The following is a 72089-nucleotide window of genomic DNA, read 5'->3' as shown; positions in this document are numbered from 1 at the left end:
TGAATTACTGCAATGCTTTAAGAAAGAATCGAAGCTTAAAATCTTATTGATAAGGTAAGCATGAGACTAGAGGGCGAAAGAAGGAAGGCCCTGTTTAGAATAAAAGGAAAAAATTAAATGCTGATAAATTGCTTAAGCAAGGAAGGGGTTCTTCTCTTCTTCTGGCTTCTTCACCACGTTAGTGGTTGCTGCAGCGTTGTTGGTTTCACCAGGGGTTTGGACAGTGGTTGCCAGCGTCTTGATGTCCCCTATTCCTTCTGCGCCATCAACTGCCGAACCTTTTGTTGCCGAGGCTTCTGCTGCCGAAGCTTCTGCTGCCGAAGCCTCGGCTGTCAGAGCTTTAAGGACAGGAGCAGCTGGCTTCTTCTTGGTTTCACTGACATCTTTTTCCTCCTTGATTTCTCGTAATGACAGCTTGGGTAAAGGGTCGACGATTTCTTGGTGTGGCCCAAACTTCACAGCAATCCTCTGAAAGTCGCAGTCACAATTGTCCGAGCGTGAAAAACTTCCATAGACTGTGATGTTTGTCCCGTTGTTCCCAGGCATTTTCAGCTTGAGGTATGCGTAGTGCGGCACAGCCATGAACTTGGCATAAGTTGGTCTCCCGAGTATAGCGTGATACTGTGACTCCAGTTCACTACTTCAAACTCGATCTTTTCCTTCTTGAAATTGTCGGCTTTGCCGAAGTCGACGTTCAGGTAAACTTTGCCAAGAGAGTAGCCCGGTACGGTTGGAAGGATCCCATGGAAGCAAGTGTCTGTTTCTTCTAGAATCCTCATGGTGATCCCCATACTTCTGATTGTGTCGACGAATATCAGGTTTAACCCGCTTCCACCATCCATGAAGACTTTGCTCATCTTGAACCCCCCAATTTGTGCTTCGACTACTAAGGCAGCGTGTCCTGGTTTTGGTATGGTCATCGGGTGGTCTGCTCGACTGAACGTAATGTTCTGAGAGGACCACTCGACATACTCGGGGATGTTTGCCATGATGCTTTCTGCCAAGTTGATCTCTTGGGTGAGCTTCTTCATCTCTCTTCTCGAGACGCCTCGTTGGGTTGATGAGGTTGAGCCTGCTGGACTTGATGCTGCGGTGGAGGTGGGGGTGGCGGTGGTAGCTGTTGCTGACCTGACTGCTGGATGAGTTTGTGCATGTCAAGGAACTGCCGACAATCCCTGAGCAGGTGACTCGACTTCGTTTTGCCGTCCTTGGAATCGACATACGAGTGCAGGTAACAGGGGGCGTTGATCTGCTCAGCGTAGGGTAATTCGGGGGTCCTCTACTGCCGTGGTTTATAGTTGCCACGGTTCCGAGAGTTGTTCCGATTACCGTCCTGTCGATCGTCTCTTCTCTCGTCGTATCGATCGTCCTGTCGATCGGAATACCCTGCGGCTACCAGGTTGTTATCATCATAGTTGCGGTTCTTCCTTCTCTTGTGACGATCCCTTCGGCCACCCGAGTCATGCTTCGGCTGGTCATCGTCTTCGTCGTCACTGCGCTGTCGTGGCCTTCGTACATTGTCCTCACCATCAGCCCAACTGTTGGCGATTTCCATTAACTTGGTTATGGTTTTTGGCTTTTTGCGCCCGAGTTCTTCTATGTAGCTCTCACGTCGGACGCCATCGCTGAAAGCGTCGATTGCTCTGTCGACAGATACGTCTTCAGCAGCGTTCAGGAGTTTGGTGAATCTCCCGATGTATGAACACATCGACTCCTTCTGCTTTTGCTGGCAATTCTGTAACTCTTCAATCCCGACGGGTCTCTTGTATGTTGCTTGGAAATTGGCAACGAAGGCATCTACTAGGTCGTCCCATGATTTAATGGAACCTTTCGGCAGCCCCCTTAGCCAGGCTCGCGCTGAATCCTTCAAGTAGAGCTGCAAGCATTGCATTGCCGCTATCTGGTTTCCTTTGTGCAGGATCACAGTCTGTAGGTAGTCGTCTATCCAAGATCTTGGTTCTTGTTGCCCATCGTATTTGGCAGCGTCGGTAGGAGTGGGTTTGAACTTTTTGGGCGGCATCGTCTCGCGGATTTTGTAACTTAAACAATCGGCTCCCCTGAGTTCGACGTCATACTCCTAGTCCTCATCCGAAGAATCACTGTCGTTGTCCTTCCTAGCGGCGCGTCGCCGCCTTGCTTTGTCCATCCTGCTCTGAGTGATTTCATCCCGAGCATCTCTCGCATGATGTTTTGAACCACTAGCTTGCACCGTGGTCTTTTCCTTTTGCGGGACTAGGTTGTTCCCCAATATCGCGAGACTCTCTAGGGCACCTCGATGAGCTTGAGCCATGGATCCTTCGGGGCGCTGATTGATGAGGTACGCGGCGAGGTTGGCCGTTGCTCCAGCGACGGTTTTCGGCCGTGGCATGCCTGCGGTATCCGTGGTCATAAAGGATTTAGTCAGGTTCGACGTTATCTCTCTAGCGTCATCTTCCGAAAGCCTGGATAGTCTCGACCGGTGCTTGCCTGCTCCCTGAGTGTTTCGGGAGGCGCTCCCTTGCGAGCCCCTTCGTCGTTCACTGGATCGATCTGCCGCAGATAGGCATCTCTCTAGGGTAGCTTGCTCTTTCGACAGGTGCTCCCGGTTTTTCTCTAGTATAGAGCGATAAGCATTGAGGGTTCCAACCGAGGTTCCTGCGGGGAGCGGTGTGTTGTTGAGTACTGCTGCCCTGGCCGCTGCCCACTCCTCATCCACGATGGTGTAGTCGCTATCGCGGTTGCTAGCGCTGTTTTCAAAACTTGCCCTTCTGCTGGAACGAGGGGTATGGTCTCCGTCTTCTCTGCGCCTCGGGTTTCCTGTGTTATTGGCGACATAAACCTGATGGCGTGCCGCTCTTCGGGTGGTTCCTTGGACGATGCTGTCGATACTGTCTTCTCCCGATGAATATTGGGCGTTGCAGATGAATGGCGTGTCGCTCGATCCCAGCCCGTGCCTGGTGTCGCAGTTCAAGCAGTAGTACGAAGTTAATTCCAAAGACGTGGGATCGTCAAATCCTACTGACATGGAAGACACCGAGCGGGGAGTCGAGGGCGCGGGTGAACATGTCGATCCCGTCAGACCAGCCGATAGGTCGAGTGATGATGACGCGCTTGGACTCGTTGATCCGGAAGTGGGCGACTCCAGCAATCGAAGGATTCCTTCCGCGTTGACATTGTAGTGGACGCTGCCGAAGGTCATCTCCATGTTTCCTTGTAGGTCTGAAAAGTTTGAAAGGGAGGAATCGCTGTGCGGAATAAATTCGTAGGAGCCGAATCGAATCGGGCTTCCCAGGGTTGGCGATGATGGTGTCGATGAAGTTGCTGATGAAGTTGCTGGTGAAGCCGCCGGTGTCATGATTGGATCTACCGATGACCGATCTTGTGCCGACAGGGTTCCCACAGACGGCACCAATTGTCGAGGGTGCTCCTCGGCAATGCCCTCCGTTAGGGGCTTAGGGTTGATGGAATCCTGCAAGCTGACATGAGACATCGGTTCACAGACAAGCGGGGAGAGCGATTTACCCAGGTTCGGGGCCCTCGATGAGGTAAAACCCTTACGTCCTGCATGTCTGTTCTTGATTATGATGATAATGGGTTACAATGGGGTGCCGAATAGTTCGGCTGAGATCTCGTCGAGATAGCTAAGTGCTATGGTAACCTAGGTCTAGGCTTCTGTTGGCTAAGATCGCTAAGATTGATTGTGTCCCTCGATAGCCCCTCTCCTGGCCTTTATATAGGAGGCCAGGTCTCGAGAGGTCTAATCGAGTACGACTAGGTTTACAGTAGATCTATCTCTAAACTTTCCTTGTTCGGCTCCTTCCGTGTCTTGTACTTCAAGGAACCTTCCGCCGCACCGTCCTAGTGGCCCATCTTGCCATCGAGTGCCTTCATGGGCCTCCAGCTGGGCCGTATAGGGTAGAGCAACATTGGTTACCCGAAGAGTAATGCCCACGTCACCCACAGTCCAATGGTCAGGTCGAAAGAGCCAACGGACTCCTCCTATCCGGAATAAAACCACGCCTTGAAGAACCAATGCGCCGCGCAGCCGGAGCTTGGGCTGAGGAGTTAGACTCCATCCTGTGGAGTTTACGAACTACCCCCAACAGGTCAACAGGATTCACTCCGTTCTTCCTGGTATACGGATCCGAAGCTGTGCTCCCCTCCGACATCATCCATGATTCACCGCGAGTCTCCGCCTATAATGAATAAACTGCTGACCAGGCCAGGCAGCTATCTGTGGACCTAATCGAAGAAGCTCGGAACTTAGCAGATCAACGTTCCACCATTTACCAGCAGAAGCTCCGACGCTACCATAGTCTTCGAGTTCGGAATCGCTCGTTCATGGCCGGAATCTTGGTCCTCCGCCTTCGCCAGGTGAAAGATCATAAGTTGCAGTCTCCATGGGAAGGACCCTTCGTCGTTAGCAAACTGCTTCACAACGGATCGTACTACCTTGTCGATTTCCAAGAGCTAAAGGATAGACCTGCTAATTGGTACCGGAAACGCAAGCGGGAGGATCCGGATGACATTTACGATGAAACAGAACGTCCTTGGAACATTGCACAGCTACGTCCTTTCCACACTTAGCAAAAAATTACAGAATTACATACCTTGTAATAGCTATGCATGATCAATGAAATAAAGCTTTTGGTTCACTCTTTGAGTCTTTTACCTCCTTTACTTGTTCATTTTTAGATCATGTATGTTTTCCGACTAAAACCGCAGAGCTGGATATTTCCGCCTAGGCGTGTATGAAAGTTGTGATTTTCAAAATCGTCCTTTAGGACGTAAGCTTAAGTTTTCTGTTGCAAACTCATGGATTCCTGGTAGCGACTTCCGGCACTTGGGCTGGGGGCTTGTTTCCGCGGTTATTGACGGATTGCCATTGGGCTTCGTCGCCGCTGGCGAGAGTTTCCGGCTACAGGTTTCCGGCTCGTGGAAGGTCAAATGGGCAAGCCGGAAAATATAAAATCAGCACTTGCTTTCAATAAACGAAACATGCAAATAATATTAACGGATAGCAGGATAAGTATTTTCCGCCCACGCATAAGTGTTTCGTCCCTAGCTACTTAAGAATTTAAGTTATGATTACAAACCCACTCCGGGGCCAAAATGATGCATCAGTTTGATTGTTTCACGGGTTCTACTCGGAGGATTGATCCTCATCAGAAGCAACGTAGGCGGAGCCATCGCCAGAGTCGTCGCCGGAGTTTTCTTCGTCATGATCCGCGCTTGACCCGGAGCCCTCCTCAACAAAATCTTCGGGGCATTCATCTTCATCGTCATCCTCCGCGCCAGAGAATCCCTCAGGAAGATCGTGCTTGTTGTACCAGAACGAGTGGTTCACTCGTCCGACAAATAGCCGGTCATACCCTTGGGTCTCCGCGAGAAGGATCCTCATGTTGGTGCCCTTGGAGGCTGACAAGGTATTAACTTATCAATGCCTACGTATTGTAGACTAGGGTTTCGTTGGAAGTAGAGGGCAAGTAGATCTCGAAGGTTTCAGCCGAAAAGTACTCGACGATTAAGAAACTAGGGTTATGTTGACAACTGATTCGATCCTCTCTTTGTCCCTCGACTCCCCCTTATATAGGAGGCGGAGCCGAGGGATTCGTAATACACAAGTTACAGAGTCCGGGAGGGTTTCCAACCCGTCCCGCAAGATTACAAGTAGTACTTCCTAATACAACTCTAGCTTTCCTTAATAATAACTTGGGCTTCCTCTTCTTCTTATTCTTCGAGTCGTGGGCCTTCAGTAAACCCCGGGTACCATCTTCGGCAGGCCCATTGGGGATGCCTATGTCAGGGGCTCCGCGTGCAACATCAACAAAGCTCATGGTTGGGAAGTGTGCTTTGCACGTCGCCAACACGAGGGAAGCGACTCCGCGGGCGGAAGACTCCTGCCAATCCTTGATGAGTTCCGGCACCTGCTTGATCAGCTTGGTCATGGTGTCAATCACCGTGGTTCCGGCTCTCTTCAGGGACAGCGATTTGGCGACCCCACGACATGCCTCGAAAAGGTTATCAATGGAGCTCTGCGCCTCTTCATACGCTTCAATCCTTTTGAGGGTTGCATCTTTTGTCCACTCAAAACCAAGGCTCGCTGCGAAAAACATGATTAGTTTTTTCCGCGAACAGAAGCAAAAATGTGAGGAAGTCGGAGTCAAAAAGAAACACAAAGAGGTCCTTACGGAAGATCATCTTGTCAATAGCCTCCGCCTCCGCCTCGTAATTCTTGTTCTTTGCTGCCAAGGTCTGGATCCTTTGCTGGCTCTTCTTGAGTTTCTCAGCGAGATCCGACAGTTCCTGGGTATGCTTCTCCAAGAGCTCCTTCTTCTTCTTGGTTTCCTCTTCGGAGGATTCCTTCAGGAACTTCTTGAGGGATTCATTTTCCGCTTCAAGAACTTCGACCTTGGCGGCAAGGGTGTCGATGGTGGGGCGCTTGGCAATTTCTTCTGTAATTCGAAATACAACAACATAATTCAGATAATATAGTTACATTGACGATACTGGGGGCTCAGTCGGAGTTATTACCTTCATAACCCTTGAGGCAGGTTTCCAGCTGCGCGATGGCCTTCTGACTATCCGCGTCCCTGGTTTGAAGCAGTTCAATCTCTTTCTTCTGCTCCAGCACATGGGTGCGCAAGTCATCGTGCAGCTTCCGCGTGTTCTGTGAAAGCAGTTTAAGGATTAGACGGAAATTCAAACTTTTGGGGGCTGGACGGAAGTTAAAGTCTTTAGCATGTGAAAATTTTGATTTTCCGCTACAATCTACAGTTCAAGACATTGGTTCATACATGTTACTCGGAAAAAATGCATTAACCAATGCCTGGGGGCTAGTGTTACCTGACGCACATTCTTGTGCTTGGCGAAAAAAGCTTTGATGCTGCTCTCAATCTCGGTTAGTTCTTGCTCTTCCGTGTTCGTAGGCCCCCACACCTGATCCATCATGGCGGAGATCTCCGCGTGGCGCTGGGAAAGGGGGACCTTTTGCAGAATCGGAAAGAAGTAAGGATGAGTTTGGGGCGTGCCAGTGGCGCCGCTCAAGGGGTTAGCTTTCTCTCAACTTTGTCAGCCGGAGCGTCAGTTGAGGTAACAGTGGGCTACTCAGGCGGAGGTGCAGGTGAGGATGCGCCCTTGCCAGAATCGCCTTTGTCGGACTCGGCAGTTGGATCCTCCGGAAGATCATCAAGATTGATGACGTCCTTGGGATCCGGCTTGGCGGTTGAGGAGGCCTTGGGCGGAACCTCCACTTCCAGTGTGACGGGCACAGAAGCCGGAGAGGGCTTCACCCTCTTCTTGGTGATCTTGGGGGCCTGGCTTCTGGAGCTTTTGTTGCAATATAAGAAAACAAGGCATAACAAGTTAGTGTATGTTGATTCACAGCAGCAACACGATCTTTTGACGGAAACCAGACGCTTACCCAGTTGGTATAAAAAGTTGCTGGATGTTGGGCTGAGCTCGGTTGCTGATGTCAATAAGTTTGAGGCGCTTCTTTTCAGCCTCTGCCTTCCGGGTTGCCGCAGTGCTGGGCACTTCGCGGGCGCGTTTAGCAGCAGGGCCGGAGGAAGAAGTCCTTTTCCTTTTCGAGGAACCCGGAGCTTCGGGAGCCTCCGCCTCGGACGCGGCCTCCGGGTCGGTGTTGCCCGTTTGAGGTACTCGGAGGAGAGTTCCGAGGTCTTTTTCTTCAAGGGCCTCGAGCTAAAGTTACCCAAATTCAGCAAAAAACTTAATCAGCAGTTGAGTCATATAAACTTACCGCGGTCCCGGAGCCATTAGTGTACATATCCATATTGCATACATGGATCTTCAGCTCACGCGGAATCTTGATCAGCACCCGGAGACGCTTGTCCAAGGCGTCGGCGGAGAGGTTGTCCTTGGAGGCGCGCATGTTGTCTTCGCGCCCCGTGTACTGGAATAGCATGCGGTCCCGATGTTGTAGGGGCTGGATCCGCTTAGTAAACCAGGACATGGTCAGGTCCTTCCCCGACAAGCCCTCGTCCGTGAGCTTGTGGATCCGCCTAACCGCCCGAGTCAGTTGAGGAGACTCGGAGAGGTGAGGACATTGAGTCCAGGCCGGAGTCTCGCTAGGGGGGCTGTCCTTGAAGTCTGGCAGCACCTTCGGAGATGCTGGATCCGACACGTCCTTTAGGTAGAAGAAGTTGCCGGACCAGTACCGCACAGACTCATGTCGATCTGTGTGCGGGTACGTGCGCCCGGGGCGGAGTTTGAAGGTGACGCCGCCGCAGGTGGCCAGCATAGAAGTCTGAGAAACTTTCTCCTTTTTCACGGAGAAGTAATACTAGAAGAGGGGAAGATCCGGGGCTATCCGGAGGTGGCCTTCACACAATGCTACATGGTTGCTGATGGCCAAAATGCTGTTCGGAGCAATATGATGCGGCTGGAGCTCGTACGCCTTCAGGATCTCGGAGAAGAAATCACTGGGCGGGAAAGAGAATCCGCGCTCGATAAGCGCCTTGGTCAAAACCCACTCTCCGGCTTCGGGTGTGGGATTCAGTTCGCCGGAGACCCTCCGCCAGGATCCGGGTTTTATAAAACCCTCCGCCTCGAGGTTGCGGAGTTCGATCTCAGAAGTGAAGCAAGGCCACCACTTTCCTTTGGCTTTGTCATCTCGTTTCCGAGCTTTTGATTTCTTGGCAGCAGCCTCCTCCACTTTCTGTTCCATCTGTTCTGCCCCCGCGGTGTCTTCCGGGTTGGCAGATGTCCCTTCAATGCTTTTGCCGGAATCCTTTGAGGGCTCCAGCAGCACTGGGATGAATGGCGGAGGGGCGGAGGAGATTGGGGTTGCCGCGATCAGCTCGGTAGAGGGAGGCGGAGTCGACGAAGACATCTACAAAATCAATGAGCAAGGGAGACAGACACTTAGCCGGATCCAACGTGACAAATACCTAGTTCATCCCTACCAACTACGGTGAGAAGGAAAAGCTTGAGTGCTTACCGGAATGGTTTCCGCGGTGGTTGAGGTCGCCGGCGGCGAGGTTTTGCTGCGGTGGCTCGCCGGACTTAAGAACACGAAGAACAGCTCGCGGCGGTGGGACGGCTCCGGCAAAACTCCGGCGAAACTCCGGTGAACTCCGGCGCGGCGGAGGAAGAGCTCGGAGGCGGCGCTATGCGAGAGGTGAAAAGGGGGGCGAATGGGGTGAATGGGGTGAACGGCGGATATTTATAGGCTGGGGGGAGGAGATTCATGCTCCGCATCCTGTGGTCGGAACGCAAGCGTCACGCCGTTGGATGATCGACACGTGTCACAAACCCTAACGGTAAAAATGGCTAAGGATAAGTTACCGCTCAAATCGCGTGAAAATAACGCCAGAATTGGCGGAACCGTTTGAACCTTTTAAGGTTCCGGGTTGCAGCATGAAGATGAACAAACTCTTGTCCACAGCAGGGGAGTAACCCGGAGATATGTTGTATGCTGTCGATGGATGAAATCCCGCAGGATGGGGGAGATTTCCGACTAAGAATTGGAAAAGAGAAAAATATAAAGTTGGAGTTTTTCAAGTTTCCCCACGTTACCAAGATTGACAGAAGCTTTAAAGCGTTAGCAAGGCGGAGACAAGAGGTGAATCTCGGAGAACTCTGGGGGCTACTGTTGTGGGTATACTTCATGGGTGTACCATCGACAGTGCCTAGATCTAGCAAGCCCGGGTGGCCCATAGACGGTGATGTGGCATGTGGCCCATCGGGCGGCCCAGCTGCTGTTGATCATGAAGGATGAAGTTCAGCCCATGATCAGTAAGCCGGATCCTAACCGACCTTTGGAGGAAGCCGGATTCGTGGAGACCCATAAGGAACCCGGATCCAGTACGACATAGATGGAAGGCGGATCCTTGACGTACACGGCAAGACATTGTACCGTAGTTAGGCAATCTGTAATCCGGCTAGGACTCTCCATGTAAACCCTAGATCCGTGCGCCTATATAAGCCGGATCCCGGGGGCCCTAGAGGCACAACCACAACTCATTGTAACAATGCGAAAGCGCCCAGATAATTCCAGACAAGCAGCAGTAGGCCCTGTCTCCGAACAGGTGTTCCGAAGCTGGGTAAATCGCGTACCACCGTCCCGAGGACTCTCCGCCCTATGGCCCCTACTTCTTCTCCCCTCCATGAGGATCCCTCCTCTGGAGTACCGTCGAATAGGCAACGACAGTTCCATTAGACATGCTCTAACGACAGGCTTGCCGCCATCTCGATGGCTGGAACAGTGAGCGGAGAGATCGGGGAGGCAGAGGAGAATGCGCCGCCGCCGCCAGGGAAGGAAGGAGAGACCTGGTCCAATAAATTAGAGAGCTTTTTTTTTTAAGGCAATAAATTAGAGAGCTGAATTGACAAAAAAAAAAAAACTACGTAGTGCCGAACTGGTCCAAAAAAGAAAATTAGAGCCCAACTCACCACCTTGCCATGACTACACGGGCCACTAGTTTTTCAGCCTAGCTTTGACCTGAACTGGATCGAAACAGAAACTTGCCAACTAGGCAGCAGTCATAAACTATCTCAACAATTATCGGCACCGAGATTGCATTGTGCCAGGCACTTGAGTGCATTAAAAGTTTAGAGTGAATTTTACTTTTTACCCTCTAATTTTGTATTTGTGACACTAATTACCCGCCGAGTAAAAATTCATGTAGATTGCTTGTTTTAAAAGCTTTGGACTCTTGTTCTTGTATATGTACATTGGGCAAGGTGTTAGGTGATTCTCGGGGTACAAAAATATCAAGACGATAATGATGAATGGTACATATGGATTAAAAAAGTTTGGACATAATCAGCCATTAGATCCTCTAATATTATAATATTTTGCCCCTCCACATCAACGTATCATGCATATCATATCTGACATTAATAAGCAAGATGCTAAATTGGGGCTAAAGCATGTTTAAAGTCTTCTAAATATGATATTTTGGTAGAAGTTTCACTAAATGGGGTAATATGTGTCACAAATACATAACTCCAGGGTAAAAAATGGAATTCATTGAAAAGTTTAAAACAGATGTGCATGTACCTGGCGTACCACAAACCAGGAATCACACTGCATTTCTTTTGGCACACAAACCGGTGATGTAGGCTTGATGTTACGTACGGTCGTTTTTTCTGATCTTCATACATTGGACAACAGCTTCTGTTCTCAATCATGGTTGACGGGAATCTCATATTCTAATCTAAATCTAAAAGGGCGCTGGCCTACCCGTCTCCTGAGGCAGCTCTCACGCGTACAAGTTTTTGGTTTATCCGATCCAGTGTCAACAACGTTTTTTAGCCACAGCTTTTAACTGTAGCCGTTGGAAGTGGTTACTTGTTTTCTCACTTCTTCATTCTCTGAAGAGTCAATGATGTGTAGGACCATTTACTTGAGGGGTCGGCGGTGGATGGCAGCGACACGCTATTGCTTTTTTTTTTTTGGCTCACTTTTCGTAAGCCGGTGGGTGGACAGAGCTGGGTTTCATTGTTGTACTTTCGCTTGTGGTGTTCTTTCACTGTGTTTGGCTCCACGTAGTGTGGATCCCCTTTGACGGTGGAACGTGTGTTTCTTTGCAAAGTCGCTTCCTTTTCTACTGCTGAAAGACCATTGTAGGGAGCTGAGTTTTTCTTTTCCTATGTTTTTATTTTGGCTTCTATAAGAGTTTCTGCTAGAAGCTATCCTCCCTCGGCTTATCTCAGAAGACCGTCTTCCAAATTTGTTCTTTTCTATATTTATATTGTAAATGTTCTTTCCTGAAAAATTTATTAATTAATTGTTGTGGGAGTTTTGCCCTAGGGGTCTTGCTAAAATACAAATCAACATGCACAGAAGCAAAATACAATTCTTTATATACATTTACTTTTGTTGTGTAGAAAACTCTATGAGTCTTCGGTCCCTTCCTACTCAATAAAATATCTATTGAACTAAACGAGTACATGGCTACCATTACAAGTTAATTAGGGTACACAATAAGGTATCAGCAAAAATTCAAGCATGCAATTTCATCTCAGTATTGCGATCTTTATTTAATGTTCAATAAACACTGATTGAGGCTTTTTTCCTATATGCTCATTTGCCAAGTAATAGTCCCTCTTTTTTTTTTTTTTTGAGAAACACAGTACAAACGCAGACGCTCACATACACGCGCATACACTCACCCCTATGAACGCACACACGCACACCCTACCCCTATGAGCACCTCCGGAAGACTGAGCCGGCGGATTGGATCTTGAAATTGACGAAGTCACCACAGGCGCCTCGCTGTCGACGGGAACGTCGCCTCCCACTGAATGAATATTCCGCCTGTTACAATGAATAAGGTTTTTTTTAAGTCAGCCAAGTAAAGTTTAACTAACTTTTTAGAAAATTATATTAAGAAATATGATATTCTATCGATATCATATGAAAATATATGTCATGACGTATATAATAATATTGTTTTCGTATTTTGCATGTTAATGATTTTTTGCAAAAGCTTGGTCAACCTTTACATGGTTTGACTTCTCAAAAATAATAAAGGCCTAATTCATTGGAACGAAAGTGGCACCGTTTATACAAGGGAGTTAAGGACTTAAGAACAAGATTTTAAAGACACAAAATGCAATTAACTATGTTTTCCCAAAACCTCTTTATATTTAGGAATAAGCCGATACATTTGATCTCTCTGAGTGGAACACCACAAGCTCCAAACAGACAAAATTAAATGTAACAATGGTTTTTTTGAACAACAAATTTTATATAGCAATTATTGGTACCATCCGAAAGAGGATTCCAGTCTTTCTTGCGAGAAAAAACATGCTTCAATAAAATAAGGCACGAGTATTTCAAGACGAAAGATTTGAGTAACAATATATCGATTATATAGCGACACGGATTACTATTCAGCTGGTTGACCCTGTGTTTTTCTAGGGAAGTTGACTCAGTTCTATTTTATTTTAGGGTAAGTTGACCAGTTCTTGGTACGCATTCCTTCGTGGTTGGTCGACCCCGGCTGCTATGTGGGTATTTCATCAAAAAGAGGCCGTCCCTGCGACAAGATTGGCCAACGCCAACTGCACAATCTCTTTGACAAGAATGGGTGTAGCTGGAGAGTGGATTGGATAGGGAGAAAATGTGTCTGACTCAACGCTTCTGCTCTGGCGACTCCGGGGGCGACTGGGAGCTCGCCTCCCCGGACCGCCGCCGCCGCCGCGTTGCCCGCCGTCCTGGGGGTCGGCGGGTGCTGCGTGCTTCCCCGGTGCGCAAGGGGAACCGTTTCTCCCCCCTCGTCACCGTCGTCGCCGAGGCCGAGGGCTCGGAGGAAGAGATCTCGGAGTTCTCGGAGGTCGAGTCCGGGGATCTTGAGGATTTGGCGTCGTGGCCGCTGCCCCTCTCGCCGGCGAACCGCGGGAGGTTCCGGCAAGATCTGGTGGTTGGCGCGACGCTGGGGCTCGCCCGTGGCTCCTCGCGGGAGAGGAGCCTCTCGCCGGCGCCGCCCCCGCCGTTGGAGTCTCCGTCTCACTTCCCGCCGCTCCCTGGTCAGGCTCCCCGGGGAAGGGACCTCGCCGTTGCTGATCTGAGGCCCTCCGGGGATGGCCAGATCCGCATCGGCGCGCTGGTGCTGGAGCTGCCGCAGGCCCCAGGGCGGCCGAAGGCGAGAGGGACGCCGCCGCCACTAGGGTTTGCTTCAGCTTCCGCGGCGCTGGCGCTGGGTGCTGCGGGGCCTGCTGGGCCGGCCCATTCCGTGGCTGGGGCCAACGCGGCCCAGTTGCGGCCTGTTCGGGGTGCGGCCGTTGGGTCCGGCCCGGTCCTGGGTGCGTCGGGTCCTTTTCCACTGGGTGCCCCTGGGTCGGACCCGTTGGATGCGCGCCACGTCGCTCCTTCGGAGGATGACCGGTTGGGAGGCTCTAGGGTTCCCAGGTGGGACGGTTTTACCCCTCAGCCGCCGGTACTTAAGTGGATTTGGCTTCCTCCTCTTACCCTAGATCCGTCACTTGGTTTCCCAGCTTCCTCTTCTGACGTCCGTCGCAACCGCGCCGCCGCCAAGATCTTGTCCTCCCACCTCGACCCCGTCTCCGGCGCTCGTGTTCCTCTTCTCGTGGCCATGGAGAGGGATAGGAACTCGCATGGCAAGCGCCCCTTCGAGGAGTTCAACAAGGGCTACTCCCGCTCCCGCGATCAAGATCTACGTCAACGCCTGGACAGGGAGCAGGAAGAACATCGCCGTCAACAGCGTTTGCGCGACCGCGAGGCGGAGCGTGCGAGCTCCTCGTCCTGGCGTTCCGAGGGGGAACGGCCACGACAGGAATCGCGTGCACCTCCTCCTCCGCCGCCGCCACCTCGTGGGCGCGACTCTGGGCGTAACGCGGGCAGAAGGCAGCCGCGGCAGCCGCAAGGGACGCCTGGGGAGGCTCCTCTCGCGGGGCAGACCTCCGGCCCGGGGGGGTCTGGGGCGCCCAACCAAGACGCGGCTCACATCACCTGTTACAATTGTGGCAAGCAAGGACACGTTCAGGCCGCCTGCGTCGATGAAGCTTTCTGTGTCAACTGCAAGAAGGTGGGCCACCTCTCCGCCATGTGCGCTGCGGTCTCCAAGGCGCTGGCCCCCTTCTGGGCCGGCTACAGTAGCGGTCGCCCAGGCTTTTGCTGCCTGGAAGTGCCTGATGAAGAGCTCCAGAAGCCTATCTCCAACTCAGCGACAGTGATCCTTGGGGGCGGGCAGCTTTCCGCGGAGCAGGTGGAGGATGAGTTTAAGGACCTGGTGGATGAGAATTGGGACTGGCAGGTTCGCCAGCTTGGCCCTACGGACTTTGCTGTGGTGTTCCCGTCGAAGGAGAGCTTGCGTATCGCTATCCGTGGGGGCGGCCTTACCTTGCCCTGTACAAAGCTTAAGGCCATTGTCACGGTGCCGCTCGGCGATCCTCTCGCTGCTGAGTCCCTGGAGGAAGTCTGGGTCAAGCTTCTGGGCGTGCCTCCTCCTTTCCGACATGCCGACCGCCTCCTCCTCGCTACGCGTGAGGTGGGACGCCCTATCGGGGTGGACGTGGCCTCGCTCGCGCACCCAGATGCGCCGGTCCGCATGTCCTTCGGCTGCCGCAAAGGGGAGCTGCTGCCCGACCACATTACCCTCTTCGTCAACATGCAAGGTTATCGCATACAAGTCATTCGTGAAGACCAAGCAGTGCAAGACTCTCCGCCACATGACTTGCCGAAATTTCCCCCTGGAGATGGAACTGAAGACAAGGATGAGGACTTGGAGGAGACCGACGAGGAACGCTGGGACGGGCGCAGGGGTAAACACGTGCACAAGGATACCCGCGGCTCGGCGTCCGCCCTGTGGGGCGGGGGCCCCCGTAAGTCTGTGCCTTTGGGTTCCTCCCCTGCCTCGCCGTCGGCCTGCATACCGCTCAACGCCTCGGACCCCAACCTCCAGATCCCAGCCTCGGCCCGCAGTCAGTACGGGTCCAACTTGACCCCCACAGGCAACATTTTCCCGCTGGTGGCACAAATCATCAAGTCTGCTCTCCCGCCACCCTCCGCAGTGGGTTCCCCTCCTGCCGGCGACCTCAGCATCGATTCCATCTGTGAGGAACTCTCTGATGTCCCTACCCCGGTTGGCCGCGTCTCGCCTACCCCTGGCAAAGCTTTGAACCTGTCTTTGGAGGAGCGTGAGGAGGTGGGGTGGTCCACCGTCGCAGGTGCCTCGGACCAGGAATACATGCGCAACAGCGAACAGAGGAGCAAACTGAACCACGACCGCCCTTCACGGAAGCTCATGTTGGAGGCGGCTGCTGCTGAGATTACTTCTCCTCCCCAGGTCTTGGCCCTCCATCAGGCCCCGGCCATCAGCGACGCCAACCCTGCGGAGGGGCAGCTTCTCCTCCTGGACGCTCCCATTCCGGCTCTCGGGGCGCCGGTGGCTCGTGCCCCCCGTTCCAAGGCTTCCCCGGCGGAGGCGGTGCGCAAAAGTGCGCGTTCCAAGGGTGCTTCTGAGGGACCGGTCCTGGAGCGGGCCATTCGCGCCACGGCGGACAAGAACAACCTCTCCAAGAGCGTCATCGACACGGCTACTCCCTCATCGTCAACCCCCGCCCCAGGTACTTTCCCCTCCCCAGCTGACTTTGTTGCTTTTCAAGATTCCTCGTTGGCCCATCTGCTCAAGGTGGCCAAGGATAGCTGTATTCTGTTCAAATCCACGGAAGGGTCACCGGCGCAAGCGGTGGCTCTTCTCCAGGCGCGTGAACGCGCGCAAGCGGAGCTCCTGGCTGCAAGGCGAAGACTTGAAGAAGAAGAGGCTAAGTCCAAGGGGGAGGCCGCGCAAGCCGAGCCGCAACCAGTTGCTGTGTGCGGTGGTTCAGAGGCTGGCTCCAAGGGGGAGCCACCCTCGGACGCCGGCATGCCTTTTCCTAAGGGTTCAGTGGGGGAACCTCTGTCGGGCTCGGGCAAAGCCAAGAAGTCTAATGTCTCTAAGCGTCGCGCTGCTCGCAGGCCAACGCCAGTGGGTCACAGACCTGTCACCCGCCAAGCACGGGCTTTGAGCAGAGTGTCCCAATGAGAGCGCTGTTCTGGAACATCAGAGGGTTCGGCCGTCCGGGGAGGCGAACCCTGCTAAAGGAATACCTCAGGTTGCATCGTATTGACTTAGTTCTCCTGCAAGAAACCATCAAACAGGACTTCACGGACGCCGAGCTTTCAAGTCTTGAGGTGGGCGAGAAATTCTTCTGGACTTGGCTTCCAGCTAACGGCCACTCGGGGGGCATGCTACTGGGAGTCAGGGACAGCCTGTTCGAAGTGGGAAGAATGGACAAGGGGCAATTCTTCCTTAGTTTTTCGGTCCTCCATCGGGTATCTAACAAGAAGCTGGAGGTGATTGGGATCTACGGGCCGGCTGACCACGCTCGTTCCAGGGGGTTCCTGGACGAGATTTCGGGCAAGATCGCTTCGTGCACCCTGCCCATCCTCATGGGAGGGGACTTCAATCTGATTAGAGCTGCTGAGGATAAAAGTAATGACAATCTCAACTGGCCACTGATTGACCTGTTCAATAACTCCATTGTTTCTTGGGCTCTGAGGGAGATCCCGCGCACGGGAGCTCGGTTTACTTGGTCTAATCATCAACTCAATCCGGTCCGTTCTGCTCTAGATCGCGTGTTTGTCTCTGCCTCGTTCGAAGCGATCTTTCCTTTGTGTTCCCTGAGTGCTGAGACCAGCCTGGGTTCCGACCATACGCCGCTTGTCTTCGACACTGGAGAGGGTTTCCCAGTACGCTCCAACAGATTTTTCTGCGAAACAAGCTGGTTCGAGCGTCAGGAGTTTATCCCCTTGGTCCAACAAGCCTGGGAGAGATTGTTGACCAAGGTGGGCGGCCGCGACATCATTGATTGGTGGAACTTCATGTCCTCTGGCCTTAGGCAGTTGCTTAGGGGTTGGAGTCAGAACCTCCGTAGGGACTCTAAGGCTGAGAAAGCTGCTCTGCTGACCAGGATCGCCGAACTTGATGTGCTGGCCGACGCCACAGGCCTTGACGAGGACGCCTGGGCCTCGAGATACCACCTGGAGGAGTAGCTGCTGCATATCTATAGAATGGAGGAGGAGCATTGGCATCAGCGCGGCAGAGTGAGGTGGGCGTTGCAGGGGGATGCGAACACGGCCTACTTCCATGCGGTAGCCAATGGGCGAAGAAGAAAATGTAATATTGCTAGACTGCGCGCTGACGGTGGGATCATTTCGGAACCTAAGCTGATCCAAAAACACGTCTACGAGTTCTACAGGGACCTCCTTGGTTCCTCAGCTCCAAGGGTTTGTGGACTGGCGCCTTCCTCCTGGGGTGAGGAAGCGTGAGTTTCAGAAGGGGAAAATAGGGAACTGGTGCGTACCTTCTCTGAATTAGAATTCGAAGTCATTGTCAAAGAGATGAAAACCGACACCGCTCCGGGCCCGGATGGCTTCCCTGTGGCTTTCTTCAAGCGCTTCTGGCAGCAGACCAAGCATGGCATCCTGCACATCCTCAATGACTTTGTGCTGGGGCGCATTGACATTTTCAGGCTGAACTTTGGCATTCTGTCGCTCATCCCGAAAGTTCCGGGGGCGGAACAAATCTCTCAGTACCGACCGATTGCCCTGATCAATGTTATCTTCAAGATCATCTCCAAGGCGTATGCCTCCAAACTTGATCCTATCGCCCACAGAATCATTTCCCCGAACCAAACTGCCTTCATTAAGGGAAGAAATATCCTCGATGGCCCTCTCGCTCTCTTGGAAATCATTCACGACATCCGGAAGAGGAAGCACAGCGGGGTGCTGCTCAAGCTTGACTTTGAAAAAGCGTACGACAGGGTAAATTGGGACTTCCTGGGGGAAGTTCTCCGCTGCAAAGGCTTTGACGCAGGTTACATTCACAGGATTTTGCAGCTTGTCTCCGGGGGGCAAACTGCGATCTCCATTAACGGTGAGGTGGGTCCGTTTTTTAGGAATAGGAGAGGGGTTCGCCAGGGAGATCCCCTTTCCCCTTTACTCTTCAACTTTATCGGAGAAGCGCTCTCTGGAATCCTTTCTGCCGCGGCGTCGGCAGGCCACATCCACGGGTTAGTTTCTCACTTGCTGCCAGGAGGTGTCACCCACCTGCAATACGCCGACGACACGCTTATCCTCATCCAAGGGTCGGACGAGGATATTGCGAATCTTAAGTTTCTCCTGATGTGCTTCGAAGATATGTCCGGGCTCAAAATCAATTATCACAAAAGCGAAGTGTTCGTCATGGGACAGCGTACCAGCGAGAGGCACAGCATTGCCAATAAGCTGAACTGCAAACTCGGCAGCTTCCCGTTTATCTATTTAGGAATGCCAATCTCAGACAGGAAACTTACGCTTGAGCAATGGCTGTTCTTGGTTAGGAAGCTCGCTGGGAAGATTGAGCCCTGGGTGGGTAAACTGCTGTCCTCCGGGGGGAGGCTCATCCTCTCCAACTCCTGTCTTGACAATTTGCCAATCTTTGCGATGGGATTGTTTCTTCTGCATGATGGGATTCATGCCAGGTTTGACACGCATCGGTCCAAGTTCTTTTGGGAAGGAGCTGGCCCTAAGAGGAAATATCATCTGGTAAACAGGCCGGCGGTCTGCCGCCCCAAGGAGGTTGGGGGTCTTGGCCTGCTTAACACCAAGAAAATGAATCTTGCTCTTCTCCTTAAGTGGATCTGGAGGTTATATCAGGAAGTTGACACGATCTGGGCTCGAATCATCCGTGCCAAATACGTTGACGCCTCTGACTTGTTCTCGGGCTCAGGCCGCGGCGGTTCACCCTTCTGGAAAAGTCTGCATAAAATCAAGCATCTCTTTAAAGTTGGTGCAAAACATGCGGTTGGGAATGGCATCCGCACCAATTTCTGGAAGGATTGGTGGATCGGGAGGGGCCCCATCATGGATACATTCCCTCTGCTCTTTGCCATCTGCGATAATCCTGACATCTCGGTTGCAGACGCCCTTCACCACGACGAGCTTCATATCCGCTTCCGGAGATCCCTGGACCAGGAAGGTTTGCGCCGTTGGGGGGAGCTGCAGGGGCTGCTAGCCTCGGTGTACCTTAGTTCAGACCAGGACCAAGTGTCCTGGCACCTTGACCCTTCTGGTTCCTATACAGTCAAATCCATGTACGCCCAGCTATCCCGGGGCACGACTGTTGCCCATGCTAAAGACATGTGGGAAGCCAAGCTCCCTCTCAAGATTAAGATCTTCTCGTGGCAGCTGGCGCTCGATAAGCTGCCGACGGGCCAACAGATCCTGACCAGACATGGCCCGTCCAATGGCCTCTGTGCGCTCTGTGGTGCGCCGGAAGACACGAGTCACATTTTCTTTGCTTGCTCTCTGGCTTCGTTCTCCTGGTCGGCCTTGCGTCAGTTGCTTGGGTGCAATTGGTGCCCGGCCAATTTTGCTCAGTTTCATGCTATCCTCTCGGGTTTTTCGGGTTATCCTAGGAGGTTGCTGTGGGTGTTGTTCTTAGCCCAGTCTTGGGCGTTATGGAATGTGCGCAACAAGCTTGCGATTGAAAAGAAACTTATTGCTAACCCAGCTGACATTCTTTACAAAACTATCATTTTTTTGCAGCTGTGGAGCCTAAAGGCCAAGGCAAGAGAAAAGGAGGGGCTAAGCTGGATGGCACGCGAGCTAAGGGAGCTGTACGTGCAGCTCAAGCCGCCGGTGGTATGAAGATCTAGGCCGTGGCTCGGGAAGGGTCCGGGAGTGCGAGAATCTACCCAGGCGTGCTTGTCTCCAGGCTACCTTTGCTGGATCTAGTAGCTTGTTAGCTCTATCTTTATCTGTTTTTCCTGAACTTCATGGTGGCCAAGCTGTAAAGCCCAGCAGTGTGTAATCATAACCTTGTTACCGTGTGGCTTTATTAAGTTAAAGTCGGGCAGTGTTGCCTGGTCTCTAAAAAAGTGGATTGGATAATGGAGATAGTGAGGTACGTAGTACTCCTGACTTTGGCGCACCTTGGATGCGTACTGATTTACAGTTCAGAGAGAAGAAAGCAGTCTGGGGAATTAATATGAGTAATATGAGTGCAGATGTGTTTGATGTCGTCGTAGCTGGAGTGTGGATTGGATAATGGCGATAGTGAGATACGTAGTATAGCTGACTTTGGCACACCTTGGATGCGTGCTATCTGATGTCCAGGCCAACTCGTTTAGCTGTCTATTTATGCAGATCTTCACCCTGCTTTCTGAACAGGAAATCAAAGTAGCTACTAGGAGTGGAGAACGAGAACAAGGAGTTATCAATGGCGGAAGGCTTGCCTGCGCTCGGTTGGGCCGCCAGAGACGCCTCCGGTCACCTCTCCCCCTACAGCTTCTCAAGAGAAGGTCTTTCCCTATGCAGTCTAGCTGCCCCCTACCATGCATGTCGCATTTGTTTCTAGCACCCGTCTACTGATGGATTATGTGATGCACGACAGCGTTCAGAAGGACGACGATGTGACGATCAAGGTGCTCTTCTGCGGAATCTGCCACGGCGATCTCCACGTAATCAAGAACGAGTGGGGCAACGCCATGAACCCCATCGTCCCCGGGTGAGTAGACCAACCAAATAAACAAACATCGATCCACAGACAAAATTGCCTCCAGATTTAAACAAACCATATGGCGGATTCTTACGGTCTCTGTAGCTTGCTGGTCGACCCAGGCATGTAGTTGTAAAACCTGAACACTTGACAGTTTCTTCAGTTAACAGGGAGACAACGAAGTGGTTTTGTGCTGCTAATGCGTGCAGCTTTTCTGTGCTTCTCTATTCTCTTATTAGAACGATTACAGAGCTCTAACTACCTCCCGATAGCAGTGCAAGTGATCCGCTATAGTCGCGCCATCCCACGACGTGAATCAGAGCAGCTCACGATCGGGAGCAAAACAAGGAGAAAGACTAGGACGTGCGTCGAAGCAGTCCAGCCACTACTAGCACGAGCGGGAACCTAGACGTTGCCACACACTGCTTATTAACAGGAAAAACAAGTAAACTAAAGTTACGTGACATGAGCTTAGATTAGGCTAACATTCCTCCCCCCTAAGCTCAATGTTCCTTGCTAAATTCTGAGACTCCAAGTTTCTGGCGCATCTCAATGAAACGAACATGCCCCAGAGCCTTGGTTAGAATGTCAGCTAGCTGATCGTGAGTCCTCACATATGCAACCTCCACCCTTCCTTTCTCAATGTGCTCGCGGATCGAGTGGTACTTGACATCGATGTGCTTACTCCGATCATGATGAACAAGGTTCTTGGCCAAGGCAATTGCTGACTTGTTGTCAATCAGGAGCTTGAACATGGAAGGTTTTGTTCCCTCCATCTCTCCCAGCAATCTGCTTAGCCAAATCCCTTGGCATGTTGCATTTGAAGCTGCAATGTACTCTGCCTCACAGGAGCTAGTTGCCACACTCTTTTGCTTCTGTGAGCTCCATGTCACCAGGTTGTTGCCAAGAAAGTATACTTGACCTGAGGTGCTTTTTCTATCTCCAACATCCCCTGCGTGATCACTGTCGCTATACCCAAGCAGGACTGGAGAGGCATGCCCTGCTCTGTATCTGCACCCATAGTCCTTGGTGCCCTGAATGTATCGGAGAATCTGTTTGACAGCTGCCCAATGATTTGTGCTTGGCTTCTCCATAAATCGACTCACCATTCCCACACCATGAGCAATGTCAGGTCTAGTATTCACCAGGTATCTCAGGCTTCCAATGACACTACGGTACAGTGTGGCATCAAATGCCTTGTTGCCATCCTCCTTAACTAGCTTCAGTCTGCATTCCATTGGTGTACTGCAGCTGTTGCAACTGGTCATCCCTGCTGCTTCTAGGATCTTGGCTGCATAGCTTCTCTGACAGAGTGTAATTTCGCCCCCAGCTTGACTCACTTCGATCCCCAGGTAATAACTCAGCAGACCAATATCACTCATTTTAAAGAGCTCTTGTGTCTGTGACTTGAATTCCTGAATTGCAGCAGCCTCTGTCCTTGTGATGATAAGATCATCTACATAGACTCCCACCAGCAGAAATGAGGTGGAGCTGCCACGCCAGTATACTGCATGTTCCAGTGGGCTACGGGTGAATCCGAGCTTGTCAAGAGTGTCATGTAGTTTGGCATACCAAGCTCTTGGGGCCTGCCGTAGGCCATACAGAGCTTTGCTCAACTTCAGCACTTGCTGTTCTTTGCCAATGGCAGTATACCCTGGTGGCTGCGAGACATAGACTTCCTCTGCCAAATCACCATTGAGAAATGCAGATTTCACGTCCATGTGATGAACTTCCCATCCACAGTGAGCTGCCATGGCAAGGAGAAGCCTCACTGTCTCCATTCTTGCAACTGGCGCGAAAACTTCTTCAAAGTCCACACCCTGACACTGTGAATAGCCCTTGGCCACCAGCCTTGATTTGTGCTTGACAATCTTTCCTTCAGGATCTCTCTTAACCTTGTACACCCATTTTAATCCAATGGCCTTTTGACCTGCAGGCAGTGAGGTATACTCCCAAGTTTTGTTCTCATCAATGGAATTCAGTTCATCATCCATGGCTGCCATCCTGGCTGTGTCACTAAGAGCCTCATCAATGTTGTTCGGCTCCTCAGCACTCAGCAGTAGGTGTTCTGACGACTCATGCTCTGTCTCCCCCTCAATCTCATCAAGGATGCAGGAGAGACGTCGATAGCGCAGAGGTGCGCCATTGTCTGCATCGCAGGCATCGTCGTGTGTGGGAGGTGTTGCCCACCTGATCCCACCCTCTGCTGCTGGAGTGCATGGCTCAGATGACGGGGACGGTGTCGAGGTCAGGCTGGTGGGTGTCCCATGAGCTGGAGAAGGGGACAGCACCACCGTGTCTGCACCGGTATCCAGCTCCTCTTGGCCTTCCTCCGTGGTGTACACCACAGTGAAGGTGTCGTGCACCATGTCTGTACTGGGCACTCTTTGCACCTCCTCGCCATGCGTCGTGCGCGTCGAGGTCGCGACCGGTGAGTTCCAGTCCCACGGACGGTTCTCTTCGAAGATGGCATCACGGGTGATCACCACCTTTTTCGTCGCCGGGTTGTAGACACGGTAGGCCTTGGAGCCGGCCTCGTACCCCACGAACACCATTGGAGTGGAGCGATCCGACAGCTTGGTGATGCCAGGGCCGACGGTCTTCACGTGAACTGTGCACCCAAATGTCCGCAGGTGCGACATATTGGGCTTACGGCTGTGCCACGCTTCGTACGGCGTGACACCCTCGAGGCTCCTCGTTGGCGCACGGTTGAGGATGTAGACGGCGGTGGTCGCAGCCTCTGCCCAGAAGAATGATGGCATGCCTATGCTCTTGATCAGACAGCGCGCCATCTCGACGACTGTCTGATTTCGGCGTTCGACGACGCCGTTTTGTTGGGGCGAGTAGGGTGCCGTGGTGTAGTGCTTGACGCCAAGCTCCTCGTAGTACGCACGGAACTCGCCAGAGTTGAACTCCCCACCTCGATCGGAGCGGAAGGCGCGCAGCTTGCAGCCTCCTTCCAACTCGGCCATCTTCTGGATCCTTTTGAAGCGTTGAAACGCCTCGTCCTTGGACTTGAGGAGCTCTATCCACATGTAGCGAGAATGATCATCAACAACAAGCAGAAAATACTTGTTACCTGCGGGCGACGTGGGCGTGATTTGCCCGCAGATGTCAGTGTGGACGAGCTCGAGTCCTTGCTCCGCGCGGAATGCCGCTGCCTGAGGAAATGGCGTTCGGTGTTGCTTGCCGAGGGCGCACCCGTCGCAGTACTCCTCGACACGGTCAATCTCTGGCATCCCTCGTGCCAGCTGCTTCGTCGACATGGTGCGCAGCGCACGAAAGTGCTGATGCCCCATGCGAGCGTGCCAGCGCCATGATAGGTCGTCGCCCTTGGCCAGCAGGCACGTCGGCGCGTCGATGGTGAGGATGCCGGTGTACAGGCGGCTCCCTGTGCGTTTGACACGGGCGAGCAGGCGCTCTGTAGGGTCGTGGATGATCATGACGCCGTCCTTTATGCCGATTGCGCAGCCACCCTCGTCCAATTGCCCGACGGAGATGATGTTGCTCCTCAGGCTCGGGATATAGAAGACGTTGGAGAGCGCCCGGTGCTCTCCGCTTTGGCTGCGGAAGACGACGGTGCCACGGCCGCGGATTGCGACGAGTGACCCATCTCCGAACTTTACTGTGCCTTGCACAGCGACGTCCATCGTGGCGAACATATGCCGCTCGCCGGTCATGTGGCTGCTTGCACCGGTGTCAAAGAACCACACACCGTCAGGAGAGGGAACTGGAATTACCTTCTCCTCGTTCAGGAACACGGCTTGTGTTGCCACGATCTCGTTGACCTCCGCCATGAGGAGGCCACCGGCGTGATCATCTCCGGGCTGCACCAGGTTTGCCGTCTCCCGCTTCTTCTTCTGCTCGCGGTCGGGTTGCGCTCTGCGGCATTCCTTGGCCCAGTGGCCAGGTTTCCCGCAGTACCGGCAGTTGCCTTTACGGCGTTTGCCGGAGCCACCGCTGCTACCTCCGCCGTCTGGCGCAGACTTGGTGCCATCCCTGCCCGGCGATTTGGGTTTGCCCTGAGGCTTCCCCTTTCTCTCGCCACCGGACGAACACCCTGTGCGCACGTTCTGGCGCGCGGCCCACTCCTCTTCCGTGAGCAGGAGTTTGCCCACGCCATCGGTGACCTCGTCGTCGAGCCCGTACCCCTCCTCGGTAGTTGTGAACCGGCCGGTGAGGTCCTCGATGGTGAGCGTGCGCAGATCGACCGTCTGCTCGATCACCATCGCCATCATCCTGTACCTGCGCGGCGCGACGCGGAGGTACTTTAGGATCGCCTTGTACTCGTCGACCGGGTCGCCGAGCAGCTCGAGGTCGTTGATGACCGCAGTTAGGCGCAGCGCGAAGTCCTCAGCGCTCTCCCCGGATTTGAACCGGAGCTCCTCGTATTCGCGTCGTCGCGTTTGGGCCTTTGCCTCCCAGATTCTCTCCGAGCCAAGACGCATCGTTTTGATGGTCTTGATACGTCCAAAACGTATCTACTTTCCCGAACACTTTTGCTATTGTTTTGCCTCTAATTTGTGTATTTTGGATGCAACTAACACGGACTAACGCTGTTTTCAGCAGAACTGTTCTGGTGTCTCGTTTTTGTGCAGAAATCCAACTTTCGGGAAAATCCTAGGAATTTATGCAGAAGGCCCTATTTTCCCAGGAAACTGACGGAGCCAGAAGGACAACTCAGGTGGAGGCCCGAGGGCCCCACACCATAGGGTGGCGCGGCCCAGGGGGGGCCCGTGCGGCCATGTGGTGTGGCCCCCTCGGCCGGCCTCCGACGCCCTCCTTCGGACTATTTATCGGCCTCGACCTAAAAACGCACGGAGAGAAGTCGAAGTCGCCAGAAACCCTCCAGAACGCCGCCACATCGCGAAACTCCGTCGCGGGAGCCAGAAGTCTCCGTTCTGGCACTCCGCCGGGACGGGGAATTGGAGGAGATCATCGCCGCCATCACCGCCAACGCCTCTACATCAACCAGCCATGTTTCCCCCATCCATGTGTGAGTAATTCCCCCGCTGTAGGCCGAAGGGGATGGTAGGGATTGGATGAGATTGGTCATGTAATAGCATAAGATTGTTAGGGCATAGTGCCTAGTGTCTGTAATTGGTACTTTGATGATATTGTTGCAACTTGTTATGCTTAATGCTTGTCACTAGGGCCCGAGTGCCATGATCTCAGATCTGAACATGTTATTGTTTCATCATGATATTCATTGTTTATGGTCTTACCTATAAGTTGTATACACATGTCGCTGTCTGGAACCGATGGCCCCGAAGTGACAGAAATCGGGACAACCGGAGGGGATGGTAGCGATGTGAGGATCACATGTGTTCACGGAGTGTTAATGCTTTGCTCCGGTACTCTATTAAAAGGAGTACCTTAATATCCAGTAGTTTCCCTTGAGGCCCGGCTGCCACCGGCTGGTAGGACAAAAGATGTTGTGCAAGTTTCTCATTGCGAGCACGTACGACTATATATGGAACACATGCCTATTGATTGCTTTGTACTTGGACACCGTTTTATTATTATCTGCAAATGCCCTGCTATGATTGTTACATGAGTTTCTCTCATCCATGCAACGCCCGTCATCCGTCCCCGTGCCTACAGTATTTTAATCCTGCTGTTTACTAAAATCACTACTGCTGTCTTTGTTACTCTGCTGTTATTCCACTATTGCTACTGCTATAAAATCAGCATTATCGATAAACTCTTGCGAGCAAGTCTGTTTCCAGGTGCAGCTGAATTGACAACTCCGCTGTTAAGGCTTCCAAGTGTTCTTTGTCTCCCCTTGTGTCGAATCAATAAATTGGGTTTTACTTCCCTCGAAGACTGTTGCGATCCCCTATACTTGTGGGTCATCAAGACTATTTTCTGGCGCCGTTGCCGGGGAGCATAGCTTTATTTGGAAGTTCACTTGGATTGATATTGTTCGCTGCAAATTCTCCATCATGGGTAAACCTCGCGATACTAAGATCGTCATATTACCATCCACTACAAGAAAAGGTACAATTCTGAATACCTCTGCTGCTCTTGATTCACCATCTGTGATTGATAAACTTGTTTCACCGCCGCATGCTTCACATGCGGGTACTTCTGCTGAATCTGAAAACTCTCATAATACTGATAATATTTCTGCTGTGCTTGATGATAGTGGTTCATTGGGATCTTTTCTAGATGCTACAATTGCTAGGTCTAGACAAATTGAAAATACTGAAACTCCTAATGCTACTACACCTGTTAATTCACCTGAACTTGATTATTTTAGTGATGATCCTGATGAAGATTATGTGGAGCTTAATGATGATTTTATTGAAAAATGCAATGCTACTACTGATGCAAGAAAAATTAGAAAGTTGCTTTCAGAACATGCTGTTAGATATAAACTGTCTCCTGATCCTAAGTTTGCCACATCTCCTATAAACATTAAGGATAAAGATTATGATTTTTCTCTTGATCTATCTCATATAGCTATTGTTGAGAAAACACCCTTTTGTGGTACTGAAAAAGAAAGTGCTGTTGAACACATGACTGAGTTATCTACTCTGAGTAGCTTGTTTTCTGATGATGTCAAGATGCGTACTTACTTTGTTGCTAAAATCTTTCCATTCTCATTAAAGGATGACGCTAAAACTTGGTATAATAGTTTGCCACCTAATTCTATTAAAAGTCCAAAAGAATTGCTTGATGTTTTCTTCTGCAAATACTTTCCTGCTAGTGCTCAACATATTGCTTTGCAGAGAATTTATAATTTTGACCAGGGAGATGAAGAGAAATTGCCTGAGGCTTGGGCGAGATTTTGTTCTCTTATTAGAGCTCGGCCTGATCATGATTTGGAAAAGCATGATTTACTTGATATATTTTATAGTGGACTAACCATTGAGTCTAGGGCATACCTGGATAGTTGTGCTGGTTGTGTTTTCAGGAAAAGAACTCCAGACGACGCTGAAGAATTATTGGCTAAAATAAGCCGGAATCATGATGATTGGACTACGCCTGAACCAACTCCAACGCCAATATTGAAGAAGAGGGGTATGATTAAATTAAATGATGAAGATATGAGGGAAGCCAAGAAGTCTCTCAAGGAGAAAGGTATTAAATCTGAAGATGTGAAGAATCTTCCTCCCATAGAAGATATATGTGAGATAATTCCCACTTCATCCATGATTGAGGTAAACTCCCTTCAACGCTTTACTAGGGAAGATATTCCGTATTCGAAACCTCCTGCACAATGCTTAGATGAGTTTGATAATTATATTGTTAAGCAAGAAAATTTTAATATGAGAGTAGAGAATCATTTAATGGAAAATTCTCGAGCTATTAGTGAACTGCATGGTATTGTGGAGAGAACCTCCAATGATGTTAAGATGCTTGTTAAACATTTTCATATGATTCAAACTCAAATTGATCAACTCACTAAAGTGCAAAATGATTTGTTAGGGAATAATTCTAAAGAAAAACATGCTTATGAAGTAACAACTAGAGGTGGTGTCTCTACCCAGGATCCTCTATATCCTGAAGGGCATCCCAAAAGAATTGAACAAGATTCTCAACGCATTGAACCTAGTGCTCATTCTAAGAAGAAAAAGAAAAAGAAACATAAGAATGTTGTAGAATCCTCTGAACCTGTTAATGATCCTAATAGTATTTCTATTTCTGATGCTGAAACTGAAAGTGGTAATGAACATGATAAAGATAATGATAAGAATGATACTCTTGATAAAGAAGAGGTAGAGGATGAACCTGAAAAGCATGCTAAAAATAAAAAGTACACTAAAGAAGATTTTATTGCTGAGAAACATGGTAATGAAAGAGAACCTTGGGTGCAAAAGCAAATGCCTTTTCCTGCTAAGAAACTAAAATCAAAGGAAGAAGAACACTATAATAAATTCTGTGATTGGATGAAACCTTTATTCTTGCAAATCCCTTTGACTGATGCTATTAAATTGCCTCCTTATTCAAAGTATATGAAAGATATTGTTACTAACAAAAGGAAAATCCCCAATGAGGAAATTTCCACTATGCTTGCTAATTACTCTTTCAATGGCAAAGTTCCAAAGAAGTTGGGCGACCCAGGTATACCTACTATTCCTTGTTCTATCAAGAATAATTATGTTAAAACTGCTCTATGTGATTTGGGAGCCGGTGTTAGTGTTATGCTTTTTTCTCTTTATAAGAGACTTTATCTAGATAAGTTGATACCTACTGATATATCTTTGCAAATGGCTGATAAATCTACTGCTATTCCTGTTGGTATATGTGAGGATGTTCCTGTTCAAGTTACTACTAACTGCTTGATATTAACTGATTTTGTTGTGTTGGAAATGCCTGAAGATGATAATATGTCTATTATTCTTGGGAGACCTTTTCTTAATACCGCAGGGGCTGTTATTGATTGCAATAAAGGAAAGGTTACTTTTAATGTTGATGATAAGGAGCATACCGTCTATTTCCCCAAGAAGATTGATAAAGTATGTGGAGTCAATACTATTTTTAATGTGAGAACTATCAAAGTGGGAACTATTGATTGTCCTATATATGAGCCTAAGGAAGAATATCAAACTCTCGTGATTGGATCCATATCAATACAATTCAAGGTAACATGATTGATTTGAGGTTTATTTCTTCTTATGCTATGTAAAATTTATTTGGTGGCAAGACTTGATCAACCTTGTTAACAAATACTTTTTATATGCATAGGAGAGGTAAACAACATCTCTTTCTTCCTCCACTTGCTTTAGTTGTTGTAGCACTTTTAATTTGCAAAGTTCCTTAGTTATTTGGAGATTTCAAAAAATTTCCTGGCCAGTAATAATAAACTAAATACCCAGAAATGTGCATTTTTCAAAGTTTTCAAAAATTCACAAAAATTATACCGTTGGTCCTATTTTTCGACGAGGCACCTGGGAGCACCAGAGGATGACCTGTGGGGCACCAGAGGGTGCCACACCACAGGCCGGCGCGGCCAAGGAGGTGGGCGCGCCACCATGTGGTGTGGGCCCCTCCTTGCCCCACTTTGCCATCTCTTTCTCCCAGCACCTTCTCTTTCCCGAAAAAACTCGTACCAAGTTCCTCTCTCTCGCGTTTTTGCTCAAGAGCTCCAGATTTCTCGATCTCTTTGCTCAGCCCAGATTTCTGTCTGAAATTTGGCACATTTGCTCTTCGGTATGTGACTCCTCCGCCTATCCAAGTAGAATTTTGTTTGGTTGAGTATATCTTGAATATTTTGCTGCTGTAGGTAACATGTTTAGTGAGCTTGCATGCTTGTTCTAAGTGGTAGAAACTAGTTTTGATGCATGATTAGTACTCTAGCAAGTTCCTATGGTAGTTTCCCCCAATTATATGTCACCAAACCAAATTTTATATCACTTGTTGAAAATTTCAGAGAAGGTATGAAGAAGTTCAACTTTGGAGAGTTGTTCAAGAAAGGAACAACCATTACCGGGAGGCCTTCTAGGGCCGCCACCCGGATTAGGCGATCGTACAATGAAGATATCATCGCGCCTAGCTTCGCACCCGAAGAGGACAACGGGGCTCCTAATGCTTCGTCTTTTCCATGCTATGATTTTCTGAGGAATGCAGGGATATTGGAGGATTTCTTCACCCTTGTCAACAGGGCGGGGTTAACCACCTATGTGGGAGATGAAAGGGAGCAATACTACATGCTCACCAAAATCTTCGTTGAGAGTTTCAAGTTCAACAACAAACAATATGAGCCGACAGTTGCATTCAAGCTCTATGGTAATCCTGTTACTATGAAATTGGAGGATTTTTGTCGTGCATTGGATATTGCCCCTGTAGGTACAACAAGTAGGATTGATGACAACCCCCAGGACTTATTGGAGCTTTATCGAGGGATTACCGATGATGATTGTCGCACCATTCAGCGTGGCAAGATAAGAAACATTCAACTCCCTGCCATTAAGTATTTTGCATATTACATTGCTACTAGCATTCTTGGTAGGGAGAACACTAGCAACATTTCTAGTTACCATCTTGCTTTCTTGAATATTGCACTTACTGGTCAGACATCTTATCACCTTGGTGCTCTTATTGCTCGCCGCCTGACTAACAGGGGGCCTATTTTTGGAGGAACTATTGCACTGCGCGTTTTAACATATCTAAGGCTTCCTCTTGATCCTAATGATGTGCCATTGGCCCCTAGGAAACTTGATATTGCTGCTATGAAGAGTCATCATTTTGTTACCGCTGATTCTACTTTAGATAATATGATCTATAGAATGTTGTTTTCTGACGGGGATGAGAAGGAAATCCCTCTTCCCCAACCAGGTTTGTTCAGTATTGACAGGCAATCATGGTCGTGCACTAAGGAGGAGGTGGATGAACATATGAAGATACAAGACTTCCACCAGCAGCATGACTCCGAGGACGCCGAGGCCTCCCACGACCACACCGTCACGTATCCAGGTGCTTCTTCCAGCACATACCCGGAATACGATCCATCTTCGTCATACTACGGAGATATTACCTCATGGGATCGATGGGATTGAACTCCACTTAGGCCAAAAGCCTAAGCTTGGGGGGAGGTATACCGGCATCACTCATTCTTTGCATATTATGATTGCTGGATACTTGTACATATTTGTTTTGTTCGTTTGAGTGGTTTTCTAATGAGAGGAAGATGATATTTGGGGAAGTGCTGCCTGAAAACAGATTCTGGACTGTTACTAGAAAAATTCGTGCGCACAGCCAGATCGTTATTTTGAGTTGCCAATTTTTGTGCAGGTTCCCCAGGTTGTTATATAACTTTCATTAGTTGAACACTTTTCGAGCTGAGCAACGTAAGATTTTTGTAAAAATCGATTTCTGTACTGCTGTCAGGTTTTGGCAGATTTCTGCCATCTCGCTTTTCTGTGTTTCTTTTAGTTTGCTATTTCTTGTTTTTGCTTTGTTTCTTTCCCAAAACACAAAAAGACCAAAAATATTTCTGTTGTTTCTCTTCACCATTTGTTTGCTTTGGTTTCTTGCATTTGTTTCGCTTTATTTGCTATTGCTAGTTTGCTATAAGAAAACCCAAAAAGATTTTGCTTGGTTTGCTTGTTTCTTTTTGTTCTTGTTTGCAATTTGAAAACACCAAAAATATTTGCTGTTCTTCTTTGGTTTGTAAAGTTCATCTTGAGTTCAATGGTCTTCGGTGGCTGGAGCGTGGTTTTCATTTCATATTATCCAAGCTACACAAGTGAAAAGGCAATAATGACGATCTACGACAATCTGATTGTGGTGAGAGGCTGGTATGAACTCTATTTGTTTTCATTTTTGTACATATACTCATCCATGTGAGCATGCTTAGTTGGTTCATGTGAGGTATATGTTATTTGAGAAAGTCTAGTAGTTTATGATCTCTCATGTTTAGCTCCAATTTATTAATATGAGTAGCATGTCATGGATGTTTGCTTGCATTGTTTTATTCATAAGTAAGTATGGCATTGTGGTATCCTCCTCTGAATAATTCATTTATATCGACTTGGCACATGCTCACGCATGCATATGACTGAACAAAAATTCAATTAAGCCTCGATGATCTATATTGCTTCAGAGTTCTTGTATCACTTTTATGCCTCCGTTAATTTATTTTGCCGCAAGCATGATTATGACAGTTACTGCTCTCTTGATTTGTCGCTCCCTAGTCTATTGCTAGCCTTCACTTGTACTGAGCGGGAACGCTGCTCGTGCTTCCAACCACATGAAAACCAAGTTATTCCAGAGTGTCCACCATAAATACCTATGCATGGCATTTCAAACCATTCCAAGTAAATTCTCATGCGCTACCTTTAAAACCTTCAAAATGCTTCTCAATTTGTGTTTATGTTTCATAGCTCATGAGGAAGTATGTGGTGTTTAGCTTTCAACCTTGTCATTTACTTTTGACGGACTCTCATATGGACTAGTGGCACATCCGCTTATCCAATAATTTTGCAAAAAGAGCTGGCAATGGGATTCCCAGTCCCGAATTAATTAACTCAAATAGACACTCCTCCATGGTTTGTGATTGTTGGACGGCACCCGAAGGATTCGGTTAGCCATGGCTTGTGTAAGCAAAGGTTGGGGGGAGTGTCATCATCATAATAAAAATAAAATAAAAAGGCACTCCTTCATGGTATGAGATTGTTGGCAGGCACCCGAGGATTCGGTTAGCCATGGTTTGTGTAAGAAAGGTTGGAAGGAGTGCCACATAAATATGCAATAATTCATGGGAGCCGCTCTTGAAAGTCCGGTTGGCGAGGTAGTTAGTGTACCCATTACCATTCGTTGACAACAACAAACACCTCTCAAAATAATTTTACTCCTGTCTTTATAAAAATGAAAAGCTCTAGCGCATGTTAATCCCTGCTTCCCTCTGCGAAGGGTCAATCTTTTACTTTTATGTTGTGTCTCCATTATTTCTTTGAGCACTATCTTGAGAACACAACTGTCATTCTTAGTATAATATGCTTGTCTCAAAATATGATTGATTGTGGTATAACTTTGATGCATTTATCTTTTGACAATCACTACTTCTAGTCTTTCTATGAACTCCAGAGGTGCCCGGGCATTTATGTTTTGCCAATCAAATACAGGCAAGCGAGATACCACTTTATCATACTCTCTTATGAACATTGCAATCCTGCTTATATACATGATTCATGATGCTTATTATTAACTGTTGGTACCTCTCCATGATTGACATAGCTGATAGATGATCTTATTTGCATGTACCTCATTATGAACTGCTTAAGTCTTAGCCATAGCATGAGAATATATACATCATATGAGCAAATATGTTCGTGAAAGTTCTTTTTATCGCTCAGTTGTTAACTGAATTGCTTGAGGACAAGCAATAAGCTAAGCTTGGGGGGAGTTGATACATCCAAAACGTATCTACTTTTCCGAACACTTTTGCTATTGTTTTGCCTCTAATTTGTGTATTTTGGATGCAACTAACACGGACTAACGCTGTTTTCAGCAGAACTGTTCTGGTGTCTCGTTTTTGTGCAGAAATCCAACTTTCGGAAAAATCCTCGGAATTTATGCAGAAGGCCCTATTTTCCCAGGAAACTGACGGAGCCAGAAGGACAACTCAGGTGGAGGCCCGAGGGCCCCACACCATAGGGCGGCGCGGCCCAGGGGGGCCCGCGCGGCCATGTGGTGTGGCCCCCTCGGCCGGCCTCCGACGCCCTCCTTCGGACTATTTATCGGCCTCGACCTAAAAACGCACGGAGAGAAGTCGAAGTCGCCAGAAACCCTCCAGAACGCCGCCACATCGCGAAACTCCGTCGCGGGAGACCGAAGTATCCCTTCTGGCACTCCGCCGGGACGGGGAATTGGAGGAGATCATCGCCGCCATCACCGCCAACGCCTCTACATCAACCAGCCATGTTTCCCCCATCCATGTGTGAGTAATTCCCCCGCTGTAGGCCGAAGGGGATGGTAGGGATTGGATGAGATTGGTCATGTAATAGCATAAGATTGTTAGGGCATAGTGCCTAGTGTCCGTAATTGGTACTTTGATGATATTGTTGCAACTTGTTATGCTTAATGCTTGTCACTAGGGCCCGAGTGCCATGATCTCAGATCTGAACATGTTATTGTTTCATCATGATATTCATTGTTTATGGTCTTACCTATAAGTTGTATACACATGTCGCTGTCCGGAACCGATGGCCCCGAAGTGACAGAAATCGGGACAACCGGAGGGGATGGTAGCGATGTGAGGATCACATGTGTTCACGGAGTGTTAATGCTTTGCTCCGGTACTCTATTAAAAGGAGTACCTTAATATCCAGTAGTTTCCCTTGAGGTCCGGCTGCCACCGGCTAGTAGGACAAAAGATGTTGTGCAAGTTTCTCATTGCGAGCACGTACGACTATATATGGAACACATGCCTATTGATTGCTTTGTACTTGGACACCGTTTTATTATTATCTGCAAATGCCCTGCTATGATTGTTACATGAGTTTCTCTCATCCATGCAACGCCCGTCATCCGTCCCCGTGCCTACAGTATTTTAATCCTGCTGTTTACTAAAATCACTACTGCTGTCTTTGTTACTCTGCTGCTGTTATTCCACTACTGCTACTGCTATAAAACTGTTACTACTGATAAACTCTTGCGAGCAAGTCTGTTTCCAGGTGCAGCTAAATTGACAACTCCGCTGTTAAGGCTTCCAAGTGTTCTTTGTCTCCCCTTGTGTTGAATCAATAAATTGGGTTTTACTTCCCTCGAAGACTGTTGCGATCCCCTATACTTGTGGGTCATCAGGTCTCCCAGGCCGTCTTGGCGCAGTCCTTGACCGCCAGCGTCCGGACCAGCTCCGGCGGGACGGCGCGGAGGAGGGCCGCGAGCGCCGCGCGATCATCCCCTTCCTCTTCTACGCCAAACTCAATCACGTCCCATAGGTGGGCCGCTTGCAGTTGCACCCGCATCACCATTGCCCACTCAGCGTAGTTGGTGTGCGTGAGGGTTGGGTACTGCGGGTTGCCGCCGGATTCGCGCACCACCCGTTCCCTGACGACGATCTCGTTGCCGCCGCCACGGAACAGGCTTCGCCCTCGCCGCGGAGTCGGGGACACGGAGGTGCGGCGCGGCTCCGGCGGCGGCTTGGACCCGCCCGCGGTAGCGCTCGGCACCTGCGCCCCCTTGGCTTTCTCCGCTGCGGCCGCTCGATCGGCGGACGTCGACATCCCTAGATCCGACGGGTACCAAATGTAGTTGTAAAATCTGAAACACTTGACAGTTTCGTCAGTTAACAGGGAGACAACGAAGTGGTTTTGTGCTGCTAATGCGTGTAGCTTTTCTGTGCTTCTCTATTCTTTTATTAGAACGATTACAGAGCTCTAACTACCTCCCGATAGCAGTGCAAGTGATCCGCTATAGTTGCGCCATCCCACGACGTGAATCAGAGCAGCTCACGATCGGGAGCAAAACAAGGAGAAAGACTAGGACGTGCGTCGAAGCAGTCCAGCCACTACTAGCACGAGCGGGAACCTAGACGTTGCCACACACTGCTTATTAACAGGAAAAACAAGTAAACTAAAGTTACGTGACATGAGCTTAGATTAGGCTAACAAGGCATGAGATCGTGGGCGTCGTCACCGACGTCGGCAGCGGCGTCAAGAACTTCAAGGCCGGCGAGACGGTGGGCGCGGGGTACTTCCGCGACTCCTGCCGCACGTGCGACAGCTGCAGCAAGGGGTACGAGAACTACTGCCCCACCCTGGTGCTCACCTCCAATGGCGTGGACCGCGATGGCGCCACTACCCAGGGCGGCTTCTCCGACGTCCTCGTCGTCAACCAGGACTACGTACTCCGCGTCCCGGAGAGCCTGCCGCTGGCCGGCGCGGCGCCGCTGCTCTGCGCCGGTCTCGCCGTGTACAGCCCCATGGTGATGTACGGACTCAACGCTCCCGGGAAGCACCTCGGCGTCGTCGGCCTCGGGGGCCTCGGCCACGTGGCCGTCAAGTTCGGCAAGGCGTTCGGGATGATCGTCACCGTCATCAGCTCGTCGCCGAGGAAGCGCGAGGAGGCGCTCGAGCGCCTCGACGCCGACGCCTTCCTGGTCAGCCAGGACCCCAAGCAAATGAAGGTCACGGCTAATTTGCTTCTCTCCATTGACTGACGCTGCGTACGACATAAGAATATAAGATTAGCTCTTGCCATTGACACGGGAGAGACGTTCATGGGCGCAGGCGGCGGCGGGCACGATGGATGGAATCATCGACACGGTGTCGGCGGGGCACCCGATCGTGCCGCTGCTGGAGCTGCTGAAGCCGATGGGGCAGATGGTGGTGGTGGGCGCGCCGAGCACGCCGCTGGAGCTGCCGGCCTTCGCCATCATCTCGGGCGGCAAGCGCCTGGCCGGGAACGGCGCCGGCAGCGTCGCTGACTGCCAGGCCATGCTGGACTTCGCGGGGAAGCACGACATCACCGCAGACGTTGAGGTCGTCAAGATGGACTACGTCAACACGGCGGTCGAGCGGCTCGAGATGAACGACGTGAGGTACCGCTTCGTCATCGACGTCGCCGGCAGCCAGCTGCAGGGCGCCGCCGCTTAGTTCCAAGCTAGCCCAGCTAAACCAATCACGACCCACTGTTGGTTTCAAAAAAAAGAAAAAAACACGACCCACTGTTTCCAAACATTGTACATCTTATCTTCCCTTTCTTAATAGATGACCCCATTTTACTGATCTCCCAGCGAGCCACGTCACCTAATTTAGTATTTTCATCTTCCCCTCATTGTTCTCAGCTGTAGGCCACGTTTTTTAAGCCCAGTCCGACACGGCACGAGTCACTAACAAATGCTACCGGTTTGGTTCACGCCGTCCTGTACCCCAAACCACGCATATACCGATGACATTAATCTTCAATTGCATCAACATAGTACTCCCTCCGTTCCTTTCTATAGTGCCTATAGATTTTTGGCACGGAAATTAGCGCAAGAGTATTTTTTACACAAGACCCCTAGCTAAACGATTTAAGATCAACGTAAAATTTGGAAAATCCATATCTTCCTAACTTATCATAACAAATTTAGGAGCTGAACGATTTGGGAGCTGAACGATTCAGCAGCCGTAATTCAGCAGCCGTATCGTCTTCTCTGGAGCAGTTTCCTCTTCATCTCCCCATATTAGAATTAACGCACCGAGTAACTGAGGTAGGCGATCAGGCGGCCGCCTCTTTATTCCGCCCCTACTATGCCCATCTATAAACAGTCGTTGAACCACGTTCGTCCAGATCCAAACAATGGAATAATCCCTCACTTATTCGCTTAGAGAGCTACACCACCGATGGCATCTCCACAATATTCGCACCGGATGCGCCGCGTTGTATTTCTGCCTATCCTGCTCGCCAAACAGAGTGCTAGCAAGAGGGCTGCCGAGTCCATCGTCGTCGTCTACTCACCCGCGTCCGGGGCTCCGAGCGCATCATCTTCCTGGCATCGCATACCGGCCCACATTGGGGTTGGCCGTCGACGCGTCCGCCCAGCACATCGCGAAGTCTCCTCCGGGCTCTGGCTCGCTCAGCACATCCCATGGGTTCGCCTAGATATCCTTCATATTCGCGTGAGTTCGCAACTATCTGTTTAGCTAGGTTTGAATCAAATCGAATCATGCGGTTTGGCATGCGGTTTGTTTTGCTCACGTTGTTCTCGGATGCGATTGAATCTGTGTAGCCCATATAGATTACTCCGTATTTGTCTTCAGCAGGTTACTGCTCATTTCTCATCGGCTGATTCCCCCCATGGGCGGATGTAGAGTGTTAGCCATGGGGGCAGATTCCCCCACTCAAAATTTTGTCTCTTTGTATTAGTAAGCTAAAAACAGTCATTTGCTCCCACTTAGCATAAGATTTTTCCTCATTAGCACATTTTCGTCCCCTCTTGATTTTGATCCTGGGTTCGCCCATGATTTCCCCTTCATCTTGCCAACGCAGCCTGCAAGGCCCCTCGCTCCCTCTTGATTTTGATCCTGGGTCCGCCCATGATTTCCCCTTCATCTTGCCAACGCAGCCTGCAAGGCCAGGACAGGTACCTGCAGGTAGATGAGCAGGACTTTTCTGTGGATCATCTTTCTTGCGGCTGGAATATTCAAGATTACCAGCCTGAGTTTGATCACATATTGATCCTTACCAGTGAACCTGTTTTTTCTCTCCAATGTGTAAGTCGTGCATGTCCCATCAGACCATGTTCGTACAACACCTCTTCCCCTTTGATTTTCCGTTTCTTAATTCAAAATGGACATGTGCAGTATTACAGTTTTTACAATTACAGAAGTGTTCGATGAAGCTATTGGCTTATGCATGACACTATGGTCTTCATTTAGTTTGGAGAGTACAAAAACAGAGAGGAGCCTAGTGAGTTGTCCTATAATATCAGTTACGTTCACACATATTTTATGGTGCCCTCCAGACTTAATCGGTTTTAGCACCTCATTGTCAAAGTCTTTTTGAGCTCCATTTCCATCTGAAAGGGTGATAGCTTGGAACATAGATTGCACATTACTTCTTTATGACTGCTCACAATATATGTATTGCTGCTTCTAGAATGTTGCGGACATTGCTGCTTATTCAATTGTGGCAGATCTACCAGAAATATTAGCAATAGATACATCTTACTAGATGCGCATTCTCTTTCTAGCTTCCTATGGAGGCTTGCAGCAATTCATCTTAGGGCATCTCCAGCGGCGCGACGCAAACGGATGTTGAGCGATCGTTTGCGTTCGCTTTGACCGAAAATGCGTATGACATCCTCTCCAGCGGCGCGACGCAAAGTGACTGGGCCGTCCGCGGAGACGCAAACTTGGCCCAAATATGCGCCAGGTTTGCGTCTCTGCGAACGCTGCGTGGACGCGCAAAGTGTCCGCTCGCGTCTCCACCCGGCCCGCCTTGCAGTGAGTCTGCACCGAGGGCACCGCTTCGGCACCGAGGGCACCGCTTCGGTGGTTAGCGCTTCCGCGTCTGCGCCGCAGTCTTCGCCATCAATGGCGCGGCTGCGTGTTCTGCGCGCGCACTGGCGGGCGGCGGCTGGGCTTCTGCGCTGCCTTCAATGGCATCGTATCCCGCGCGTGGCCGCCCTTAAAAGTCCACCGGCCGCGTCGCTCCTTCGCCCACACCACACCTCCACTCGCACCACCACCGCCGCAGCGCCATGGGGAAGAAAAACGAATTCGATTCCTCCGGCAGTGGCACCAAGAAGATCCCGCTCCCCGTCACGGTGGGGAGGCTCATGCACGGCAAATGGATGTCGTGCGATGACGCCTGGTCCGACATGCAGCTGCCTGGCGGCTGGCGGCTCAGCTGCCGCCGGGTGCCCATCCCTCTAGTACCTGCGCGTGAGCCTGATCGAACCGCGGAGATCCGGCGCAGGAGGCGGTATCTGCCGGCGGACCTCCGCGCCGATCCGACGTACGCCATTGACTCGGAGCTTTGGCGTACGTACCTGTCCACGGAGACGGACAGGAGACGAAGGGCAGGCTTCATGGGCGACAGGGATTATCCCTTCGGCCCTGCACCGCCGGCTCGTCGACAGCAGGCGCCGATGCATCGTCAGCAGGCGCCGACGCGACGTCAGCAGACGCAGCACAACGACGCCGACGACCGCGAGGACGACGACGACGAAGCCTATGCCGCGTACGACGACGACGACTAGGTCGAGGCGCCCGCGTACCATAGCGAGGAGGTGAAGGACGACAGCGATGACTACGTCGCTATCGTCTTCCACGAATGGCAGCAGGCCATGGCAGAGGGCCGGAACTTCGACTTCCCGGAGAACATGACGGACGACGAGATGGCGAAGGTCGCCGTCCTCGTCTCCGAGTACGGCGCGCCTGTGCAGCCGCCGCTGCCCCGCTACGTCACCGCCGTCATGCCGCCCGGCCTGTCGGCGGATGAAGCACTTCGACAGGCGCTCCTGGAGTTGGCGGCGCCTCCTCCACCGCCGCCACCGCCACCACAGCCTTATCCCTGGGCGCCTCCTCCACCGCCTCCACAGCCTTATCCCTGGGCGCCTCCTCCACCGCCGCCACAGCCTTATGCCTGGGCGCCTCAAGCGCCGCCACAGCCGCAGCCTCCTCAACCTCGAGCACCGGCGGCACGCCCGGCGTACGCTCCCCCGGATGGCAACTGGCCATAGGTGATACCGGACCTCATCGTGCTCGACAGCGACGAGGAGCAGCAATAGGTTTTTTTTCATGTTTTAGCTATGTAAATTATGTTTCATGTATTAAAAAAATGATTCGGCCAAAAAAAATGCGTCGTGCCGCTGGAGCCACCTCCCGACGCAAACGGACGCGCGGTCGATTTCGACCAAAAGGGCCAACGCAAACAGACACGCGTGGACGCTAAAATGCGTCGCGCCGCTGGAGATGCCCTAATGTGTAAACCGCTACAATATTTTGAGAATACAAGTGGCAAGTCTTATGTGTAAACATCCATTGGTTTCGAGCACCGATCCGTTCTGTGGTCATTCTTTTCGCTGCTTGAAAATTCAATATGTGAGGTGGATGAAAAAGTTAACAAATCAAAATGACAGTCTTCACGAATATGTTATTGGATGTTTATGCATGATTTAGGCTTACAAATTGCTTACATATACCCTGTTTTCATTTAGCGTCTTCAAATATGGCAATCAAATATACCGCAGCAACGTGCGGGGTATCATCTAGTATCTTTAAAAATGGATCACGTACGTGATCGTCAACAATGCTTACATAAATAGCTGTGAAGTTATATTTGAAAAGGTTTTGCAACTACAAGTCTACAATACATACTAGATTTAGATGTGCGCCTTGGCGCACGACCCCGTGGAATTCGAATTGAATCAGAACATGTTTAGCGGTGGTACAAAAGACAACAGACAATAAGTAGGGGACTAACTCATCTTAATCGTAGTAATGACTTTGGTTTCGCAGTGATAGAATTTTATGGTGAACACCAATAATATAGCAACTAATTAAGCAGATGCTCAAATTCTAAGTTGTGGCTTGCCGAGGAGGCCCCTTCTTTCGTATTGTTAAATAGTCCATAAAACCCTTATATCAACCACCATGACACTTACTCGTGATATGGAGCCAACAAAGAGACAGCCTTGGAAAATGAAGAGAAATATATTACATATTAGTAGTCTAAATTTGCAATTATGGTGTAAATATGTTTTGTGTTTCATACATCAAACGGAAGAAAAAGCATCGTGATACAACATAATATACGCGCTAGTGGTGTTTACTTCTTGGTGTATATATTTACTTTACGATCAACAAAATAAGATATGATACGATCAATAAAAGAAGAGGAGATGAATAGTGGAGTACGCCCATATAGTGATCATGAAGTGATTAAAAAGAGAACGTAGTAATATTTTCTTCCCAAATAAAAGAGGTGGGGTGATCAATAAAAAAGGTCGTAATATCTTTTTCTGAGTAAAAGGGGTAACACATAACAGAGTACACCCTAGGATGACCATACGGCGATTATAAAAGAAGGTATGAGGCAATCAATAAAAGTGGTATGAGCAGATCAATAAAAAAAGATAGTATGTGTATAATCCTTAAGCCTTAATATAATGTATGTATAATGTGGTATATAGAGTATAAAAGAGGTGGTAAATAATGAGGTATTTACAATTAATGAAAACATTTTAAAAAAATTGTGGAAACAGAACTGTCATGAGAAATCAATAGAAGAACATAGCGGTATTTTTTCTCAAATAAAAGAGGCCCTAAATAGCTGAGTATTTGTTTTCTCGAAGTCACAGTAGGAATATCCTGAGGTTACGGTAGAGGAAGGCAATCACCACTGAAGAACGCTGCCGAATAATTACTACCGTAGAATCATCATTAGTGCACCGTGGAAAATTATTGTAGAATAACTGCAGAAATTACCGTCACTAAGGAGTAGTATTTGTTCTTGAATAAAAAAGTTGGAAGTACTTTGGTTTTCAAAGTTATTGTAGGAAAACGCAATTTCTATATTTAAATAAGTAAAGAAATAGTAATAACATACACAATTTACACAAAAGTGATAGGACAGCCCTGACCGCTTATTCCTGATACTCCCATGGGCATGCACGAAGCAACACCCCCACACCGAATAGTCACAGGCATTCTGTCAGATCCCCTTCTAGCTTTTTCTTTCTCTCCCGTGACACTACTTGCCACTATCTTTCCCCAATTCAAGCAGATCGAGTACACTACAATGCTCCCCATGGCCCGCGCCACCAATTCATCACATCTAGCATGTCCTTCTGCCCAGGTCGCGTAGCATACATACACAACTTACTATGTGAGCCTTGTCCGACCTGCAACCATTTATTGGGGAAGCGCTCACGCATCTGAGAGCCACGAACCAGTAGATGCTGAGAGTGCATCCTGCCACCGCTGCTCGGGCGAAGAGGGGATGAATATCCGCGGGGCGGCAATGAACCTCCGGAACCAGAGCTGGATGCGCCACCACGGTATTCTTGAGGATGGCAGCCGACACTGCCTGTCATGTGGGCTGCTCGACGAATCCAACCACTATTCGCTCCAGGGATCATTCCGACAGTTCCACTATTGATGTGGTGCCTCTCCTTTTTTGACAACACAGCAAGGTTTTTTTCTTGACTTGTACCTATCTCCCTCTAATTTTAATTGTTTGCTTTGTGCCAAGTTTCTTCTCTCTTCTGCATGTGATTTGTTGAGATGATGAGACCTGAGAACAATCACTCCAACATGATGAAGCAGCCAACAATGCTAAGACAGATTCTGCATGTCAATAAACAACCAAACTTCGTGATAATATAACAAATCGTTGTTGAAAGCAAATACGAGAAAACATAAATATTGGTTTCAAGATTCAAAGATAGTAACAGAACATAATAGTGTCTATAACCTGTTTACGTAATGATTTCTTGTTATTGTACCCTTAAGATAGCTTAAGCTATGACTGAAAGTTAGTTCAATTCAAGAAATTATTCAAAAAAATTGTTTCTTGATTATACATCTAAGTTACCGAGGATGCGGAAGAAGTTGGGTATGTTTGATTCTTCAAAACTATACATCTTTATTCTACAAAATAGTAAAGATTTTTTAACAAATTTTTACTTTTCTTTTTGGCAAAGCTAGCATAGAATGTTAGCTAACTTACTAATTTGTGTTCTAGGCAGTTGTTGTTTTGCGAAACTTACCGGAGCACGGGCGAGGCAGTGGCCGCAGGGAACACCTAATAAAAAGTGAAAGAAGGGAAGTTCTGCTGGTAGGAACCCGTAGAGAAGCAAAAACGAGGCACCAGGACACATGAGAGAAGCCCTACCTGGAAGTAAGTCATGATAAATTTCAAGTGCACACCTTCCTATTGATCTACTGATGGCTTGATTGTAGCATGTAGATCAAAACTTTTAAGTATTTTATCTTCACTCAATTAGACCATCAACCATTATTTTAGCACTTTTGTACACTTCCATCGCCTATACCAAGAAAACTGTGCATACAAATTATATCAGAAAAAATAAATGTCTAGTGCTGACATTCAACTTGTGCCAACCATATTACAACATAAGAGAAAACATACCCGATTTTCGAGTCATTGTTCTAGCCTTCTTGTGTCAGTATGCAGTCACCCCGATATTCCTCCACAAGCATCTCTTGTCAGAACAACTATCCAACATAAAGATACTTGTAATTTTGTATTTAAGATGGTACCAATTAATTAATCGGGCAGTGAGCAGAATGCCTAATCCTTCAGCATGAATTTTTAAATATAATTGCCACATAAGTTAGAAGCCAATTTCTGAAAATACGAAAACATATAGCCTAACTGTATATTTGTATTGGATAAATTTGCAAAACATTATAGCTTCTAATCTAAAGATTTCAAAGACCGGCCCTAGCCAGCCAGAGTGGATCACCTTCTATTTCTACTTATGTATACTTCTCGTAGTTGTTTTGCTTTTTCTGGTGCCTATATTGTAGCAGATATATACTTCAACCTTGGTTCAGTTCTCGCACTGAAACTTATCAATAAATTGAGCAATGCCTGCTATATGAATGATTCATGCATGAAAATGAGTGGCCGGCAAGGTTATCCTTCACCAACCTGTTGCACAATTAAATGACTGCTCGCTCGATAGACAAGCTTTGATGACCAAGACTAAGGAAAGCCGACATCCCCATGCTCGATCGATGACCTCCACATGATGCTCCACACGTCCGTTTTGGTTCCAGCGTTGCGTGCTGGTGACAGCAGCGATGGCCGCAACATGCTTCTTGACTACCTACTCTGCAGCAACGCTCGCGCATCGGTCACCTTCCAAGAGGATTTCCAAACTGATTTCCTGACACGACCAGTGATTTCCTAGCCTGGCAAAACTGAAAGGACAAATAAAATAAGCAAAGGGAAAGAGAAGAAAAATTGAGGGGAAGCATGAAAGGTGAGGAAAGATGGAGAAATACATTTGATAATGGTTTTGTAAGAAGCCGATTGGTTAAACTATGAGCTCACCGGTAAACATTCAATTATACATTTGTTGTTGGAAATGAACTTGGGGTTCCCAAAGACAACACTTGCATATGCCTTTCCAAGCTAACACCTGATAATTAATTGCTCACACGCCTTACCGCCACCTTCGATGATCAGGTCCTTGATTAGTCCCACGGCAATACATGAAGAGAGGAGCTAATTTCAGAACTGAGAAGCGACTGAAAATATTTCCTATCTGCACACATCAGAGATGATTCAAATTAAAAGGCATACAATCTAAATACCAGATGGGAAGAGAGCACATACTTGGAAATGAACCAATTAACTTATATTCAGCGATTTTAGTTTGGAAGTGAAATGGGCAAATGATATTATCATACAACGGGCAAATGATATTGACTGTCAAAATGACCAACTACAGGTTTAACCACCATAACATAGGATGACGTGAAAGCTAAATGAGGCATCAGAGCTGGGTGCTCACAAACATCTTGAGAAACTGAAGAACACAAGTCTCCTCTCAGGAGCTACGCCAAAGAACGAGTAGCTTTGCAATATACCACAATTGACATAGAATGAAAGAACAGAGCAACACTCGACACCATATCATATTTTGCAGTGATGTAAGATGCATCTAAGAAAAAGAAGAGGTTAACCGACAGGCACGTTTGGAACCTGAGTACACGCGTACCCAGTTTTCCAAAAAATGAAAAAACGATATTTAAAAGTTTCAAAAAAATGTGAAGTAAAATTTTGCATGTACATATTATGTTGATACTTACTCGTGTGCGTTTTCACGAAAAAATATCATTGTATGTGGCCTACACAAAAATGACAAAATGCCCTAATGACAATAGTGAATAGGAATTTGTACTATTCACAGATCCGAAAATTGCATTTTGTCATTTTTGTGTAGGCCACATACAATGTTATTTCTTCGTGAAAACGCACACGGGTAGGTATCAACATAATATGAACATGCAAAATTTTACTTCGCATTTTTTTGAAACTTTTAAATAGCATTTTTTTGAATTTTTCATAACTGGGTGCGCGTACCCAGGTTCCGTTTGCCATTTTCGGAGGTTAACATGCTTAACTGCGCTTACTTTCTATAAAATTAAACTGCACTAAAAGCAGTAGAAAGCACAACAAAATATAATTAGAACAAATGTATGCTGATATAAACAAAAGAAGCATGCCCAGATCTTGATTTTGAAGAATATATTTAATTACTTTCGTAACCTGCCAAGTATTTGCAGCTAAATAAATGAGCACACTCCAAACTACCACAGTTGAAATGCACAACATAAAGAGAAAACATCCATACATGCATAACAACCCAAATGCTCTGAAATCTAAAGCATCTGGAATAGTTGCATTGCAAAATACGAACAATGTCGTTACATAGCAGGTTTCACTTCAGTTTTCAAACACCTAGACTGCATCCTGGACACAGATAATCAGATACCTAAGAGATGATGTATTCCATTTATGAATCTTTGTGCAGCAGAAACTTCCCTTTATCTTTCTGGGGTGACAAAATAGGAGGAATAATAGTACAACAACTAAAAATAATACAAAAATGCAGTTCGATATCTATGTTAAGCATTTTAAACTAAAGTGTGTGTGATAGTATAAGATTGCATATTTGCATACAAATTTAACTAACAATCTCTAAAGTGTGGCATGAGATTGTCAATCAAGGGAACAATAGTCACATCACATGGGAAGGTGTAATCCAGAAACAATAGACACGCCATGACATTCTCAATCAGGAGTGTTATTACCTTGTTCCTATTCTAGAGTTACAAACAAAATAAGTCTAATCCAGGACCAATCATGGTATATCACGCGGAAGTTTTTTTTCAAAAATCACCTTGAATGAGAAAGTTTCAAGTTTATTTTAAATGAAAGAACGACGCCAAGAAAGGGTCATACACAAGAGAGATCAAGATCAGGAACACTACATAGTGAGATCAATAGTTTTGTGCATTATTTATTGTAGTTTTTGTGATTGCATACTCCATTTCATTTGGATCATTTTTATTTGTAGAAATAAACACGGGGACCTACATACACAATCGACCACTCTGTTGGCCGGCAACAATGCCACCATGCTCCAAGACAGGTCATACACCAAATCAAAGTAGAAGAATGAATGTAAAAGTTTCATGCATACCTCATACATGTTACATATCTTATCTTCTTAACCTCTTGTAAAATCCAAAGTCAGTAAATCGTGGATTAGCAAGCAGTTATCTCATGATATGGATATAGCTAATATAAATTGCAATGGAACTCATATATGGGTACTAAATAACAACAGAGTTGTCGAACAAGTGGTAGGAAGTTGCTCACCCTGGCTCAATGTGGAAGCAGACAAGCAGCACATGATCCTCCTATTGTAAGTCGAAGAGGATGCAGAGGCAGAGCAGCAGCAAAGTGAGTGTTGCCCATGTACCTCCCTAACAGAATATATTGTAAAATCTAGTCACATAACTGAGAGAGGGGTAACACAACTCCAGCTAAATTTCAGAAAAGAGAAGCTATTAGTAGACTGGATACTACAGAGAATCAACACTAATATGATGAGCTGTGTATTTTTCCATATCAGGTCCAGAAATTATAAAACTAAGAAAGGAAATAGTACATGTATATATTGTAAATATCATGAGAAGAGAAATACATTTTGGGTTGCTTTGCTCCCGTTGAGTGTATAATTATCCGGAAGAGTTATCAGTTGACGAAAAGGAAAAGAATATAGCATATCATGTGTCTTGCATCAGTCTATCGCTTCCCTGGGCGGTCATCAATACTGCCGGCCTCCCGTTGTACCCCGGCGCAGCAGAAGCGAGATTTCGGAGAGGGGGCAGCTGGCAGACGTGAACTGTAGATAAATAAAAGAGACATATATTAAAATGCAGTATTAAAGCCTGAAGCAAGGGACATCCTGGCAACAAACATAAATGCAAAGTACATGATCAGGCGAGAGGAAAGGCTGCACCTCATTAGCAAGAGATCCTAGTCAGGTATCTTGAAAGCAAGTCTGCATTTTCATACATAAGGAAATGAGAGTCCTTTAGAAATACTCCCTCCGTTAATTATGAAGAGAACACAAATGGCGCATTGTATACATTCGATCAGCTCATCATAAAACAAAAGAATAAGCAAATGAGGTGCGGAAACACAAAAGGCGGAGTTTGGTACCTTACCTAGATACCATCGTTGGGTTCAGGCTCAATTGAGCAACTCCTATGAGGGAATCGCCGGTGCCTCAACCTCCTTGAGCCTTGAGCGAGGAACCCGATTTTTTCCGAGGAAACTCCAAACCTAGGGCAGAGCAGATTGTAAGACATGGAAACAGATCAAGAGAAATAAAGGAGAAAAATCATACCATAAGTTGTACTATAAGATTTCTACAAAATCAGACAGGAGATGCTAACTTTGTTCCTTTAAATGGACGGAAATAATCCATATAATCAAGACCATTAACTCGAACTTGAAGCATGGAGGGAAAATACCTGGCCCTATATAATTATAAAATTGTGAAAATACATATCATTCTAACCAAGAAGAATATAGCAGTGTGGCGCTAAGAGAAACAGATCTAAGACACATGCCGATCAGGGGGCTAGGAAAGGGGAGTTGCGCTATAAAGAGCCACATGAAATGCCCGAGAGCTTCCATGTCTAAATATAATCATCTAAAAGGTTAGCTCAACCAACTAAATAATTTGTGCATAGGAAAGGGAAAATATTCAGGTCACATAAAACTGAAAGCATGACGTAGTAAACCAGATATGATTCTTTAGATCAAAAGACAACAAAAAGATACCTCAATAGACAAGAAAAATCCGAAGAAACACTTACCATATATTGATCAAAACAGGCAGGATATAGCCATTGTGCTGGTACAATATAACGGGCATCACTAAAAATGCCAAGAAATAATGACCATGATGTATGCTGCGTGAAAGGGGCAAATTTCGTGAGCGGAAGATCTGAACCTGGCAGTAAACCTATCAACCTGTAGACAAAAAGAATTAGATGAAAATTTATTTTTAGACAACGTGCTGCAAAATATACATGCTTACAAGTAGCTTCTGGTCCTCTTAATTTTCACAAAAAAATCAATATGCTAATAGGAAAAAATCTGGGAGAAGACCAATGCTCAAGTAACAACCCTTAGCGGTCTGCTTCCTGGCATTTGTTTGCCCTCTACGCATTGCAAACTATGCAGGAATCAGTATGCACTAAGCTGTGCCTAATTCCTGGCAAAGTGACTGAATATGATATATACAAATTACAAAATATGCAGCACATCAGCCCATGAGATCAGGTATATGTACAGGTTACAAAATACTGTTGCTTCAACCAATATATGTTCAGGGAACAATCATTGAGGAAAGACGATCCACATCAGCCCGTGAGAGAGGAAGAGGCCAGAGATTGGGAACCACGTACCTCCAGCTGCACTGCAATCGCTTGGCGTCGGGATGTACGTTGGTGTGTCAGGGACCGTGTGTGTGCGATTCAGATGGCCGTTCGAGGTCGGGTCGATCGGCAGCCTCGCTTCTTGTCGTCGGGAGTGAGGCGGGCAGGGGTGAGGCCGGAGACGGACGGATGGGCCACTCGCCGCCGGCCGATGGGCGGGGCACAGGGGCGGCGCAACCCTAGCCAGCCGCCAGACCTTTTCTTAATGGAGAAAACTTGGCCCGGCGTGTGCTTGATGGAGATTGGAGAGGAGCCCTGGATGGAGACGATGGAGCTTGGCACGCCAAGGTTCAGGACGACAGCGTCGTCACGAACGGATCCCAGCGGGCCGGTCACCCGGGGACGAGGACGCGGGCTGGTCGCCCGGGGAAGAGGATGCGGGCCTCCTCCTCTGCCCATGTGCCTCATGCGTGCCGATGGACGCCCCGGCCGCCGGGGGACGAGGACGGCGCGGCGGCGTCTCCTTCCAGCGCGGCGGCGCACAGACCTGCTCCTCCTTTGTTCCATACCATGGCGTGCTGCTGCTCGAGTGGCGAGGCGGCTGTTGGCCATGACTGCCGCTCGGCGATGTCGACAAGAAGACGAGGCGGCGGCGGCTCGATGGAGGCGGACAAGGAAGAGGATTGGAGGAGAGAGACGCGTAGGTATTGGGGCAGAGTCGTCGCGCGAGGATTGGGGGAAGAGGTGAGAGGCGGCTAGGGTTTTCACCTTGGAAACCCTTTTTATATAGTGCGGTGAAAGCAAAGGAACGAAAATGAATGGCCAAGATGCACTGAAGGATCCCGATCCGATGGTCAGCAGCTCAGATCGCTCTGAGGCCCCCTATGGGGGGCATCGTTTATACCTTTAGATTCAGTGCACAAATGCTTGAACAGTTCCGTTTTCATCAAAGAAACATGCTCCAACGGTCCAATAATAGGACTGAGCTTCAGTGACGTGCTGGTCAATAAGTCACCACGAGACTTAGCTCGAATCTGTGGCATTCATTATTCATCCAACGCACTGTAACAACCACAGACCAAAGGCACTGCCCCGGACTTGCCATTTTAGCACAAAAACTTCAGATTATGTTAATTACTGAACCGTTTGTCGGAATTCAGTTAAACTTTCCTAGAATACATGACCCAATAGTTGTGATTTACTGGAATGTTTTCAAAAAAAATTGGGAACTTCGAATTTTAAGGAAAAATTTAGGACGTAAACTTGAAATACTCTTAACTCACAAACCCTACGTCAAAATTCAATGAAAATTTTCCAGGATACATAACTTAATTGATTTTATTTACTGTTCCATTGATTAAGAACAAGATTGTTCCCACTTAATTAGGTGAAAATCGATACAACGGGCCAAGCCCACTCTCGCCGGCGAGGTGACGAACACAACAAGAAACGCTACACATACAAACTCTTCGGTCTCGCACTGGCTGCCTTCGGCTTTGTTGCCACCGCCGATACATCACCGGTGGCCGCCGCGGCACCGGATTGCTGGACCACATGCGTTCCCGCGCGTCGCCGCTTCACCCCGCTCATCGACGAGACCATCGTTGCAACATCCGCGAGGGTCGCAGGGGTGGCAGCGGTCGCCGAGGTGGTTGGTGGAGCGGCGGAAGCTCCGGCGACCACGGGAGAGGGTGGCGGCGCCTGCGAGGTAGCAATGGCGGCCGATGGGGTCGATTCGAGACTCGTCGGGAGGAAATCGGAGGGTGACGGTGCAGAGGAAGGTGAGGGTGCATAGATCGGCGGCGGCGGCGGTTGGGAGGGGCTGAAAGTTCCCTCGCGCGCAAAGTAAGGATAGTGTTCGGTCTACGTTCGGTTCACTTCGCCGGCTCCTACAAATACAGGCCGACGGAGCGAACCGAACGCAACCCGAAAAAATATTTTCAATTTTGACTCGTTTACAGTCACTGATCGGCGCCTTTTTTGGCCCGAACCCGTAAACTGGCGGTTATTTTTCGGTTTTGGGTCTTTTACGGGCTCTCTACTAGAGATGCTCTTACTACTCCCAACAAATGTTGTCATCATGCAACTAGAACATGGTTAGTTCAAAAATTCTAGAAGTGCGATGGAATGTAAAAGTCATCAGAGCACCACAATTAGTTTACAAAATTCAGAAACAAATGTTGTAGGTAAAACTCGCTGAAAACTAACGAATGATTCTGAAAATATACTACAGAAAATTGACTAACTTTTGCTTTGTGCTAAGCAGTGGTTCACAAATAAACAGAATCTGAAGTTTCTGTACTAAAATGGCCGAGTCTGGCAGTGCGTTTGGTCTTCGGTTGTTCTTGTGCGTTGGATATACAATGGATGGCTCAGATTTAGGCTAAGTCTCACGGTGACTTATGAGCAGCACGTCACTGAAGCTCAGTCCCCAATGGTAATATCAACTCTGTATTTTTTTCACGCAAAATCCACCAAGGATCGGATTATATTGCATAACGGAAAGAACAGAAAAAAAAGCATCCATGTGCAAGCAAAAGGAAATGCCGCCTACTGCTAGCGTTTGCAAGGCCAGGCTCGCAAGAGTTCTGGATCTGAAACTAGAAAATAAACTAGAGGTTCCGAAGAGAACAACATGATCTGGCCCTAGGCTGGCTGGTCCGGCCCGGCGTTGTCGACGCCCTCGGGTGCCGGGTTCCTCCTTGAAGGCGATGCTGCGACCCCTCTTTCCACCCCCGACCCATTTTCCGTACAAAAGTCCAAAATCCCTCGATTCGCGACGTCGATATGCTGCGCCGTGACCTCCTTGGAGGCGTCGCCTGGGGAGATGTGTGGTTCGGATGGGGAGACGAAGGTGGATGCTTTGGGCCTCGATGGCCACTGCATGTGATCTACTGTTGTGTCCAGTGGCTTTCCTACTGCTCTAGGTTGTTCAAGGGCAGCGGTAGTGTGGCCGGTGAGGTGTGCTCTTCTTGTCACGGTGGTCGTGCTCCAGGAGGTCCTTGGCTCTCGAGCCCAACTCTTCTCCATCTCTCGGGTGAGCTTCTCTCATGTCCGATGGTTCGACGTCTCCGAGCCATGGAGAGAGGGCAGGGGCCCTCTTCGGCATGAGAACATGAAGGTTTGGTGCTCTTTGTCCCGGGTTCTTCTCCTCTCTCAAGGCTTCCTCTCTGCCTCTGGCAGTGACTCGTCGTGCCCCGCTGGTTTGGCGTCCTTGGTGCCGTGGAGCGGCGGTCTTCGCTTCTGCAAGGCGTGTGCTTGTGTTGTAGCGTAGTGTTGTAAGCTTCTCAGAGTGCTCCCTTGTGTCTTTCGGCCGTAGTCTGTGGTGTGGTGTGGTGTGATGATGTGTGGTACGGATGGCCTTGTGTTACGGTATCCCATTGTAATCCCTGGTCGGTTGATGGCTTTGTTAATTCAAAGCTAGGCTTTCGAGCCTTCGTTTAAAAAAAGAGAACAACATGATCAAACAAGGCAGCCTCAAAATATAACAAGCTAGGAGACTACCGCCTCGGGACAAGTATCTTAACTAGATTATGTGATGATAGAACCCCTCCAAACATCTAGGATAGCCACATCCACCAGGCATCAGGACTTCTGATCATCGTGTTTGTGTTCATTGTCAGGATCTGTGGTGGAGGTGCCCACCCCAGGCAGGGCAAGATTGGATGAGGAGGGATTTGCTACACAGGCACCAGATTGTCAGCGCCCCTAACCATAGCTTCTTGATCTGCATGATTACTTAAACTTACCCAATATTTCATAAACACAACAGAATAAAAGATTAGATCAATAGGGGTTTTGATCGGTGCTTCATCAAGGCATGCCTTGTTTCACAATTTCCAGATTGCCATTCATATGGCAGCAACTCCTGCAGTCTGGATGTTGCGGCCGACATTGAGAAAACGCGGAAACCACCAAAAGAAATGAGTAAAAGAAGCAGGTCTAGTGGCACCAATAGTTTTGGTATCACAACTCCATATGTATTTAGCAGCAGAAAATGTGAAGGAAAGATGGTGGATAGTCTCTGTTGGAGATATGCCCAGAGGCAATAATAAAATGGTTATTATAATATATCTTTGAGTGTATGATAATGTTTACATACCATGCTATAATTGTATTAACCGAAACATTGATACATGTGTGTTATGTGAACAACAAAGAGTCCCTAGTATGCCTCTTAACTAGCTTGTTGATTAATGGATGATTAGTTTCATAATCATGAACATTGGATGTTATTAATAACAAGGTTATATCATTATATGAATGATGTAATGGACACACCCAATTAAGCGTAGCATAAGATCACGTCATTAAGTTATTTGCTATAAGCTTTCGATACATAGTTACCTAGTCCTTATGACCATGAGATCATGTAAATCACTTATACCGGAAAGGTACTTTGATTACATCAAACGCCACTGCGTAAATGGGTGGTTATAAAGGTGGGATTAAGTATCCGGAAAGTATGAGTTGAGGCATATGGATCAACAGTGGGATTTGTCCATCCCGATGACGGATAGATATACTCTGGGCCCTCTCGGTGGAATGTCGTCTAATGTCTTGCAAGTATATGAATAAGTTCATAAGAGACCACATACCACGGTACGAGTAAAGAGTACTTGTCAGGAGACGAGGTTGAACAAGGTATAGAGTGATACCGATGATCAAACCTCGGACAAGTAAAATATCGCGTGACAAAGGGAATTGGTATCGTATGTGAATGGTTCATTCGATCACTAAGTCATCGTTGAATATGTGGGAGCCATTATGGATCTCCAGATCCCGCTATTGGTTATTGGTCGGAGAGAGTACTCAACCATGTCCACATAGTTCGCGAACCGTAGGGTGACACACTTAAGGTTTGATGTTGAAATGGTAGAACTTGAATATGGAATGGAGTTTGAAGTTTTGTTCGAAGTCCCGGATGGGATCCCGGACATCACGAGGAGTTCCAGAATGGTCCGGAGAATAAGATTCATATATAGGAAGTCATTTTATAAGATTTAAAATGATCCGGTGATTTTGCGGAAGGTTCTAGAAGGTTCTAGAAAAGTCCGGAAGGAATCACTAAGGAAGGAGGAGTCCCGGAGGGACTCCACCTCCCCATGGCCGGCCAACCCTAGAGGGTGGAGTCCAAGGTGGACTCCACCAAAGGGGGCCGGCCACCCCTCCACATGGAAGGGGGGAATCCCACCTCAAGTGGGATTCCCACCTTGGGTAGGTTTCCCTACTACATGGAAGGTTCTAGTGTTGGGGTCTTATTCGAAGACTTGTAGTCCAACACTTGGGGATCCACCTATATAATGAGGGGCATAGGGGAGGGGGCCGGCCACCACAACCACCCCACCTTGGCCGCACCCAAGGAGGCCGGCCACCCCCTCTCCCAAACCCTAGCCGCCCCCTCTCTCCTCCTCTTCTCCCGCACGCTTAGCGAAGCTCCGCCGGAGATCTCCACCGCCACCGCCACCACGCCGTCGTGCTGCCGGATTCAAGGAGGAGCTACAACTTCCACTGCCCGCTGGAACGGGGAGAAGGACGTCGTCTTCATCAACACCGAACGTGTGACCGAGTACGGAGGTGCTGCCCGATTGTGGCACCATGATCAAGATCTTCTACGCGCTTTTGCAAGCGGCAAGTGATCGTCTACCGCAGCAATAAGAGCCTACTCTTATAGGCTTTGGAAATCTTCAAGGGTTAGTCTCGTTCATCCCCTCGTTGCTCCCATCTTCTAGATTGCATCTTGGCTTGGATTGCGTTCTCGCGGTAGGAATTTTTTTGTTTTCTATGCAACGAATCCCTACAGTGGTATCAGAGCCGTGTCTATGCATAGATGGTTGCACGAGTAGAACACAATGGTTTTGTGGGCGTTGATGCTCTTGTTGTCTTTAGTTTGAGTACTTTGCATTTTTGTGGCATAGTGGGATGAAGCGGCCCGGACTAACTTTACATGACCGCGTTCATGAGACTTGTTCCTCGTTCAACATGCAACTTGTATTGCATAAGAGGCTTTGCGGGTGTCTGTCTCTCCTACTATAGTGAAGATTCAATTTACTCTTCTATTGACAACATTAGTATCACCGTTGTGGTTCATGTTCGTAGGTAGATTAGATCTTACTCGAAAACCCTAAACCACGTAAAATATGCAAACCAAATTAGAGACGTCTAACTTGTTTTTGCAGGGTTTGGTGATGTGATATGGCCATAATGTGATGATGAATATGTATGAGATGATCATTATTGTATTGTGGCAACCGGCAGGAGCCTTATGGTTGTCTTTAAATTTCATGTTGAGTAGTATTTCAAAGTAGTTGTAATAGTTGCTACATGAGGTGAACAACCATGAAGACGGCGCCATGAACCTTGACGCTACGCCGACGATGATGGAGATCATGCCCGTTGATGATGGAGATCATGTTCGTGCTTTGGAGATGAAGATCAAAGGCACAAAGACAAAAGGGCCATATCATATCACATATGAATTGCATGTGATGTTAATCCTTTATGCATCTTATTTTACTTAGAACGCGACGGTAGCATTATAAGATGATCCCTCACATTAATATCAAGATAATAAAGTGTTCTCCCCTCGTATGCACCATTGTACAGTTCGTCGTTTTGAAGCATCTCGTGATGATCGGATGTGATAGACTCAACGTTCACATACAACGGGTGTAAGCCATGTTGCACACGCGGAATACTTGGGTTTGCTTGACGAGCCTAGCATGTATAGACATGGCCTCGGGACAACAGAACCGAAAGGTTGAACACGAGTCATATGGATGATATGATCAACATGTTGATGTTCACCATTGAAGCTACATCATCTCACGTGATGATCGGTTTTGGTGTAGTAGATTTGGATCGTGTACCACTTAACAACTATGAGGGATGTTCTATTAACTGGGAGTTCATTAGTAATTAGATTAAAACATGAACTAATTATTATAAACATAGGCTGAGTAGTATTTTGAATTAATTTTGTAGTATTGGCATCCGTTTTCTACCATGCGCTAGTCTTGTTATTGAGATAAAAATACTGTTAAAATCTGACAAGAAACTTTACGGATTGGTACCTGATAACCCACAAGTATAGGGGATCGCGGCAGTCTTCGAGGGTAGTATAACCCAAATTTATTGATTCGACACAAGGGGAGGTAAAGAATACTTATAAGCCTTAACAACTGAGTTGTCAATTCAGCTGCACCTGGAAAAGCACTAGTAACAAGGGTGATGTAAAAGTAGCAGTAATATGAGAGCAGTAGTAAAAGTAACACAGCAGCAGTAATAGCAATATGAGAGCAATGGCACCAGAAAATAGTTGATACTACTTCCAATGACATGTAGAATAAGTATATAATGATGAGAGATGGACCGGGGTTCCCAGCGATCTACATTAGTGGCAACTCTCCAATAACAAGTGACAAGTGTTGGGTGAACAAATTACAGTTGGGCAATTGATAGGATTGATAAAGCATTAAGAAAGAACATCAATTCATTAATCATGTAGGCATGTTTTCCAATTATAGTCGTACGTGCTCGCAATGAGAAACTTGCACAACATCTTTTGTCCTACCAGCCGGTGGCAGCCGGGCCTCAAGGGAATCTACTGGATATTAAGGTACTCCTTTTAATAGAGCACCGGAGCAAAGCATTAACACTCCGTGAAAACATGTGTCCCTCACATCACCGCCATCCCCTCCGGTTGTCCCGATTTCTGTCACTTCGGGGCCATTGGTTCCGGACAGTGACATGTGCATACAACTTGTAGATACAATCTAAGCAATAAGTATAGAGCTTAAATCTAAGATCATGCCACTCGGGCCCTAGTGACAAGCATTAAGCATAACAAGATTGCAGCAACAATAACTTCACAAACTTTATAGATAGACTAATCATAATGTATCATCCATCGGATCCCAACAAACACAACACCGATTACATCAGATGAATCTCAATCATGTAAGGCAGCTCATGAGACCATTGTATTGAAGTACATGGAGGAGAGAATACCAACTAGCTACTGCTAGAACCCGTAGTCCATGGGGGAACAACTCACGGAGCATGATGGAGGCGGTGGCGTTGATGGAGATGGCTTCCGGGGGCACTTCCCCGTCCCGGCAGGGTGCCGGAACAGAGACTTCTGTCCCCTGAATTGGAGTTTCGCGATGGCGGCGGCGCCCCTGGAGTCTTTCTGGAGTTTCGTCAATTGGTACTGCGTTTTTAGGTCGAAAGGGATTATATAGGCGAAGAGGCGGCGCAGGAGGGTTGACAGGGCGGCCTCCTCATAGGGGGGCGCGGCCTAAGGCTGGCCCGCACGGCCCACCCTCCTGGTGGCCCCCTGGCTCTCCTCCGACTCTTCTTCGGTGTTCTGGAGCCTTCCGGGAAAATAAGATCTTCGGCGTTGATTTCGTCCAATTCCGAGAATATTGCCCGAACAGCCTTTCTGGAACCAAAAACAGCAGAAAACAGGAACTGGCACTGTGGCATCTTGTTAATAGGTTAGTTCCGGAAAACGCATGAAATCATCATAAAGTGCAAGCAAAACATGTAAGTATTGTCATAAAACAAGCATGGAACATCAGAAATTATGGATACGTTGGAGACGTATCAGTACCGTATTGTTAAAGAATCAAGAATTGATTAAGTCCTATTGCAAACTTTTAGTAAACCTCACATTGTTGATTCAAAGAGCTATGGTTTCAATTAGTACCTAAAGTTATCTTGTCTCCGTGAAACTTGAAGTTCAAATCTGTTTGAAAAGTAAGGAGCTGAAAATTTAGTTTTCAGAAATAATCAAGGTATGAGATATATGTGATATCTAAGACCTTATTGCAAGATGATAGAATATAAATTTGGTGAGACTACATAAACTCATAAGTTTTATGGGAATGTATGAAGGTTGAAGACGCCAGATGTCACAATCCTCCAACTATTGGGGCACTAATAATATTCGCATATCCATGAAGTTATCATCCTTAGTATGCACCGTTGCTAAGACTCGTCGTTTCGAAGCATCACGTGATGATCGGGTGTGATAGATTCTACGTGTGCATACAACGGGTGCAAGCCAGATTTGCACATGCGAATACCAAGGTTAAAACTTTACGAGCCTAGCATGTACAGACATGGTCTCGGAAAGTCGTCATGATATAATGGATAAAATTATGAGTGAAATTGTTCATCATATTACAAAGTTACTAATAATGAAATCTGAAACACTTGTCATATGATGATCAACTTAAAGTAAGAACCTCAAGGTTATTGGTATTTGACCAACAAACCTAGAAGTTAATAATGTTAAAGTGTTTTTCTGAATAATGAGGAAAGCTAAGAGAGAAACTGCAAAAGATATTTTGGCAAAAAGAAAAGAAAAGACTAGAAAGTCTAGCTCAGGTGTATATAAATAATATACATGTTATGGTTGTATTCCTAGTTAAGTCACACTATGAAATTCTTGGGTATTAGTACTATATTGGTTGGTATGAAGTGTCATACAAAACAACGCAATACAAGAATACAATGGCCTAAGTGACTGACAAGGAATATGATAGGAATGCACGCCTGGAACAAAATAAAGTGTTATTATGTTCGTCATTAGCATTCTATCTAGCCCTTAGAATTTATAATAAAGAACTTAATAATTTTTATTTTGCTCTGGTCAAATGAAAACAATGAGTTGTTTAAATTATGACACTACTCCATGTACGATGGATAAGTTATTATAAATCTTAATGGTGAAACACACATACATAACACTGACGCTAAAATGCCATAAGGCAAATGATTTGAATTCCACTTATTTGTGGAACCGCCATTTAGGTCATGTTAGAAAGGAACGCATGAAGGAACTCCATGCAAATGGATTTTTCGAGTCATTTGATTTTTGAATCATTTGGCGCTTGCAAATCTTTTCTAAAGAGAATGATTAAAATACCGTTCATAGGCCAAGAGTTGAACGGGCAACAAACTTAGTGGAAAAATACACGATGATGTATGTGGTTCACTGGGCATATTTGTGTGCGGGAGATTCTTCTACTTCATGAAAACTTCCAACAATGAATTGAGTATATATATATATGTGGATATATTCGATAAGGAAGAAGTTTTAAATTTTTGAATGGATTCAAATAAATTTCAGCATGAACTGGAAATCATCGTAATAGAAAAGTCAAATATCTATGATTGGATCATGGTGGAAATATTTGAATTACGAGTTTTAGCGAACATCTAAGAGAGTCATGAAATTGTTCTACAACTCACATTTCTTGGAATATCATAATGATGATATAGTATCCGAGAGATGTATCCAAAACTTGTTGGATTAATGATGAGATAAAATATTATGACGCCATTATATTTTTGTGGATCATGCTTTAGTGACTACCGCTTTTACACTAAATAGAGCATCATCATGATCCGTAGAAATGACACCATACGAGTTATGGCATGGGTATGAATCCTAATAGTCTTTTCTTAAATTTTGGTATGCATAGCATAAGTAAATAAGTTTACAACCAAAATTGGATGAATGTCTTTGTTGGTTATCCCAGAGAATTGATTGGGAATTCTTCCCACTATGGAGACAAAGACAAAAGTGTTTGTCAATGTTTCTTATTTCCAAGAAATTGTTTCTAGCGAAGTATTTGAGTGGGAGGACAATAGAACTTGATAAGGTTTATGAACTTGAGCATAATGATCAGAGTAGCGCAGCATTGGAATTGGTTCCGGAAGCGGCCACAACGATCATGACTCCCATGACTACAAAATGTTTTAGCCATGGAGATCGAAGTACATATTGAACCTTGTAGGTATGGTTTACTTTGTGATCAAATAAATGATTTGTGGACAAAGGATTGATTTTGAACAATGATAAACCAACTACAAACAAAGAAGTTATGATGGGCCCTGACTCCGTTAAAATGGCTATAAGCCATGAAATCCAAGATAGATGAATACTTTTTGAAAGTAAATGAATCTATAAAATTGATGGACTTGGATGAAATATCCTTGAAGAGTTGTTTACGATAAGATTAGATCTTCCGTAGCAATGCTTATAGTCTATGTGGATTATTCTAGTAATCACTACATATTTCTTTTATGAGATATGTTAGTAGGATGGCAAAATACATTACTTATCAGAAGTGTGTATTAAAGGTATATACAAGATACAACCAAGAGTTTTTGCTAGTCCATGGAATACTAGATAGGTATACGAACTTCAATTGGATGAAGTAAGTATCACGGAGTTGGAATCTTCACCAGATGAAATAGTCAAAGAGTTTTTTGATTTCATCAGAGATGATGAAGAGGCTTGCATTTGCAAGAAATTAAGTGGGAGCGCTGAGACATATTTATAATACTTTATGTAGATGACATATAGTTGGTTATAAATGATGTAATTATATACTTGATTAAAAGGTTTCATTGAGAAATTAACTTCAATGAAAGGATATGGACTGAAACAAATTTAGTGTCAAGATCTATGAAGATAGATTGAAACACATAATAAGTTTAAGTCAAAGTACATATAATGGATATTGAAGTAGTTCAATATAGAAATATTAAGAAAATGTTCTTATCATGTGAAGTTTTAACAAGACTTGAGTGTATCTTACACTCAATGAGTAAAAACACATGAGTGATTATAGATCACAAATAATATGTACACAATCAGATGTCCTGTGCTCTAAATGTGTTATGAGCATGTACCAAAATGATTCATGTGATGATCATTGAAAAGCAGTAAGAATATTCTTGAGTACTTAAGAAGAACCAAGGATATATATATATATAGTTTTGTATGGAGAAATGACAAAAAAATCGCTGTAAGGTGTTGCACATATATTTGTTCTGTCACATATTTGTAAGTGTTGTTTAAAAGGTAGCACAATGAGCTAGAAGTTGTCTATGCTAGATTTAGAAGAGTTCTAAATATTGTGACGGATTCTACAATAGAAGGCAGAGTATGCCATTGTTTTGACAATCTCAAAGGATGTTAAGTCAAGAGGTTCTTTGAGAACTTGGTGTAGTTTCGACAGAGTCAGAACTTTGAAGCTATATTGTGTGTGACAATATTAGTGACATATTTCAGACCGCAGAATTAAGGTTCCACCAGAAGACCAAACATATTTTAATGCCAACTCATTTGGAAATGAGTGATGCGTTGAGACGCAAATGAATTACAAAATACATACGTTTCTGAGCATGTCTGATCCGTTGACTAAAACCTCTCCCGTGAGCAAAACATGATAAAACACCGAAAGGCAAAGGTGTTGTATCTTTACAAATGCAAACTAGATTATTGACTCTAGTGCAAGTGGGAGACTGTTGGAGATATGCCCAAGAGGCAATAATAAAATGGTTATTATAATATATCTTTGAGTTTATGATAATGTTTACATACCATGCTATAATTGTATTAACCGAAACATTGATACATGTGTGTTATGTGAACAACAAAGAGTCCCTAGTATGCCTCTTAACTAGCTTGTTGATTAATGGATGATTAGTTTCATAATCATGAACATTGGATGTTATTAATAACAAGGTTATATCATTATATGAATGATGTAATGGACACACCCAATTAAGCGTAGCATAAGATCACGTCATTAAATTATTTGCTATAAGCTTTCGATACATAGTTACCTAGTCCTTATGACCATGAGATCATGTAAATCACTTATACCGGAAAGGTACTTTGATTACATCAAACGCCACTGCGTAAATGGGTGGTTATAAAGGTGGGATTAAGTATCCGAAAAGTATGAGTTGAGGCATATGGATCAACAGTGGGATTTGTCCATCCCGATGACGGATAGATATACTCTGGGCCCTCTCGGTGGAATGTCGTCTAATGTCTTGCAAGCATATGAATAAGTTCATAAGAGACCACATACCACGGTACGAGTAAAGAGTACTTGTCAGGAGACGAGGTTGAACAAGGTATAGAGTGATATCGATGATCAAACCTCGGACAAGTAAAATATCGCGTGACAAAGGGAATTGGTATCGTATGTGAATGGTTCATTCGATCACTAAGTCATCGTTGAATATGTGGGAGCCATTATGGATCTCCAGATCCCGCTATTGGTTATTGGTCGGAGAGAGTACTCAACCATGTCCACATAGTTCGCGAACCGTAGGGTGACACACTTAAGGTTTGATGTTGAAATGGTAGAACTTGAATATGGAATGGAGTTCGAAGTTTTGTTCGAAATCCCGGATGGGATCCCGGACATCACGAGGAGTTCCGGAATGGTCCGGAGAATAAGATTCATATATAGGAAGTCATTTTATAAGATTTAAAATGATCCGGTGATTTTGCGGAAGGTTCTAGAAGGTTCTAGAAAAGTCCGGAAGGAATCACTAAGGAAGGAGGAGTCCCGGAGGGACTCCACCTCCCCATGGCCGGCCAACCCTAGAGGGTGGAGTCCAAGGTGGACTCCACCAAAGGGGGCCGGCCACCCCTCCACATGGAAGGGGGGGAATCCCACCCAAGTGGGATTCCCACCTTGGGTAGGTTTCCCTACTACATGGAAGGTTCTAGTGTTGGGGTCTTATTCGAAAACTTGTAGTCCAACACTTGGAGATCCACCTATATAATGAGGGGCATAGGGGAGGGGGCCGGCCACCACAACCACCCCACCTTGGCCGCACCCAAGGAGGCCGGCCACCCCCTCTCTCAAACCCTAGCCGCCCCCTCTCTCCTCCTCTTCCCCCGCACGCTTAGCGAAGCTCCGCCGGAGATCTCCACCGCCACCGCCACCACGCCGTCGTGCTGCCGGATTCAAGGAGGAGCTACAACTTCCGCTGCCCGCTGGAACGGGGAGAAGGACGTCGTCTTCATCAACACCGAACGTGTGACCGAGTACGGAGGTGCTGCCCGATTGTGGCACCGTGATCAAGATCTTCTACGCGCTTTTGCAAGCTGCAAGTGATCGTCTACCGCAGCAATAAGAGCCTACTCTTATAGGCTTTGGAAATCTTCAAGGGTTAGTTTCGTTCATCCCCTCGTTGCTCCCATCTTCTAGATTGCATCTTGGCTTGGATTGCATTCTCGCGGTAGGAAAATTTTTGTTTTCTATGCAACGAATCCCTACAGTCTCTTCTTCATCACATAATTGGCATTTGGTATTTCCGGTCCATTTCCTTCTCTTCATATTTTCTTTTGTGGCAATCGCATCGTGCTAAATCAACCAGAGCCAAACCTTGATTTTCAGTGAGATCTTAGCCTTCCATAAGTGCTTAAAAGATCCGTCAATTCTATAGCTACAGAGTTGCTTGTAGATAGATCTAACAGTGAAATTGCCATCATTTGACCACTTCCAGATAGGAACATCAGGCTAGGATAAGAGGTTAATGGAGCACAGGATTCAATGCAAACCCATCATCAATCCATATGCTCCACTTGTTTAACCTTGCGTCTATCAATCCATGTAACCTCTTGCTCTTTTTGTCTCCTTTCAATTGAAAGTTGGAGGTTAATATGTTTTATAATCTACTCCATGTATAATTCCTAATGCTTGTCAATCAATTAGCTTGGCTCGAGCAAATGATGATGACTGAGCCATCAACCTCTTGCATTCCCAACTACAAGATGGTTTGTCAAAGTCATGAATTCCGAACCATGATGCATATTTTCTACTTGAGGCTAGCTTACACTTGTGCGTATGGTGTCCCAATTGAGTTGTATGGGTAAGTGGTTGTGAGGGATCTTCTCAACCCTATGTGTAATTACATCTTCAACCGTCCAAGGGAAGATCCTTTTGTCGTGGGGCACGATGGCTTTATACACATCGTTGGCCCCAAGAGAGGCATTAGAACTGGGGCTCATGTGCTAATCGAGTTCGACATGAAGAGCAAGAAAGGAGAAGTAGAAGACGAATTATAATTCATCGAGTGTGTTGCCTCCTCCAACCACATAACCTCAAGGCATGCTACAGTAACCATAGGACGACTTGATGGTGGTTGTGGAGCGGGGGGGGGGGGGGGGGGCATAATGTATGCGTTTCTGGACATGCGGCGCGAAAGGAGTCCGTCAGGGCGCGCGACTCCTGCCCGCGGCCTTCGATGGCCGGTCCTGGCCACCACCGCCGGGCGTTGGCAGCAGCGGGCACGGAGAGGAGATCCAGCGTTGATTTTTCTAGGGTTTGGGGGTCCTCCGGAGCCACCTCGTGTGAGAGGCTCGGGGGGAAGTTTTGGGTTCGGGAGGATATTTGAAGTTGTGGTATTTTGAGAAACTATAGTATTGGTAAAATACTTCAAAAATAATTTGCTACCAAAGATAGCCTTAGCCTTACTGTTTTGTTCATAACTAATGAACAGTTGAACAAGATAATAGTGCTTCACATGAACAGAAACCTTAAATGGAACCCGAGCTTCATGGTAGCCTTTTTTTGAAAAAATTGGAAATTTGTAAGTTTCAATTTTTTGATTAAAATCTCGTTGTATTCTAGGCTACATAAAACTGACAAATTTTCAACTTTTTAATGTGCAATGTTCATCACATCCAGATCCACATATTTATCATTTTTGCTGACTGATTTTTATTATTATCTACATCAAAAAAAATTGTTTCGATTTTTTGAATTATTAAATACCGTTTTTTAATTTTTTCCAAAAACGAGCTACATGTAGCTCTGGAGGCATTTGGCCACTCTCGTGACATGACGCTATGTTCAAGGCATCTAAACGTACGGCACGGCCTAACAGAGTTAGCGAAAACAGGATCTCGCGGGCACGGGATAATAGGAAAAAACAAGTCAAACACGCATGCAAACCCTAACCAATCGAAGAGAAGAGAAGATCAGGGATGGAGAGCGGCATCGCACGAGCCGTCGCATCGTCCAAGGCTCCTCACAGCAGAGTAACCCTTGCCAACGAAACCGCAATCGAGGAGAAGAGAAGAAAGATCGAGAGCGGCGGCGCACAGGCTGTCTCGTCGTCGGCGGCGGCTCCACGGAGCAGGGTGCCGTTGGGCGACGACGGGCGTCCGCTCGATGGCGTGAGACGTGCCAAGCTCCTTCGCCATCTGAGGCATGGTGATGGCTCTATCTACAGAAGCAACGGTTATTATGCTAAAGTTTATCGTCTCCATGACAGAAACGAGAGTATGTAATTCTTTCCATCTTAATTGTTGAATGGCTCTATTATCAATCTTAGCTTTGTTCATAACTTCATATAGGTGATTTGTTTTTTTTTTTCGAGGGCGACGGGGGGAACAACCCCACCGTTTGTTATACTTTATTCCCGAAAAACGGCCTAGCAGCCAGTCCCTTTAGCATACAGGTGAAGAATGAGGATGGGGGAAAGGAACGCTGAGTTTCTTAAAGTAGATGATTTGTGATTTTGCCGAAATCCTTTTTTTTTCAACGTAGGAGACTGGCTCCCAATTCCATTACTGACTTCGCCCTAACACTGTCTATAGGTCCGGGATTCACCAAAAGTATTCATTTTACACTACAATACCACCACAGCTTCACTTGAGGACGACGACATATAGAAAGTAAACCTTACAAAACCCTGGATCTTTGCCAAAAATCTTAAAAACACTTCTTTTTTACTGTTAAAGTAGAGGCGTTGTATGATTTAGAAAATGGGTAATGATCATTTGCAATTTTGCAAGCACTCATTTTTGTTGATTAACAAAACCCATTTAAATGCACCCCACATGTTGATCAAAATTAGGGATGCTATATGATTTCAATAAATGGCCAATGTGCATGTAAACACTCGTTTATGTTTATTACAGACATGTTAAATGCACAAGATCCATTGATCATCATGTTTTATTGGACTGTACTCGTTTGTCCTTTTAGCTTGTCCAAACGTTTTACTGTGAGACGGATGAAGTATTTCTGATGTTCGTTTCGCTTGGTTATTATTAAATCAGGTTTTTCATTTTGGATGAGTAGGACTGTATGAGGATGTACCAGTTCCAAGCCCATTTTAATCAATCATGACCGACTATTTTCAAACAGTGTACTGGTTATCTTAAAAACCTAGCACATGATCGTTAACAACATCTACTGCTTATCTTAAAAACCTAGCACATGATCGTCAACAATGTTTGCATAAAAAGCTGTGCAGCTATATCTGAATATCTTTTGGAACTACACTACATATTCATTGCACGCAATGCTTGAACAGTTCCATTTCCATGAAACGAACACGCCCCAAAGGTTCGACAATATTTATTTTGTTTCCACTTTTTTTTGTGAGATAGCTTAACACATGTGACATGTGATCCACTTTTTAACCTTGCTTGTATCAATCCCTGTATCCACTTGTTGTTTTTGTCTCCTTTCAATTGAAAGTTGGAGGTTAATAAGTTTTATAATCTATTGAATGTACAATTCCTAATACATGCTTCTCAATCAGCTTGTCTGGAGCCAATGATGATGACAGAGCCATCAACCTCTTGCATGCCTGACGACAGGATGGTTTGCCAGACTCATGAATTTCGGACCATGATGCAGATATTCTACTTGAGGCTAGCTAACACTTGTTCGCATGTTGGTGGCCCAGTTGAGTTGTATGGATACGTGGCTGTCAGGGATCTGTTGAACCCTATGCGCAATTACATCTTCAACCGCCCAAGGGACGATCCTTTTGTCGTGGGGCATGATGGGTTTATACAGATGACTGGCCCTAAGAGGGGCATCAGAATGGAGGCTCATGTGCTAATCGAGTTCGACATGAAGATCAAGAAAGGAGGAGAAGTCGAAGACGATTTACAGCTCCTCGACTGCGTTGCCTCCTTCAGCCACAGAACATCGAGGAATGCTACAGCAAACAGAAGACAGATCGATTGTGATTGTGGAGCTGTGGACATAACCTATGCGCTTCTGGACAGCGCGGCTGAGGCCACCGTGCAGGTCGGGATATCAGAGCTGGCGCCGCGGGACAACGGGTTAAGACTGAAAGCGGCAGCATTTTACACTTCGCAGTTGAGTGGGCAGTTCGATCTGTTTGACGGAATGGTCACCGCCGAGGCATCCGAGCTAAGCAGGATTGTGGTCGCTGTGGTGAAGGGAGGCCATTTGCTTGTATCGTTGATACTCAGTGAGACTGGTGGCTCGGATCGTCGTATTGTTCAGAATTCCTGTACCTTCCCTGTTCAAAAGCATGGAAACCGTGTCTCCGTTCTCAAACTTGGGCTGGCCACTATAGAGGTGAAGGTAACCTGGTCTACTTTGGACATTCCCCAGAGTCTTCTTCTCGGTCCAAATTGCTTCAAGTGGGAGTATATGGCAGCTGAGGGGATTGAGTATGACGGTGATTAAAGAAGAGTGCTATCAGCTAGTAGATGTTTGTTATCAGATGAATGTCAGGTTCTCTGTTGTGCACTCAGTTATCCCATGTTTGAATGTTGTGAAATTTATATATGTATGCCAAATAGCAGCATTTTGTACCTTACTAATGGTTCTACTCTTCGTTTGTTCGCCCTTTTTATTTCCAGCTTCCGCTATTGTTCCGTTGCTCCTGGCTTGTATATCTTTTTCTGTCAACTGACTGTATAATAAACCCACGTGGAGATCCTGATCTACCAGTCTCATTGCTGGATTTGACGTGTAGATAATATTTGCTTCTTTACATCGAGACAATTCAGCAACGATAAACACATATACGGGGAATTCATACGGCCTTGCATGCGGGGTACTGCGGTGTTTCTACATTCCAAGTTCTCAAAGATGCCACTGCAAACATCTTGAGGCACACCCCACTGCTCGGAGTAAAAAAAAATTCTTACATTAGCCATCATTAGAAATCCACTAGTTGAATGCCCATGCTTCGCCACAGAATACAAAACTTAGACATAAATGTATTAATTTTGTCTTCACAACTTTATAGAAAGGAACAAACGCTGCTCCGGATGCAGTATCAGGTTTGTTTGCAAGTTTATCCCCTGAAGTTACTTCTTTCTTTAACTAGCAAAAGTGTCCGTGCGTTGCACCGGGAGAAACAAATAGCCGAACGCTTCAGCATACCGTATGTGTTGATACTTGTTGACCATCCCGCCGTGTGCTATCCCATCTTCGCTCATGGGGCTTCCTAAAACCTCCTCATCTACATCTACTCTTTCCTCGATTTCTACATCCTGCTGTGATTTGTTGTGTCGTTGCCATGGTCGTCATCTTCGACTCCGTTTGGCCATTGCCGCCGCGTCCATCCCCTCCCCCTCGTCACGCCCCCCTCCACCGGATAATAGCCATCTTTTCATACGTCTAAAGCTGGGGAAGCTCTCCCCGAGTACCTACAAATTTCCGAGCCTTGGAATCTCACCCATGTTCTTTGACAACATGGTCGTCGACCATGGCTCCGCGCAGGTTCCGGGGTTGGTTAGCAAGTACGCCAAACCCTAACAAAAACCATTGATTATATTCATGACTCACCGACGTTGATTTCGCTCATTGAGTCAGTGGACGGATACCCTCTCTTGCATTAGTAGTACGACGCTCCACGATGCACCTTGACCGGTTGAGCCGGTTGGCTAGCTTCAGAAGTACGAATCCGCTATTTTGTTTGAAAAAATCAGAGCGGCTAGCACGTTCTATTGATCTGCATCAATTCTCTTGTCGTGTCGATCTGCATGAGCATGTGTAGGAAGCTATTGTCGTGTCGATCTGCATGAGCATGAGTAGGGAGCTATTGTCGTGTCGATCTGCACCAACTCGTTGCCAGGAGCCCGGATATAACACACAGATCGGATCTGCTTAACCTTCCATCGGTAGCTCTAGTAGCTGGGAATTGATTGGTCAAAACTACGTATATTGTAATTTTGGAACTTCAGTATGACTGAGAGTCCTGGCAATGTCAGCAAAACAGCGAGATGACTAATTTACATGGATCTCCTTGCGAAGCATTGGCTGCCGCCTAGAAAAGAGTTCACCATGACCCTGGAGAAAAATCGAGGACGCTTCCCACGCCGCTGCTTCTTCAGACGCGGTCTTTCCTGCTTAAGCATCGTCGCACCTCTCTTCTCTCCTCTCTCGACCTGCGCCCGCCGTGCGCTTTTAGGCAGACACGCATCCTTCTCTCGGCTCCTCCCATGCATGTCCCGCCACGTTTCTTATTCCTCACGGTATCTCTGTTGTTTTCATCAATATGAGCGTGCGCCACCGCACAATCCTCACCAGTCTGCTTAGCTTGCCATACTCGTTTCCTCGTCAGATCTTTAGCTGCTTGTTGATACCTAAAAAGTTAGGTATATAAACCGGTGAGAGTCCCTATAAATAAGCAATGTGGGACTAATCTAGGCGGGGCATTGCTTGTAATCCTTAATCCGGATGGTCGGATGGTTTTCTTGGGCCAGCTGCACAGTTACGTGGTCCATTACCGCGCGAGCGTTGACCAGCTCGGAGTAGGAAGTAGTACAGTGACGCAGAAAACGAACCTGCCGGTGGCAAACAATGTAATATTTCATAGCTTGGCCTAATAATATAGGGGTCAAAGGGTCCAGAAAAATGTTGGACGAAACTTTCACCTCCCTCGGGCTAGGGAATAGTGGAAGCCGAGGCATGCACATAACAAATCAAAAGCCGAGTGTGTGGCATCTATTTTATAATGCCCTGCATCCAACACATATGCTGATGTTTTCTACTTTTGGAGCTGTTTGTAATACTTTTGATAATTATTAGTAGATCAGCGGATTTTACAAAAAAAAAAAATCGACCGGCGTCTATGTGCGGTGAAAATAGTGACAAATGAAATATTAAAAGAAAATTTAAGTTTTCCTAACTATCATATTAAAAGTTTATTTTTCTAGATTAAAGTGGGCTGTCTTTCGTGCGGAAGTCGACAAGTAAAATCTGCATGTGCATTGAAATTTAGTCCAAGTGGAAACCACCGTTTAACATGCAAGCAGATAGGAAAGTGAATGACCACTGCATCCCACGAGGCCACGACCACACTCATCCAAACCTTATCATCGCAACGCTCTTCGCTCCCTCCCTAGCTGGTTAACTTATCTCTCCCCAACGTCAAGAAATCCAATCGATATCCAGGAGAGGAAAATTGATCGGACTGGGCCGCCTCATCACGGCATCAGACTCGAGCGGGGTAGGAGGTGGCCCTTGCGGAGGCTGTCCCGCGGCTGGACAGGGAGGTCGCCGGCGGGCGATGGTGGAGGGATATGGAGGGGGGCGCTGCGCGTCAGAGGGAACTCAGTGCGATGAAGGACGGCCGCTCCCGCCGGCGAGGTGGTGTCGCGACGCAGCAGCACACAGGTGACGGGAGTTCGGCCGGGAGCTGCGTTTGTGCGCTGCGTCTCACAGGTCGGGCAGAGACTGAGACTGGGAATAAAACCAATCGAAACGGTACCGTGTGGCATGGCATTAGGTGTATTATGCGTTTTGGTGGGAGGGCAAATGGGTTAAAGCGCTAGGAATCCCTGGGAGGCACCGAGTCCTTCCAGCCTCCTGCTTTACAGACCGACACGTGTCCACTTTCCGGTAAAATCCTGATTTTGCTTCGTCGCAGCAAAAAAAAACCCGCTTTTGCTTCATTGAAGCAAAAAACGGTTCACTAGGAGAAAAATATAAAAGACCACTTGAACGCCAAATCTAATTGGAGGTCCGGTTTTTATTCATCGCAGCAAAAAATACCCGCTTTTGCTTCATTGAAGCAGAAAACGGTCCACCTAGAAATAAAAAAGAAAAGACTCGCCGGAAAGAAATTTCGCCACTCCAGCTTGTAGCATCGCAACCCCGGCTTGCAGCATCGTAGGCTGGTAGCATTTGCAGTAGCCGGTGGCAGCATCCATCGGCCCGCCTTGCAGCACCGTCATTGCCAGCCCGACTTGCAGCACGGCCGCCGCCGGTCGCAGCATCCGCCATCGCTAGTGGTAGCATCCGCTGGCCCGCATTGCTGCACCGCCGAGCCGCCTTGCTGCACGGCCACCGCCGGCCTAGCTTGCACCACGGCCGCTGCCGATCATAGCATCAGCCATCGCCGGTGGTAGCATTCGTTGGCCCGCATAGCACCGCTGCCACCGGCCCGCCTTGCAGCACGGCCACCGCCGGTCTCTGCAACCGCCGTCGCCGGTGGTAGCATTGCCCGACTCCATTGAAAGCACCGCTCGACACCATGGGAAGCACCACCCGACAACATGGGAAGCACCACCGTTGCCGGTGGGCGGCGCAGTCGGCGTTGCCTGGAAGCACCAGTCATCTCACGTGGCAGCACCCTCCATCGGCAATGGCAACACCCATGGCCTCCATCTCGGGCGATGGCGGGGCGCCGAGGGAGCTAGGATTGTGGCTTCACCGCTAACCGCACGTAGCAAATAAAATTATACTACTAAAGTAGCATAACCACATAACATTTATAGCATAAAAAATGCAATTGTAGCACCGCCAATAGCATGTCTATTACGGCCATCATCACCGCCGCCTACTCCTTGCAGCACACCGTCGTACGCCCATGAAGCACCGGCGCCCATCTATGGAAGCATCTCCGATAGACCATAGTAGCACCGCCGACCATGGCTGGTAGCACCACCGCGCCCCGGTGGATGCGCCGTCGTCCGCCTATGGCAGCACCGCCGGCCATGGCTGGTAGCACTGTCGCGCACTGGTAGAAGCGCCGTCATCCACATATGGCAGCACCACTCCGCCGGTAGCATCGTTGCCCCAGCTAGCAGCAGTCACGAGTGGCCTTTGCAGCAGCCGATACCGACCTTTGCAGCTCCGGCGGACAGCCTTTGCAGCTTTCCCCACCA

General features: G+C 47.4%; 2 protein-coding genes and 1 long non-coding RNA gene across 3 annotated transcripts; 2 read left to right on the top strand and 1 right to left on the bottom strand.

Moving 5' to 3' along the window:
• Positions 1-35763: 35763 nt before the first annotated feature.
• Positions 35764-37142, top strand: LOC127303721 (probable cinnamyl alcohol dehydrogenase 8D). Its single transcript, XM_051334427.1, has 3 exons — positions 35764-35844; positions 36040-36567; positions 36671-37142. Exons 1-3 carry the CDS (start codon positions 35764-35766, stop codon positions 37034-37036), a joined length of 975 nt encoding a protein of 324 aa, XP_051190387.1. The 3' UTR covers positions 37037-37142.
• A 5917-nt stretch (positions 37143-43059) lies between these two features.
• Positions 43060-44678, bottom strand: LOC127300501 (uncharacterized). Its single transcript, XR_011745199.1, has 3 exons — positions 44550-44678; positions 44025-44110; positions 43060-43166 (listed from the first exon to the last, which is right to left on the bottom strand). It is a non-coding gene; the product is annotated as an uncharacterized lncRNA (long non-coding RNA).
• Positions 44679-64975: 20297 nt separating this feature from the next.
• Positions 64976-67774, top strand: LOC127304915 (uncharacterized). Its single transcript, XM_051335463.2, has 2 exons — positions 64976-65478; positions 66749-67774. Exons 1-2 carry the CDS (start codon positions 65181-65183, stop codon positions 67651-67653), a joined length of 1203 nt encoding a protein of 400 aa, XP_051191423.1. The 5' UTR covers positions 64976-65180; the 3' UTR covers positions 67654-67774.
• Positions 67775-72089: the final 4315 nt, after the last annotated feature.

Source organism: Lolium perenne, chromosome 5, assembly GCF_019359855.2.
Source record: "Lolium perenne isolate Kyuss_39 chromosome 5, Kyuss_2.0, whole genome shotgun sequence".
Taxonomy (NCBI): Eukaryota; Viridiplantae; Streptophyta; class Magnoliopsida; order Poales; family Poaceae; genus Lolium; species Lolium perenne.
Note: the sequence above shows the minus strand (reverse complement) of the source record. Positions and strands in the feature narration are given on the sequence as shown.

Excerpts from the sequence above, each read along its gene's own strand:
- LOC127303721 (XM_051334427.1), top strand. The coding sequence starts at position 35,764 with ATGCGTGTAGCTTTTCTGTGCTTCTCTATTCTTTTATTAGAACGATTA. Across the intron at positions 35,845-36,039 it reads ACCTCCCGATAGCAGTGCAA|ATTAGGCTAACAAGGCATGA; the intron begins GTGATCCGCTAT and ends ACATGAGCTTAG. Across the intron at positions 36,568-36,670 it reads AGGACCCCAAGCAAATGAAG|GCGGCGGCGGGCACGATGGA; the intron begins GTCACGGCTAAT and ends TCATGGGCGCAG.
- LOC127304915 (XM_051335463.2), top strand. The coding sequence starts at position 65,181 with ATGGAGAGCGGCATCGCACGAGCCGTCGCATCGTCCAAGGCTCCTCAC. Across the intron at positions 65,479-66,748 it reads TCTCCATGACAGAAACGAGA|CTTGTCTGGAGCCAATGATG; the intron begins GTATGTAATTCT and ends CTTCTCAATCAG.